Source organism: Ornithorhynchus anatinus, chromosome 3 (assembly GCF_004115215.2).
Source record: "Ornithorhynchus anatinus isolate Pmale09 chromosome 3, mOrnAna1.pri.v4, whole genome shotgun sequence".
NCBI lineage: Eukaryota > Metazoa > Chordata > Mammalia > Monotremata > Ornithorhynchidae > Ornithorhynchus > Ornithorhynchus anatinus.
The window spans coordinates 2,133,188-2,202,689 of NC_041730.1; the positions used below are offsets into that span (position 1 = coordinate 2,133,188).

At 51.8% G+C, this 69,502-nt stretch overlaps 4 protein-coding genes across 4 annotated transcripts; 2 read left to right on the forward strand and 2 right to left on the reverse strand.

The window, feature by feature from the left end:
• The first annotated feature begins 5,193 nt into the window (after positions 1-5,193).
• Positions 5,194-30,612, forward strand: CTSD (cathepsin D). The gene is made up of 9 exons (XM_029060754.2): positions 5,194-5,350; positions 13,239-13,380; positions 14,946-15,069; positions 18,296-18,414; positions 25,972-26,171; positions 27,275-27,397; positions 28,307-28,451; positions 28,696-28,794; positions 29,460-30,612. Exons 1-9 carry the CDS (start codon positions 5,280-5,282, stop codon positions 29,619-29,621), a joined length of 1,185 nt encoding a protein of 394 aa, XP_028916587.1. The 5' UTR covers positions 5,194-5,279; the 3' UTR covers positions 29,622-30,612.
• Positions 30,613-38,919: 8,307 nt separating this feature from the next.
• IFITM10 (interferon induced transmembrane protein 10) lies at positions 38,920-54,789 on the forward strand. Its single transcript, XM_029061126.1, has 3 exons — positions 38,920-39,099; positions 40,349-40,798; positions 54,520-54,789. Exons 1-3 carry the CDS (start codon positions 39,073-39,075, stop codon positions 54,667-54,669), a joined length of 627 nt encoding a protein of 208 aa, XP_028916959.1. The 5' UTR covers positions 38,920-39,072; the 3' UTR covers positions 54,670-54,789.
• Positions 54,790-62,951: 8,162 nt separating this feature from the next.
• Positions 62,952-63,722, reverse strand: LOC114810053 (keratin-associated protein 5-10-like). The gene is made up of 2 exons (XM_029059459.1): positions 63,314-63,722; positions 62,952-63,268 (listed from the first exon to the last, which is right to left on the reverse strand). Exons 1-2 carry the CDS (start codon positions 63,720-63,722, stop codon positions 62,952-62,954), a joined length of 726 nt encoding a protein of 241 aa, XP_028915292.1.
• A 4,431-nt stretch (positions 63,723-68,153) lies between these two features.
• On the reverse strand, positions 68,154-68,828 carry LOC114810054 (keratin-associated protein 5-10-like). The gene has a single exon (XM_029059461.1). The coding sequence runs from the start codon at positions 68,826-68,828 to the stop codon at positions 68,154-68,156; it is 675 nt and encodes a 224-aa protein (XP_028915294.1).
• Between the last annotated feature and the right edge of the window lie 674 nt (positions 68,829-69,502).

Genomic DNA, 69,502 nt, shown 5'->3' on the forward strand with positions numbered 1-69,502 from the left:
CTGTGCCTCAGTTCTCTCATCTGTAAAATGGGGATTAACTGTGAGCCCCACGTGGGACAATCTGATGACCCTGTATCTACCCCAGCGCTTAGAACAGTGGTCGGCACATAGTAAGCGCTTAACAAATACCAACATTATTATTAACAAAATAAATAGGGTAATGAAAATATATACAATTGAGCGAACGAACACAGTGCTGAGGGGAGGGGAAGGGAGAGGGGGAGGAGCAGAGGGAAAGGGGGGGAAAAGAGGGCTTAGCTGAGGGGAGGTGAAGTATTTGTTAAACGATCACTATGTACCAGGCCCTGTACTAAGCGCTAGGGTAGATACAAGCATATCAGGTTGGATACAATCCCTGTCCCACCTAGGGCTCACAGTCTTAATCCTCATTTTACAGATAAGGCAAATCAGACAAAGAGAAGTGAAGTGACTTGCCCAAGGTCACCCAGCAGACAAGTGAGAGAGCCGGGATTAGAAGCCAGGTCCTTCTGACTGCCAGGCCTGTGCTCTAGCCACTGGGGGTTTGTGGCACCTCCTGTGTTTGTGTCTCCATATGTGGGTTCTTGTCTCTGTGTTTGTGTCTGCCTTTTTTATTTTTTAAATAGTATTTGTTAAGCACTTATTATGTGCCAGGTATTGAACTAAGCGCTGGAGTAGATACAAGTTAATCGGCTTGGATGCAGTCCTTGTCCCACGTGGGGCCCACAGTCTTAAACCCCATTTTTCAGATGAGGAAACTGAAGTACAGAGAAGTGCAGGGACTTGCTCAAGGTCACAGAGCAGACAAGAGGTCGTGGGTTCTAATCCCGGCTCCGCCACTTGTCAGCTGTGTGACTTTGGGCAAGTCACTTCACTCCCGGCTCTGCCACTTGTCAGCTGTGTGACTGTGGGCAAGTCACTTAACTTCTCTGTGCCGCAGTGACCTCATCTGTAAAATGGGGATTAAGACTGTGAGCCTCACGTGGGACAACCTGATGACCCTGTATCTACCCCAGCGCTTAGAACAGTGCTCTGCACATAGTAAGCACTTAACAAATACTAACATTATTTTTTTCTGGGCCTCAGTCACAATCTGTAAAATGGGGATTAAGTCTGTGAGTCCCACTTGGGACAACCTGATTATCTTGTATCTACCCCATTGCTTAGGGCAGTGTTTGGCACATAGCAAGCGCTTAACAAATACCATTATTATTATAATTATTACTATTATTACCAGAGCAGGGATCAGAACCCAGGCCTTTTAGCTCCCGGATCTGTGCTGTTTCCACTAGACTATGCTGCCTGTGTGTTGGTAGAGAAGCAGCATGGCTCAGTGGAAAGAGCCCGGGCTTGGGAGACCTCTGACTCTGCCACTTGTCAACTGAGTGACCGTTGGCAAGTCACTTCACTTCTCTGGGCCTCAGTTCCCTCATCTGCAAAATGGGGATTAAGACTGTGAGCCTCATTTGGGACAATCTGATTACTCTGTATCTACCCCAGGGCTTAGAACAGTGCTGCTGCACATAGTAAGCGCTTAACAAATACCAACATTATTATTATTTCTGAGTTTGTGTTTCTGACTGCGTGTTTGTGCCTCTGTGGCTTTCGGTCCCTGCCTCTTTGTTTGTCTCTCTGTGCTTGTGTTTCTGTCTGTGGGTTTGTGTCTCTGTGTATTTGTAGCTCTGTGGATTTGTGTTGCTCCCTACTTTCAAAACCTTATTAAAATCCCATCTCCTCCAAGAGGTCTTCCCTGACTGCACCCTCCTTTCCTCTTCTCCCACTCCCTTCTGCATCGCCCTGACTCGCTCCCTTTCTTCATTCCCCCTCCCAGCCCTACACCATTTATGTCCATATCTGTCATTTATTTCTGTCTATTCATGTCTGTCTGCCCCTCTAGACTGTAAACTCCTTGCGGACAGGGAACGGTGTCTACTAACTCTGTTATATTGTTCTCTCCCAAGTGCTTAGTACAGTGTTCTGCACACAGTAAGTGCTCAATAAATACAACTAAGAGATTAATTTTTCTCTGTGGGTTTTTGTTTTTGCCTATGGGTTTGTATCCCTCTCTGTGTGCTTGTGTCTGACTGTGTGCTTGTGTCTATGTGGGTTCGTGACCTTATCTGTGTTTTTGTGTCTCTTTGAGTTTGTGTCTCTGTCCACATGTTTATCTCTGAGGGTTTTAGTCTCTGCCGATGGGTTTGTGTCCCTCTCTGTATGCTTTGGTCTGTCTGAGAGTTTGTGTCTCTGTGGGCTTGTGACCCTCTCTGTGTGTTTGTGTCTTGGTGTGTTTGTGTCTCTATGGGGTTTTGTTTCTGCCTATGGGTTTGTGTCCATCTCTGTGTGCTTGTGTCCGGGTGTTTGCATCTCTGTGGGTTTGTGACCCTGTCTGTGTTTCTGCCATGCATTTGTGTCTCTATGGGGTTTTGTCTCTGCCTATGGGTCTATGTCCCTCTGTGTGTGTTTGTGTCTTCCTGGGTGTTTGTATCCCTGTGGATTTGTGACCCTGTCTGTTTTGTCTCTGAGGGTTTTAGTCTCTGTCTATGGGTTTGTGTCCCTTTCCGTGTGCTGTGTCTGCCTGCGGGTTTGTGTCTGTGTGCTTATGACCCTATCTGTGTGTTTGTGTCTCTCAGGGTTTGTGTCTCTGAATATGGGTTTGTGACCCTCTTTGTGTGTTTGTGTTTTTGTGTTTGTTTCTCTATGGGTTTTTGTCTCTGCCTATGGGTCTGTGTCCCTCTTTGTGTGCTTATGTCTGTGTTTGTGTTTCTGTGGGTTTGTGACCTTATTTTTGTGTCTCTGTGGGCTTGTGTCTCTGCCCATGCATTTGTATCTCTACGGGTTTGTGTTCTTCAGTGTGCTTGTGTCTCTGTGGATTTGTGACCTATTGTGTTTGCCTCTCAGCCCATGTGTTTGTGTCTCTGAGGGTTTTAGTCTCTGCCCATGGGATTGTGTCCTCTCAGTGTGCTTTGTCTATGGGTGTTTGTGTCTCTGTGGGCTTGTGACACTGTTATGTTTGTCTCTCTGCCCGTGTGTTTGTCTCTGAGGGATTTAGTCTCTGCCTATGGGTTTGCGTCCCTCTGTGTGTGCTTGTGTGTTTGTGTCTCTGTAGGTTTGTGACCTGGCTGTTTTGGTATCTCTGTGGGCCTGTGTCTCTGCCCATGCATTTGTGTCTCTGTGGGTTTGTGTCTCTGCCTATGGGTTTGTGTTCCTCTCTGTGTGGTTGTATCTGCTTGTGGGTTTGTGTCTCTGCCTATGGGTTTGTGTTCCTCTTTGTGTGGTTGTGTCTGCCCGTGTGTTTGTGTCTCTGTGGGTTTTAATCTCTGCCTATGGGTTTGTGTCTCTCGGTGTGTGGTCGTGTGACCGTGTGGGCCTCAGGGTTTGTGTCCCTGAGGCCTTATGTCTCCACTTGTGTGTTTGTGTTTCTGAGGGTTTTATTATTAATAATAATAATAATACTAATGTTGGTATTTGTTAAGTGCTTACTATGTGTAGAGCACTGTTCTAAGCGCTGGGGTAGATACAGGGTAATCAGGTTGTCCCACGTGAGGCTCACGGTTAATCCCCATTTGACAGATAAGGTAACTGAGGCCCAGAGAAGTGAAGTGACTTGCCCACAGTCACACAGCTGACAAGGGGCAGAGCAGGGATTCAAACCCATGACCTCTGACTCCCAAGCCCGGGCTCTTTCCTCTGAGCCACGCTGTGTCTCTGTGGACCTGTGTCTCTGCCCGTGCATTTGTGTCTCTGTGCCTTTAAATAAATAAATAAATGTTGGTATTTGTTAAGCGCTTACTATGTGCAGAGCACTGTTCTAAGCGCTGGGGTAGACACAGGGGAATCAGGTTGCCCCATGTGGGGCTCACAGTCTTCATCACCATTTTACAGATGAGGGAACTGAGGCCCAGAGAAGTTAAGTGACTTGCCCACAGTCACCCAGCTGACAAGTGGCAGAGCAGGGATTCGAACTCATGACCTCTGACTCCAAAGCCCGTGCTCTTTCCACTGAGCCACGCTGGCTTTGTGTCTCTGCCTTTGGGTTTGTGTTCCTCTTTGTGTGGTTGTGTCTGCCCGTGTGTTTGTGTGTCTGGGGGTTTTAGTCTCTGCCTATGGGTTTGCGTCCCTGTGTGCTTGTGTGTTTGTGTCTCTGTAGGTTTGCGACCTGGCTGTTTTTGTGTCTCTGCCTATGGGTTTGTGTTCCTCTCTGTGTGGTTGTGCCTGCCTGTGGCTTTGTGTCTCTGCCTAAGCAGCGTGGCTCAGTGGAAAGAGCACGGGCTTTGGCGTCAGAGGTCATGGGTTCGAATCCCTGCTCCACCACTTGTCAGCCGTGTGACTGTGGGCAGGTCACTTCACTTCTCTGGGCCTCAGTGACCTCATCTGGAAAATGGGGATGAAGACTGTGAGCCCCACGTGGGACAACCCAATTCCCCTGTGCCTACCCCAGCACTTAGAACAGTGCTCTGCACATAGTAAGCGCTTAACAAATACCAACATTATTATTATGGGTTTGTGTTCCTCCTTGTGTGGTGGTGCCTGCCCGTGTGTTTGTGTCTCTGTGGGTTTTAGTCTCTGCCTATGGGTTTGCGTCCCTGTGGGCTTGTGTCTCTGTAGGTTGGCGACCTGGCTGTTTCTCAGTTACCTCATCTGTAAAATGGGGATGAAGACTGTGAGCCCCACGTGGGACAACCCGATTCCCCTGTGTCTACCCCAGCGCTTAGAACGGTGCTCTGCACATAGTAAGCGCTTAACAAATACCAACATTATTATTATTATTTTGTGTCTCTGCCTATGGGTTTGTGTTCCTCTCTGTGCGGTTGTGTCTTCCTGTGTGTTTGTGTCTCTGTGGGCTTTAGTCTCCGCCTATGGGTTTGTGTCTCTGTGTGTGGTCGTGTAGGCCTCAGGGTTTGTGTCTCCGCCCGGTGTGTTTGTGTCGGTGCGGCTTTGTGCGTTCGCTGGGCGGGGTCACGCGGGCCGGCCTCCCGCCGTCACGTGGCCCGGGGAGGGGGGAGGGGGAGGAGTGACCTGACCGCCCAGTCACGCGGCCCCCTCCGCATTACGTCACCCCCGAGGGGCGGGCCCGGCTCCCTCCACGCCCAGTCACGTGGCTCCCCCCGGCCGTCCTCCGCGAGGGGGGCGGGGCCCGGCTCCCGCGATCACGTGGGGCGCCAGCTGGCACCGCCCCGTCACGTGGTCCCTCCTGCTACGTCATCCCCGAGGGGAGGGGGGGAGAAAAGGAGCAGCCGCGGCAGAGCAGCAGCGAGCGGTGCCCGCAGCTGCATCGCACCTTGCTCCTCCTCGCCGCCACCATGCAGCCCTCCCGCAGCCTCCTGCTCCTCGCCTGCCTCCTGGCCGCCGCAGCCGCCTCCGCCGTCGTCAGGTGAGCCGGGCCGTGCGTGTATTTGCCTGTCCGCAGGGGTGCATGTGTGTGCGTGCCAGCTTGCAGGGGTGCATGTATGTGCCTGCCTGCAGGTGTGCCTGCCTTCATCCAGTCCTATCGATTGAGCGCTCACTGTGTGCTGTGCGCTGAACGCTGGGGAGAGGACAATGCAACAATAAACAGTGCCATGCCCTGCCCCACAAGGAGCTCCCAGGCTAGAGGGGGAGATAGACATTAATAGAGAGAAATACAGGACAGGGATATAAGTGGTGGGGAGCTGGGATGGGGGGGAGAAGGGCAAAGGGAGCGAGTCAGGGCGACACAGAAGGGAGTGGGAGATGAGGAAAGGGGGGCGTAATCTGGGAAGGCCTCTTGGAGGAGATGGGCCTTCAGGAAGGCTTTGAAGGAGGGGGAGAGCGTGCAGGTGTCCATGTCAGATCGGCCTATTTATACCTGGTTGCGAGGCCCCCGTCCACCCATCGCATTTATTGCATGCTCCTAATCCTGACTGTGGTATTCGTTAAACGCTTACTATGTGCCAAGCCCTGAGCTAAGAGCTGGGGGAGTGACAAGGTAATCAGCGACCCCGCCCCCCCCTCCATGGGGCTCCCAGTCAGAGGGAGAACAGGTCTTGAACCCCCATTTGAAAAGTGAGGGGGCTGAAGCACAATGAAGTGACTTGCCCAAGGTCACAGGGCTGAGAAGTGGCGGAGTGGGGATTAGAACCCAGAACCTTCTGACTCCCAGGCCCGGGCTGTAGCCAGCAAGTCCCCGCTGCTGTGCTTACTGTGTGCAGAGCACTGTTCCAAGCGCTTGGGAGGGGACAATGCGGAAGGTGTGGTGGACATGTCTGCCCGCAAGGAGTTTAAGGACTGGAGTCCAATCAGGGGTATTTATTGAGCGCTTGCTGCGTGCAGAGCACTGTACTAAGCACCAGAGAGAGGACTTTATAACAATAGGATAGATTCTGCCCACCAGGAGCTTCCAGTTTAGGGGGGGAGACAGGCATTAATAGAAATAAATGACAGGGCCATGAGTGGTGTGGGGCTGTGGGAGGGAGGGAATAAAGGGGCTAAATCCGATGGGAAGTAGGAGAAATTACCTATTAATCGATAAGAGCAAAGAAGAGCTGAGTCAGGGAAGGCCTGGTGGAGGAGATGAGCTGCAGCTGCAATGAATCGCTGATGAAGCACTTGCTGGTGAGCAGAGCACTGTACTGAGCATTTGGGAGAGTCCAGTATTCCTTCAATCGTATTTATTGAGCGCTTACCGTATGCAGAGCACCGTACTGAGCACTTGGAATGGACAATTCGGCAACAGAGCCAATCCCTGCCCAACAAAGTGTTCACAGTCTAAAAGGGGGAGACAGACGGCAGTATAGCAGTTGGTAGACACATTCCCAGTCCACAAGGAGCTTTGGGGAGATAGACATTAATAGAAAGAAATAAATGACAGGGACGTAAGTGGGGTTGGGGGAGAGGGAAATAAAAGGGGGCAAATCCGATTGGAAGTAGGAAAAATGACCTGTTTATCCATAAGAGGAAAGAAGAGCTGAGTCAGGGAAGGCCTCGTGGAGGAGATGAGCCGCAGTTGCAATGAATCTTATTGATGGAGCACTTACTGTGAGCAGAGCACTGTACTGAGTGTTGGGGAGAGTCCAATATAGTTGGTAGACACATTCTTGGGCCACAATGAGCTTCCAGTCCAGTATGTCCCAGTGGGCACCTCCCCCAGTCCCCATGCCCAGGGTGGTGGTTGGGCTGGGTGGGTGGGGGTCTGAGGACCCCCTTCAATCCGTCCGGCCTTGAGAAGGGGGACCAGGCCGGGCAGGGGTCAGCAAGGCTGCAGCAGAGCCGGGGGTGTCCACAGTGCCGCCCCCTCCCTACCAGACCCCCTACCAGAGCTGCTTCATTCATTCATGCAATCCTATTTTTTAAGTACTCACTGTGTGCAAAGCACTGTACTAAGTGTTTGGAAAAGTACAATACAGCAATAGAGACAATCCTTGCCCACAATGAGCTCACAGTCTAAGGGGGCGGTGGGAGGCAGATGTCAATACAAATAGACATTAATAAATGAAATTACAGATATATACATAAGTACTGGGGGTGGGGAGATGGGGGGAAGAGCAAAAGGAGCAAGATGGGGTGACAGAGAAGGGAGTGGGAGATGAGGAAAAGGGGGGCTTAGTCTGGGAAGGCCTCTTGGAGGAGATGGGCTTTCATTAAGGCTTGTGGGGGTCGGGGGGCTCCGACATCAGAAGCAGAATCTCCAGGTTGGGAGGGAGGAGGGGCGTTATCCTGCTTTTGGGGTTACTCTCCCCAGGGGAGCAGCCCAGCCTAGGGCTAGACCCCTGACCTGGGAGCCAGAGGACCTGGGTTCTCATCCCGGCTCCACCACCTTTCTGCTGGGTGACCTTGGGTAAGTCACTTCACCTCCCTGGGCCTCAGTAGAATCTGTAAAATGGGGATTAAGCCAGGGAGCCCCATGTGGAACAGGGACCGTGTCCAACCCTGACTACCTGGTAGCTACCAGTGCTTAGAACAGCGCCTGGCACAGAATAAGTGCTTAATAAATGGCTGGTTCTAATTCTCGCTCTGCCTCGTGTTTGCTGTGTGACCTTGGGCTAGTCACTTCACTTCTCTGGGCCACGGTTACCTCATCTGTAAAATGGGGATTGAGATTGTGAGATTGAGGGACTGTGTCCAACCTGATTTGCTTGTATTCCCCCCAGTACAGTGCCTGGCACACAGTAAGAGCTCCACAAATACCAAAATTATTAAGCCCCATAAAACAAGCAAACTTCATTTTTCTGGGCCTCAGTTCCCTCATCTGTAAAATGGAGATTAAGACTGTGAGCTCCAAGTGGGATAGAGAGTATGTCCAACCCGATTAGCTTGTATCTACCCCAGGGCTTAGTCGATTCCCTTGGCACAGGGCTAAGTGCTTGACAAATACCATAAAAAAAAAATCAGCTCCAATATAATCTACAAGATAATCAGACCCCCCCCCCCCCCCCCAGGCTCCCAGGCTGGGAGGGCTGGATCCCACGCCCCCTCCATTTCACAAAGGAGGCTCAGAGAGGGTGGCTGACTCATCCAAGGCCACACAGTAGGCAGCGGGCAGAGTGGGGAGTCAGGAAGCATGTGTGCGTGTGTCTGGCTTTCCCCGACCTTGATTGTTCTTCTTTAGGCAGTGGGGCGGTGCCCAGGCCTGGTGGCTGCAAGGCCGGGCCAGGCAGAGCCGGTGCCACCCTTGCCCCCGCAGCAGAGCTACCCGGGCAGGTGACGGGCGGGGGAGCCAGGAGTCTGACCCTAAAAAGCCCCTGACCCCTCGCCCACGTCCTGCTTCTGTCCTGGAACGCCCTCCCTCCTCAAATCCCACAGACCACCCCTCTCCCCTTATTGAAGGCCCATCTCCTCCCAGAGGCCTTCCCTGACTGCGCCCTCCTTTGCTCTTCTCCCACTCCCTTCTGTGTCTCCCTTTATTCATCCCTGCCCCCCAGCACCACGGAATTATGACCATATCTATAATTCTATTAATGTCTGTTACCCCCTCTGGCCTGTAAGATCTTTGTGGGCAGGGGATGTGTTGTGTATTGTTGTGTTGTCGTCTTCCAAGTGCTCAGTACAGTGCTCGGCACACTGTAAGCTCAATAAATACTTCGACTGAATGAATGAAAAGGCTTGCAGCTTCTGGCCCCACAGATGGTGAAGTTGGGGTACGGCCAGCTCACCCATATCCCTGGGGGTACCTTCTTCCCCTCCCCAGCCTGGGAGGGGGAGATTACCCCTGGTCCCATTGTTGAAGGGAGAAGGGGAGGGAGGAAAAGAGATGTGATGAGCTCTGGGTACTGCTCCCTGCCCCTAGAGTCATTCAGTCGTATTTATTGAGCACTTACCATGGGTAGAGCACTGTACTACTCTTGGAAAAGTACAATAGAACAATAATAATAATATTAAACGCTTACCATGTGCCAAGCACTGTCCTAACCTCTGGGATAGATACAAGGTCATCAGGTTGTCCCACGTGGGGCTCACAGACTTAATCCCCATTTTACAGATGAGGTAACTGAGTCACAGAGAAGTGGAGTGACTTGCCCAAAGTCACCCACCAGACAAGGGGCAGAGTTGGGATTCGAACCCACAACCTCTGACTCCCAAGCCTGGGCTCTTTCAACTAAGCCAACACTGATTCTCTAAGCAGACACCTTCCCTGCCCACAAGGAGTTTACAGTCTAGAGCGGGAGATGGACATTAATATGAATAAATCACAGATAGGGGAGCTGCTGGGGACTATTGTTTTATTATTGCTGTTGTTACTGTGCTTCTTAAGTGTATACTATGTTTCAAGCACTGTTCTAAGCGCGGAGATAGAAACGAATTAATCAGGTTCATTGGTTCAGTTGTATTTTATTGAATACATTAATCTGGCTGGTTACAGCCCCTGTCCCACTTGAGGCTCACAGTCTAGGTATTCTTACTTAATCAAGCGCTTAGTACAGTGCTCTGAACACAGTAAGCGATTGATTGAGTATTCTTGTCCTTGTTGTTTTTGAGGGTGGAGGAGAGGGGCTATCAGTAGTATTTACTGAACTCTTAATGTATGCAGAACAATCAGTCAATGAATGGTATTTAAAACCTTTTTTATGGTATTTAAGCGCTTACCATGTGTCAGGCACTGTACACAAGTGCTGGGATGGGGCAGGGGCTCCATCCAACCTGATTAGCTTGTATCTGCCCCAGCACTTAGAAGAGTGTTTGACACATAGTAAGCGCTTAACAAATGCCATAATTATTATTATTATTATTATTATAAGTAAATCAGCTTGGGCACAGTCCCTTCTCCCACATGGGGCTTACAGTCTACATCCCCATTTACCAGATGAGGGAAATGAGGCCCAGAGAAGTGAAGTGACTTGTCCAAGCTCACACAGCAAAGTGGTGAGGTGGGATTAGAATCCATGACCTTCTGACTCCCGATGGAGCACACTGTACTAAGCATTGGGAGAGATCGTTACAAAAAAGTCGGTAGACATGTTCCCTGCCCACACATGGGCACTGGGGGGCCAGAAATGCCTCCTTCCCCCCCATCCCAGGAGCCCCGGGACCCCAGAGGTGGGTCCCCAGATCTTCCCAGACTAAGCCCCCCTTTTCCTCAGCTCCCTCTCGCCCCCATCGCCCCGACTCGCTCCCTCTGCCCTACCCCCTTTCCTCACCCCACGGCACCTGTGTGTATATATGTACATATATTCTATTTATTTATACTAATGCCTGTTTACTTGTTTTAGAAAAGCAGTGTAGTATAGTGGAAAGAGCATGGGCTTGGAAGTTAGAGGTCGTGGGTTCTTATCCCGGCTCCGCTACTGATCAGTAGTATTTATTGAGCGCTTACTATGTGCAGAGCACTGTACTAAGCGCTTGGAATGTACAAATTGGGCTGATCAGATGTGTGACTTTGGGCAAGTCACTTGACTTATCTCCCCCATTAGACTGTAAGCCCGTCAATGGGCAGGGATTGCCTCTATCTGTTGCCGAATGGTACATTCCAAGTGCTTAGTACAATGCTCTGCACATAGTAAGTGCTCAGTAAATACTATTGAATGAATGACTTCTCTGTGCCTCTGTGACCACATCTGTAAAATGGGGATTAAGACTGTGAGCCCCATGTGGGACAACCTGATTACCTTGTATCTTCCCCAGCGCTTAGAATGGTGCTTGGAACATAGTAAGCACTTAAATGCCATTTATTATTATTATTGTGTTGTTGTCTGCCTCCCCACTTCTAGACTGTGAGCCTGTTGTGGGCGGGGATTGTATAGAAGCAGCGTGGCTTAGTGGAAGGAGCCCGCTGGACTTGAGTCCAAGGTCATGGGTTTTAACCCCAACTCCTCCCCTTGTCTGTTGAGTGACCTTGGGCAAGCCACTTTACTTCTCTGTGCCTCAGTTCCCCCATCTGTAAAATGGGGATAAAGACTGTGAGCCCCACGTGGGACAACCTGCTTACCTTGTGTCTACCCCAGGGTTTAGAACAGTACCTGGCACACAGTAAAGGCTTAACAAATACCATCATTATCATTATTATTGTCTCTCTGTTGCTGTATTGTACTTTCCAAGCAGTCAGTCCAGTGCTCTGCACATAGTAAGCACTCAGTAAATATAATCAAATGAATGAGTGAATGAAATGTAGCAAGGAAAGATAACCCTCCCTTCCCTCTCCCACTAAGCAGACTTATCTGCCCTTGCCGGCCCCCCACTCCTCCCCAGGAGGCTTATCTTCTGCCCCAAGCAGTGATAAGGTTTGGAAAAAAAAAGAAAAAGAAATGAGCTTGAGGGAGGGGGATGGGCCCAAGTCTTTTGGAGTCCTGGGGTTTAATAATAATAATAATAATGGTATTTCATTCGTTTCATTCATTAAATAGTATTTATTGAGCGCTTACTGTGTGCAGAGAGAGCACTGTACTAAGCGTTTGGAAAGTACAATTCGGCAACAGATAGAGACCATCCCTGCCCAACAACGGGCTCACAGTCTAGAAGGGAGAATTTGGTAGATATTTAAGCACTGACTATGTGCCAGGCATTGTACTAAGCACTGGGGTGGATACCAGCAAATCGGGTTGGACACAGTCCCTGTCCCACGTGGGGCTCACAGTCTTCAGCCCCATTTTACAGATAAGGCAAAAGAGGCCCAAGAGAAGCGAAGTGACTTGTCCGAGGTCACACAGTGGACAAATGGCAGAGTTTAGAGGCCACTGTTTGATACAGTGCTCTTAAAAAAAATAAATAAATAAAGCATTTACTGTGTGCTGGGCACTGTACTAATTGCTGGAGTAGATACAGGCTAGTCAGGTTGGACACAGTTCATAACCTACATGGGACTTACAGTCTTAAGCAGCGTGGCTCAGTGGAAAGAGCACGGGCTTTGGAGTCAGAGGTCATGGGTTCGAATCTCGGCTCGGCCACTTGTCAGCTGTGTGACTTTGGGCAAGTCACTTAACTTCTCGGTGCCTCAGTTACCTCATCTGTAAAATGGGGATTAAGACTGTGAGCCCCACGTGGGACAACCTGATTCCCCTGTGTCTATCCCAGCGCTTAGAACAGTGCTCTGCACATAGTAAGCGCTTAACAAATACCAACATTATTATTAAGCCCCATTTTATAGATGAGGTAACAGAATCCCGGAAGAGGGAAGTGACTTTTCCAAGGTCACACAGTGGACAAGTGGTGGGATGAAAACCTAGGTCCTTCTGACTCCCAGGCCTGTGTTCTAATCACTACGACATGCTGCTTCTCACTAAGCACTCAGTCCAGTATTACTGGGGAAGCAGCATGGCTCAGTGGACAGAGCCCGGGCTTGGGAGTCAGAGGTCATGGGTTCGAGTCCAGGCTCTGCCACTTGTCAGCTGTGTGACTGTGGGCAAGTCACTTCACTTCTCTGGGCCCCAGTTACCTCATTTGTAAAATGGGGATTAACTGTGAGCCTCACGTGGGACGACCTGATGACCCTGTATCTCCCCCAGCGCTTAGAACAGTGCTCTGCACATAGTAAGCATAGTAAGTGCTTAACAAATACTAACATTATTATTATTATTATTATTGATTGATTATTTGGGTCCCTGGGGCTGTCCTCTAGACTGTAAGCTTGTTGTGGGCAGGGAATGTGTCTTTCATATTGTTCTATTATACTTTCCCAAGCGCTCTGCACTCAGAAATGCTTAGTAAGTGTTTAGTACAGAGTGCTCTGCACACAGTCAGTGCTCAACAAATACATTTGAATGACTGTTGTTCTAAGGATCTGTTGGGTGATGTTGGGGGCAAAAGGGGGTTCTTGGGGGGCTGGGGGTGCAGCTGTCCACCCTAACTGGTTACTCCTTCCTGTCTCGGTCCAGGATCCCCCTGCAGAAGTTCCGCTCGATCCGTCGGACCCTCACGGAGGCCTCGGGGACCCCCGAGGACCTGTTGGCCCGGGGCCCCGCCCCCAAATACACGCTGGGCGGCCCCACCCCCGAGATCCTCAACAACTACCTGGACGTGAGTCCGACCGAGGGGACCCCGGTCCAAACCCTAGGGGGATGTGGGGATGGCTGAAGATGTCCGGCGCCGGGGAGAGGGGTCTCCGGGATCCATGTGTGTGACGCTGTCACCAAATGGGGGGTGGGTGAGACGCAGGGGCGGGGTCCTGGTGGTCGAGGCCGGGTCTGTGGAGTCGGGGGGGAGTTGGTGGTAGCCCCCTCTTACTCCCCCAAGCCCGTTCCGAAGGCGGGTGGGTGAGTGGGTCTGCCCTGCTGTTGGGACGCCCGGGCCGGGCAGCTGTCGGTTGCTCAGGGATATGTAGTGAGCGCTTACCGTGGTGCGGAACAGCAGGCGGCCGGGGGAGGGGGGCCTCCGCAGGCCGGTCCCGTAGATGGGGGAGGGGACGGGCCGCAGAGGGTGACCTGGCTGGCTCCGGTCCACCCGGCGGTGGCGGGCGCTTCGAGGGGAGGAGCCTGGGGCTTGTGGCTCCCGGCCTGGACCACTGCGGGGCCTGTGGCTTGGGGGCATGTGACCGGGGTGGGCGCAGGGCCGGCCCCCCACCCCCACCCCGCTCCCCACCTCCGCACTGTTCCTTCCGTCCTGGAGGAATCCAGCCCCGTCATGCTCTCGTGCTCCGGGAGCACTGCCAAACTCGAGACAGCCTGGCGGGGGCAGGGCAGTGACCCGGCTGGCTGGCGGTCAAGGCCCGAGGGGCGTCCTGCCCAGCCACCCCCTCCCCCTGGAGTGACTTAGTTTTGGGGAGAAAGCAAGGGATGGGCAAGGCTCAGTACTAGGGCGGGACTTTGCCGGGGGGTCACAGGCAGCACGGCGCACTGGATAGAGCCCGGGCTTGGGAGTCAGAAAGTCATGGATTCTAATCCCGGCTCCACCACATCTCAGCTTTGTGACCTTGGACAAGTCACTTCACTTCTGTATGCCTCAGTTTCTTCATCTGTAAAATGGGGATTGAGACTGGGATCCCCACGTGGGACAACCTGATTACCTTGCATCTGCCCAGAGCTTAGAACAGTGCTTGGCACATAGTAAACGCTTAACAAATACCATTATTATTATTATTATCATTATTATTATTCTCTGGGCCTTAGTACCCTCATTTGTAAAATGGGGGTTAAGACTGTGAGCCCCACACGGGACAGGCACTGTGTCCAACCTAATTTGCTCGTATCCACCCTAGCGCAAGAAGCAGCGTGGTTCAGTGGAAAGAGCCTGGGTTTGGGAGTCAGAGGTGGTGGGTTCTAATCCTGGCTCCGCCCCTTGTCTGCTGTGTGACCTTGGGCAAGTCACTTAACTTCTCTGTGCCTCAGTTACCTCATCTGTGAAAATGGGGATTAAAAAATCAGAGCCTCACATGGGACGATCTGATGACCCTGTATCTCCCCCAGCACTGAGAACGGTGCTCTGCACGTAGTAAGTGCTTAACAAATACCATAATTATTATTACAGTGCCTGGCATATAGAAAGCGCTTAAATACCGGAATTATGAATTGTTGTTATGACTGCCTCCCTCTCCTACTGTCCAGTGGTCTGACCATCTCCTCCTCCTCTCCCCTCCCCAACTCCAGGCTCAGTACTATGGGGCCATCGGAATCGGGACCCCCCCCCAGACTTTCACCGTGGTCTTCGACACCGGCTCTTCCAACCTGTGGGTGCCCTCCATCCACTGCAGCTTCCTGGACTTCGCGTGCTGTGAGTGTCCATCCGTCAGTCCGGCCGAGCTCTCGGCCACCCCCGTCCCCCTCCTGGAGTCTGACCTCGGGTGGACCCGCCTGGCTGGACCCCCTGCCTCTCCCCCCTGCCCGGGGAGGGTCCCTGGGAGATCGAGGTGCCCCAGCTCAGGGTGGTGGCCACAGGGTGCTGGACACGATGACCTCTTGGGAGCATTCCAAATCGGTCCTGGGCTTCCTGGACCCTGAGTTTCAGGAAACTCCTCCCCGTCCCCAGGAATCTCTCATTTCGCTTTCCCTTTTCACGGGACGGGGGGAGCAGACCGGCCACCCATCCTCGGTCTGTTCTCCCCTGCAACAGGCAGTGGTATTTATTGAGTGCTTACTCTGTGCAGAGCACTGTACTAAGCGCTTGGGAGAGGACGATAGAGCAGAGTTCATATACCCACTCCCTGCCCACAACGAGCTTAGAGTGTAGAGGGGGAGACAGCATTTAAAATAAATTAGAGCTGTCAATCAGTGGTATTTGCTGAGTGCTTTCTGGGAGCAGAGCACTGTCCTAAGCGCTTGGGAGAGTACCATATAACTGAGTTGGTAGAAACACTCCCTGCCCACAGCATCCTTATAGTTTAGACGACGGAGACAGATTAAAATAAATAACAGATATCAATCAGTGATATTTATTGAGTGCTTTCTATGTTCAGAGCACTGAACTAAGCAGTTGAGAGAGTGCAATAGAACAGGTAGACACTCCCTACCCACAACAGGCTTGAGAAGCAGCATTCGTTCAGTCGTATTTATTGAGCACTGACTGTGCGGAGCACTGTACTAAGTGCTTGGAAAATACAGTTCAGCAACAAGTAGAGTCAGTCCCTGCTCACAACGGGCTCACAGTCTGGAATAGGGGAGACAGGTATCAAAACGATAGAATAGGGGCCCACCTGTCTGCTGTGTGACCTTGGGCAAGTCACTTCACTTCTGTGCCTCAGTTCCCTCATCTGTAAGATTGAGAGGGTGAGCCCCGCGTGGGACAGGGAGACCAGAATAGGAGTTAACACGCCTCAGTTCTATCCCTGGCTCTGCCCCTGGCCACCAGTGAAGCAGCGGGGCGTAGTGGGAGGAACATAGGCTTAGGAGTCATAAGGTCATGGGTTCTAATCTCAGATCTGCCACTTACCTGCTCTGTGACCTTGGGCAAGTCACTTCACTGGGCCTCAGTTTCCTCATCTATAAAATAGAGATTGAGACTGTGAGCCCCATGTGGGACAGGGACTGTGTCCAACCCGATTTGCTTGGATCTACCCCACCGCTTAATATAGGGCCTGGGACATAGTAAATGCTTAACAAATACCATTATTATTATTATTATTCTCTGTGCCTCAGTTCCCTCATCTTGTAAAATGGGGATTGAGACTTGAGCCCCAACATGGGACAGGAACTTTGCTTGTATCTATGCTACCGCTTAGTTCAATGCCTGGCACATAGTAAGTGCTTAACAAATACCATGACAATATATATATTATAGTGGAATATAAATAATAATAATTATTAAGCTTACATTCTATCTTATTACTACAATTTTTCTTGTCTCCCTGTTCTACGTGAGGATCGCCCCCCTTTGCCCTCCATCGTGGTCTGGCTGTCGTTGCTGAGCTCCTCCCATTGAATGTCCCAGCTGGAGTGAGCTGGGCCCATAATCCAGGGGTCGATGGTTCTAATTCTGGCTTAGCCACGTGTCTGCTGTGTGATCTTGGATAAGTCACCTTACTGCTTATTCAATTGTATTTGAGTGCTTACTGTTTGCGAAGCACTGTATTAAGCGCTTGGTAAAGTATAGTATAACAATCAATGGACACATTCCCTGCCCACAATAAGCTCACAGTCTAGAGGGGAAGATGGACATTAATATAAGTAAATTACAGATATTCATTCAATAGAATTTCATTCAGTAGTATTTATTGAGCACTTACTATGTGCAGAGCACTGTACTAAGCGCTTGGAATGTACAAATCGGTAACAGAGACAGTCCCTGCCCTTCGGGCTTACAGTCTCATCGTGTTTATATATATATATATATAGATATGCTGTGAGGACGAATGAAGGAGCAAGTCAGAGCAGCAGGGAGTGGGAGAAGAAGAGAGGAGGGTGCAGTCAGGAAAGGCTTCTTGGAGGAGAATGGGCCTTCAGTAAGGCTTTGAAGTGGGGGAGAGCAATTATCTGTCTTGATAGGAGATAAGCAGTGCAGCCTAATGGAAAGAGCTCGGGGCTGGGAGGCAGAGGACCTGCCTTCTAATCCTGGCTCTGCCACTTGTCTGCTGTGTGGCCTTGGCCAAGTCACCTCACTTCTTAGAGAGGCAGCTCGGCCCAGCAGAAAGAGCCCTGGGCCTGGGAGTCAGATGACCTGCCTTCTAATTCCTGCTTCGCCCCTTGTCTGCTGTGACCTTGGGCAAGTCACCTCACTTCTATTAGAGAAACCTGCCAGCCTAGTGGAAAGAGCCTGGGGCCACTTCTCTTGGGGAAACAGCCCGGCCTAGCAGAAAGAGCCGGCGGCTGGGAGTCGGAGGACCTGGGTTCTAGTCCTGGCTCCGCCACTTGTCTGATGGGTGACCTTCAGCAAGTCACCTCGCTTCTCTGTGCCTCAGTTACCTCATCTGTAAACTGGGGATTAAGACTGTGAGCCCCACGCCAGACAGGGACCGTGTCCAGATTGACAACCGTGTCACTTCACTTCTTCGTGCCTCAATTCCCCTGTCGACAGAGTGGAGATTCAATACCTCTTCTCCCCTACTTAGAATCTGAGCCCCATGTGGGTCCTGATTACCCCAGCGCTTAGTACAGTGCTCGGCACATAGTGTGTGCTTAATAGGTACCACAGTTATTAGTATCTACCCCAGCGCTTAATACGGCGCCTTAACACTTAACAAATACCATTTAAAATAATCCTTGGCTAATTGCTTTACTTTAGTTGTACTTATCCAACGTTCACCTGCGCTGAAATTTTGTAAAACTGCTTTTCCGCTAGTGTCTAAGCTCGTTATGGGCGGGGAAACGTGTCCCCTGGTTCTGTTGCATCCTACTCTCCCAAACGTTTAGTACAGTACTCTGCACGTAGTAAGCACTCAGTAGATACTATTGAGTGCTAGACTAGTCCGGGCGTCAGTAGGAGGGCTCCCCGGAGGAGGAGCGGCCGGGGTGGAGGTGGTCGTGAGCGTCGGCGGGGGGCTGTATGAAGGTCTCGGCTCCCCCAGGGATCCATCACAAGTACAACTCCAAGGAGTCCAGCTCATACGTGAAGAACGGGACCGAGTTCGCCATCACCTACGGCAGCGGGAGCCTCTCCGGGTACCTGAGCCAGGACACCGTGTCGGTCAGTCGACCCTGCGGCCGGGGGTGGGCCGGGGGGAGGTGGCCTTCTCGCCCCCGCCGGGCTGGGGGTGGGCCGGGGGGAAGGAGTACTTACACCCCGCTAGGGCTGGGTGGGCCGGGAAAAGGTGGTCCCCTCACCCCTATTCATTCAGTCGGATTTATTGAGCGCTTACCGTGTGCAGAACACTGGACTAAGTACTTGGAAAGTACAATTTGGCAACAGAGAGACAATCCCTACACAGCGACGGGCTCACAGTCTAGAGGCGGGGAGGCAGGCGACAAAACAAGTAGACGGGCATCGATGGCATCGATATAAATAAATATAATTATAGATAGATACGCTTCATTAAGAAAATAAATAGAATAATCAATATGTACATAGATATACAAGTGCTGTGGGGCAGGGAGGGAGTCGGGACGATGGGGAGGAGGTGATGGGATTGGGCCGGGGAAAGGGGGTCCCTGCATTCCCCCCCCCCCCCCCCCCCGGACCTGGGGGTGGGCTGGGTGAAGGTGGTCCCCGTGACCGGAACGGGCTGTCCTCCCCAGTGTCGAGCCCAGTCTGCAGGGTCGAGAATCCGGTCGTGATTTCCTGCCAGCCCACCCCCCTGACGACTGATCCCTTCCGGGAGCACCAAAATCCTGGAATGGGAGCTGCCCTCGTCTGGGCAAGGGACTCAGAGTCCAGCCTTTTTTTTTTTTTAAAAAAAAAAAATATGGTATTTCAGTCGTATTTATTGAACTCTTACTGTGCAGAGCACTGTACTAGGCTCTTGGAATGGACAATTCGGCAACAAAGACAATCCCTGCCCAACAGTGGACTCACAGTATCTGTTAAGCACTTACTGTATGCCAGGTAGTGTATTTAATACTGGGGTAGATACAGGCTTATCAGGTTGGATGCAGGCCTTGGCCCACGTGGGGCTCGCAGTCTTAATCCCCATTTTACAAATGAGGGAACTGAGGCCCAGAACAAGTGAAGTGACTTCCCCAAGGTCACCTTACAGACAAGTGGCAGAGCTGGGATTAGACTTTCTGACTCCCAGGCCTGGGTTTTATGGCTCTGTCCACTTGGCCAAAGGATAATAATAATTACGGTGTTTATTAAGCACTTACTTTGTGCCAGGCACTGTACTGAGCGCTGGGGTAGATACAGTCAAATCGGGCTGGACACAATCCCTGTCCCACGTGGGGCTCACAGTCTTAGTCCCCATTTTACAGATGAGGGAACTGAGGTCCTGAGCGATAATAACGATGGTATTTGTTAAGCGCTTACTACGTGTTAAGCACTGTTCTAAGCTCTGGGGTAGATACGAGGTCATCAGGTTGTCCCACGTGGGGCTCCCAGTCTTTAATCCCCATTTTACAGATGAGGTCACTGAGGCACAGAGAAGTGAAATACCTTGCCAAGGTCGCATGGCAGACAAGTGGCAGAGCCGGGATTAGAACCCATGTCCTCTGACTCCCAAGCCTGGGCTCTTGCCGCTAAGCCATGCTGCTTCTCTGCGATACATTCTCTAATAATAATGTTGGTATTTGTTAAGCGCTTACTATGTGCAGAGCACTGTTCTAAGCGCTGGGGTAGATACAGGGTCATCGGGTTGTCCCAATCTTCATCCCCATTTTACAGATGGGGTAACTGAGGCACAGAGAAGTGAAGTGACTTGCCCACAGTCACACAGCTGACAAGTGGCAGAGCTGGGATTCGAACTCATGAGCCCTGACTCCAAAGCCCGTGCTCTTTCCACTGCGCCACGCTGCTTCTCTACAGCGAATTTACAGTCTAGAAGGTGCCACATAGTAAGTGCTTAACAAATACCACAATTAGGCCACCCTGCTTCTCCTGTCCCAGGGAGAGCCAGTGCGTCAGAGAGGTCATCGTCTCTGAACTGGTTGTTTCCTACCCCGCTGGGGCCTCTCCCTCCCAGAGGCGCCGTTACCCAGATAATTCCGGGGGGCTCCGAGGAAGCCAGCCTGGCTGGGGTATGATAATGGGGAGGGGGGAAGCTCTGCCCGTGCCCACCCGGCCCCACCCCCATCAGCCTCCGGCTTTTATTGGGTCTTTAATCAGCCCGGTGCATCTGTTGCTTTTTAATTAGGTCCCTGTTCCCAGCCGGCCGGGCGTCGGGGGGAGCCGGGCTCGGCTACCCCTCCCGTCCGGACGGCGCTTCCCCGGGGTGGCCGGGAACCGGGCCGACCGGCTCCTGGGTCCGCTGGGCCTCGCCCAGACGGGAAGGGCCGGTTAGCAGGCGGGGTGGGAGGGGGCATGGACTCTCCCCTCCCCGAGCCACACCCTGGCACACCCAGTTCTCCCACGGGCCTGCTCTCCAGCCCCATCCCTAGTACGGCAGTTCCTGCTATTTAACGAGCTCCCACGGCTAGCGTAGCACTGTATTGAGTGCTTGGGTGAGGGTGATGATTCTTGTGCTATTAAATGCTTGCGATGGGCCGGGCGCTGTAACGAACTCTGGGGTAGATACAAGCAAATCGGGTGGAACGCAGTCCCTGTCCCACGTGGGGCTCACAGTCTTAATCCCCTTTTTACAGATGAGGGAACTGAGGCTCAGAGAAGTCAAGTGACTTGTCCAAGGTCACCCAGCAGACAAGTGGTGGAGCCGGGGTTAGAACCCAGGTCCTTCTGTCTTGCTGGCATTCAGCAGGTAGCCCGTGGTGCCTGGGGTTCGGCTGGATGGCTCAGGCGGTCGTATTTATTGAGTGCTTACCGTGTGCAGAACACTGTACTAAGCGCTTGGGAGAGGTCAATAGAACAGTAAACAGATGCGTTCCCTGCCCACAACGAGCCTACAGACTAGAGGGGGAGACGGACATGAATAGAAATAAATGAATTAGCAAAATGGACATATATGTGGGGCTGAGGGAGGGGTGGATGAAGGGAGCAAGTCAGGGTGATGCAGGAGGGAGAAGAGGCAAGGAGGGCTTAATCAGGGAAGGCCTCTTGGAGGAGGTGGGTCTTCAATAAGGCTTTGAATTAAGGGGGAGAGTAATTATCGGATTTGAGGCGGGAGGGCATTCCAAGCCAGAGGCAGGGCTTGGGTGAGAAGACGGCGGCGAGATAGACTGTAAGCTTATTGTAGGTAGGGGATGTATCTATTGTTTTGCTCTTCCAAGCTCTTGGTACAGTGCTCTGCACACAGTAAGCGCTCAGTAAATATGCTTGAATGAAAGAACAAGTGAATAGATGAGACCAGGGCTCTTGGGCCCCGTCCAGCTTTCTATCCCCTGAGAGAGGGCAAACTTGAAAGGGGTGGGGGGCAGGGTTAGTGTGTAGGACTCCCCAGCCCGACCCCCAGATGTCTCAGTCCTCGCTTGGCGCCATGCCTCCACCGTCGTTCCCGCCACATCCTGCCCGTGACCTTTAGCGCGGCTGTAGAGGGAGGGGTCGGGTGGGGACACAACGGAGGAGGCGGGTCAATCGATTAATCGAACTCGTCGAGCGTTTTTTTTTTAAAAAAAAAATTGTGGTATTTGTTAAGCGCTTACTATGTGCAAAGCACTGTTCTAACGCCGGAGGATACAAGGTGATCAGGTTGTCCCATGTGGGACTCAGTTTTTTAATCCCCATTTGACAGATGAGGTAACTGAGGCTCAGAGAAGTTAAGTGACTTGCCCAAGGTCACACAGCTGACCTGCGGCAGAGCTGGGATTAGAACCCGTGACCTCTGACTCCCAAGCCCACTCTCTTTCCACTGAGCCACGCTGCTTACCGCATGCAGAGCACTGTACTAAGCGCTTGAGGAAGGACAATACAATAAAACAGATGCATTCCCTGCCCACAACGAGCTTACTGTCTAGAGGGGGAGACCAACATGAATAGAAGTAAATGTAATAATAATATTGGTATTTAAGTGCTTACTATGTGCCGAGCAGTGTTCTAAGCGCTGGGGTAGATACAGGGTAATCAGGCTGTCCCACGTGAGGGTCACAGTTAATCCCCATTTTACAGATGAGGTAACAGGCAAGTGAAGTGACTTGCCTAAAGTCACACAGCTGACAGGTGGCGGAGCCGGGATTAGAACCCACGACCTCCGACTCCTAAGCCCGGGCTCTTTCCATTGAGTCATGCTGCTTCCCAAATAAATGATATATACACAGAAGTGTTGTGGGACCAGGAGGGGGGATGAATAAAAAGGGCAAGTCAGGGAGATGTAGAAGGGAGCGGGAGGAGAGGAGGGCTCAGTCAGGGAAGGCTTCTTGGAGGAGATGGGCCTTCAAGGAGGCTTTGAAGGAGGGGAGAGTCGTCTTGTCACAGATGAAGAGGGAGGGCGTTCCAGGCCAGAGGCAGGAGGTGGGCGAGAGGTCGGCGGCAAGATAGACAAGGTCGAGTACAGTGAGAGGGTCTTGTTAGAGGAACAGAGTGAGGTAAGGTAGGAGTGGGAGAAAGGGGATTGAGGGCTTTAAAAGCCGACGGCGACGAGCTTCTGTTTGAGGCAGAGCTGGGTGGGCAACCACCGGAGGGTCTTGAAGGGGGTAAACATGGACTGAATGATCTTGAGCAAAAGTCATTATTCATTCATTCATTCATTCAATAGTATTTATTGAGCACTTACTATGTGCAGAACACTGGACTAAGCGCTTGGAATGGACAAATCGGTAACAGATACAGTCCCCGCCCTTTGACGGGCTTACGGTCTAATCGGGGGTGACGGGCAGACAAGCACAATGGCAATAAATAGAGTCGAGGGGAAGAACATCTCATTAAAACAATGGCAAATAAGTAGAATCAGGGTGATGTACATCCCATTAAACAAAATAAATAGGGTGATGAAGATATATACAGTTGAGTGGACGAGTTCAGTGCCGAGGGGGTGGGATGGGAGAGGGGGAGGAGCAGAGGGAAAGGGGGGAGAAGAGGGCTTAGCTGCGGAGAGGTGAAAGGGGTGGGGGTAGAGGGAGCAGAGGGAAAAGGGGGGAGCTCAATCTGGGAAGGAATTGAACCGTACTGGGTGCAGAGCAGTGTACTGAGCACTTGACACCATCCTCTCCTGGTTCTCGTATCTTCTTTTAATGGTATTTGTTAAGCACTTCCTTTGTGCCAGGTACTTTTCTAAGCGCTGGGGTAGATATAAGGAAATCAGGTTGGACCCAATTCCTGTGCCATCTGGCTCACGGTCTTAATCCCCATTTTTCAGATGAGATAACTGAAGCACAGAGAAGTGAAGCGACTTGCCCCAGGTCACCCAGCAGACGAGTGGTGGAGCTGGGATTAGAATCCAGGTCCTTCTGACTCCCAGGCCCGTGCTTCTTCCGGCCGCTCATTCTCAGACTTTCAGCATGGCCTGGGGGAAAGAGCACAGGCCTGGGAGTCAGAGGTTGTGGGTTCCAATCCCAGCTCTGCCACGAGTCTGCTGTGACCTCGGGCAAGTCACTTAACTTCTCTGTGTCCCAGTTACCTAATCTGTAAAATGGGGATGAAGATTGTGAGCCCCGTGAGAGGCATCGGACTGTGTCCAACCTGATTACCCTGTATCTTCCCCAGCGCGTAGAACAGCGCTTGGCACAGAGTAAGAGCTTAACAAATATCATTATTATTATTATTATTATCATCACTTGTCTGCTGTGTGACCTTGGGCAAGTCACTAAACTTCTCTGTGCCTGTTACCTCATCTGTGAAAATGGGGATTAAAAAAAATGAGAGCCCCACATGGGACAATCTGATGACCCTGTATCTGCCCCAGCGCTTAGAACAGTGCTCTGCACATAGTAAGCGCTTAACAAATACCATGATTATTATTATTATTATTAACTGTGGGAACTTCTCAGGATTCAGTTCTGGGTTCCCTTCTGTTCTCCGTCTACATCCACCCCTTTGGAGAACTAATTCGCTCCCGTGGCTTCAACTGCCATCTCTACATTGATGATTCCAATTCTCCATCTCTGAAGTCTCGTATTTCTTCCTGCCTTCAGGACATCTCTACTCGGCTGTCCCGTCTCCATCTCAAACTTAACGTGCCCAGATCCTGACCCCCTCCCTGACAGCACCACCGCCCTTCCTGTCTTAGAAGCCCATAACCTTGGCGTTATCCTTGATTCATCCTCTCATTCAATCCACAATGTCACTAAATCCTGTCGGTTCAAAACCTTCACACCATGGCTAAACTCTGCCTTTCCCCTCCATCGGGACAAGCTGAGAAGCGGCGTGGCTAAATGGCCCCGGGCTTTGGAGTCAGAGGTCATGGCTTCAAATCCCGGGTCTGCCGCCCGTCAGCTGTGTGACTTGGGGCAAGTCACTTCACTGTGCCTCAGTTACCTCATCTGTAAAATGGGGATGAAAACTGTGAGCCCTGCTTGGGACAACCTGATTACCTTGTATCTACCCCAGCGCTTAGAACAGTGCCTGGCACATAGTAAGCGCTTAACAAATACCAACATTCTTAGCTACCATACTGATCCAAGTGCTTACCCTTTCTCACCGGGATTATTAAATCAGCCTCCTCGCTGACCTCCCTGCCTCCCGCCTCTCCCCAGTCCCCCTCATACTTCACTCTGCTGTGCGGATCATTTTTCCTCAAAATGGTTCAGGTCCATATCTCCCCCCTCCTCAAGAACCTCCAGTGGTTGCCCACCCACCCCCGCATCAGACAGAAACTCCTCACCTTTGACTTTAAAGCCCTCGATCAGCTCGCCCCCTCCTACCTCACCTCGCTGCTTTCCTACCCCAACCCAGCCCGCACACTCGGCTCCCGTAACGGCCCCCTACTCACCGAATCTCACTGCCCCATGCCAGCATCCTCTCTCAGGCCTGGCACTCTCCGGCAGACCGCCATTCTTCCTCTCTTCAAAGCCTTAAAAAGATCCCATCTCCTCCTGGAAGCCTTCCCCGACTCACCTCCCATCTCCCGTCCTATTCTCCGTCCCTTCTGCATCACCTGCGAACTTGGGTCTGTCCCCTGAGCTGACCACGGAGACCAGGGGGATGGAGGAACCCACCCTGAGCCAAGCCAAGGGCGAGAGACGCCTCGATGTCGGCAGAAGATGTCTGTTTATTGTTGATTTTTCCTTCCCAAGAGCTCAGTACAGAGCTCTGCATACGGTAGACGCTTAGTAAATACGATTGAATAAATGAATGAAGTTCTGATCGGGGAGATCGAGAGGCAGCATGGCGTCATGGCTAAAACGGGGACGTGGAGCTCATGGATTATAATCCCGGCTCGGCCACTTGTCTGCTGGGTGACCTTGGGCAAGTCACTTCACTTCTAAACCTCATCTGTAAAAGGGGGATAGGGACTGTGTCTAACCCAATTTGCTCATATTCATTCAGTTGTATTTATTGCACACTTACTGTGTGTAGAGCACTGTACTAAGTACTTTTGGCAACAGATAGCCACCCCAGGGGTTAGTACAGTGCCCAGCACACAGTAAGCGTTTAACAAATACCACCATTATTATGAGGTCCATCAGAGAGGCCTCAGATGCTGGAAGTGACAGGAAAGTGGGGGTCAATCAGGGAAGGCTTCCCTGAGGCGGTGAGGGAATGGCCCGTTTGGGGTTGGGAGGGTTGAGAGGGTGATGCAGTGGGGGTTTGCCGGTCCCCTTCCAGGTCGGGGACATAAAACTGGAGCGGCAGGTGTTCGGGGAGGCCATTAAGCAGCCGGGCGCCACTTTCCTCCTGGCCAAGTTCGACGGCATCCTGGGGATGGCCTTCCCCCGCATCAGCGTGGATGGCGTCGTCCCCTTCTTCGACAACCTCATGAACCAGAAGCTGGTGGAGAAGAATGTGTTCTCCTTCTACCTCAACAGGTACCGGAAGCGGCGTGGTCTAGTGGTTAGAGCGTGGGCTGGAATCACAGGCTCATGGGTTCTAATTCTGGCTTCTCCACTTGTCTGCTGTGTGACCCTGGGCAAGTCTCATGGCTTGAGACTGTGAACCCTATGTGGGACAGAGACTGAGTCCAACCCAAGTATCTTGTATCTACCCCAGTGCTTAGAGCAGTGCCTGGCACGTAGTAAACGCTTACCAAATACCACAGTTATTATTATTACTTCTCTGGGCCTCAGTTCCCTCGTCTGTATAATGGAGATTCAAACTGTAAGCCCCATGTGGGACAGGAACTGTGTCCAACCCATTTTCTTTGTATAATAATAGTTCTGGTGTTTGATAAGTGTTTTATTGTGTGCCAGGCACTGTACTAATTGCTGGGATGCATCGGACAAATTGGGTTGGATACAGTCCCTGCCCCAGATGGGGCTCTCAGTCCCAATCCCATTTTACAGATGAGGTAGCTGAGGCCCAGAGAAGTTAAGTGACTTGCCCAAGCTCACACAGCAGACAGGTGGTGGAGCCGGGATTAGAACCCATGACCTTTTGACTCCCAGCCCTTTGCTCTATCCACTATGCCATCTTGTATCTACCCCATTCATTCATTTAGTTGTATTTATTGAGTGCTTAATCTGTGTAGAGCGCTGTACTAAGCGATCGGAAAGTATAATTCAGTGCTTAGAACAGTGCCTGGCACATAGCATGGTGTAGTGGATAGAGCACGGGCCTGGAAATTTGAAGGTTGTGGGTTCTAATACCAGCGCTCCCCTTGTCTGCTGTGTGACCTTGGGCAAGTCACTTCATTTCTCTTTGCCTCTCTTCCCTCACCTGTAAAATGGGGATTGAGACCATGAGCCGGATTGAGACCATGAGCCCCACCTTGGACAGGAACTGTCGAATCTGATTTGCTCCTATCTACCACAGTGCTTAGTACAGTGCCTGGCACGTAGTAAGTGCTTAACAAATACCACAATTATCATTATTATAGTAAGCCCTAACACATTATTATTATTATGACTAGGTATGGGTGGGGGGTGACGTAAGGTGAGGGGGACCCTGAGGCTGACCCGCTGGTCTCCCCCAGGGACCCAGATGCGCAGCCCGGCGGGGAGCTGATGCTCGGGGGCACTGACCCCAAATACTATACCGGCACCATCAACTACGTCAACGTCACCCGCAAGGCCTACTGGCAGGTCCACATGGATGGGTGAGTCGCCTTTTGCCCACTTCTGTTTCCTCCCCACCCCCCCAACCCCAGGCCAGGGGAAGGAGCCACAGATATTGCCTGGAAGAGAATCCCGGGGGCTTCTCTTCCATCCCCGGGGCTTCTCTTCCCTCTCCACTTCCCCTCTGCAGCCGAGAGCCCGGGTAAACCCAAGGTACCATCAGCCTCCCCCTGCTCTTTTTGGGAATGAAATGGGGAGGGAGAAGGAGGAGGAGGGAGAGAGAAAGAGAAGGGGTGGGGGAAAGGGAGAGAGAGAAGGAAGGGATGGGGGGAGGGAGAGGAGGAGATGCCGGGGAATGGGGGGGAAGGGGAGACAGATGGAGAAAGATTCAGAGAGAGAAAGAGATAGTGATGGGGGAGAGAGATACAGTGATGGACAGAGGGAGAAAGAGAGAGATAGAGACACTGACTGAGAGAAGAAAGATGATGACAGAGGAGAAAGAGAGGCCAAGAAATAGACACTGAGAGAGAGAGAAATAGTGACCAAGAGAGGGAGAGAGGCCAAGAAACAATCACCGAGAGACAGTGACTCAGAGGAGCCCAAGAAACAGACCCTGAGAGACAGAGAGACAGTCACAGAGAGGGAGTGAAACAGAAGAGGAAATAGAGGGAGTGAGAAAGAGGCAGAGAGTGAGAGAGAGGTGCAGCGGGAGAGAATCAGTGATAGAGACACAAACAGGGAGTAAGGAGAGAGACAGTCAGTACACTCCTCCCTCTCCCCCTACCCCTGAGATCACTCTGCAGAGGAGGAATCTGAGGCCCAGAGCAGGTGGGTGGCCGGTTCAAGGTCACCCAGCGTTGCCGGGCACAGCCGGGACTAGACCTCGGGCTTCTAGTCGGGGACCCTCTCCCCGCCCGGCCCCCACCCCTGACCCGGTCCGTGTCCGGCAGGGTGACTGTGGGCAGCCAGCTGTCGCTGTGCAAAGGCGGCTGCGAGGCCATCGTGGACACGGGCACCTCCCTCATCGCCGGCCCGGTCAGCGAGGTCAAGGCCCTGCAAGCGGCCATCGGCGCCGTGCCCCTGTACCAGGGGGAGGTGAGCCCGCCGGGGGTGGGGGGCGGGGAGCGCTGATGTCCCAGAGGCTTCTGGGACTTGGCGCCCAGGACTTGAACGTGCAATCCGGAAGCCATTTCAGGTCGTCATGGGCGGGTTCACGGTTTGGGTTTTTTTTGGAAGTGGCTTCCGGCCGTCCTTGGGTTGGGGTGGGCACGACGCGGAACAGCTGTCCCCCCTCCCCCGTCTCCCCCAAACACGTGTGTGTCCTTCTGTCTTGCCGCAGTACATGATTCCCTGCAACAAAGTCCCCAGCCTGCCCCCCATCAGCTTCAAGCTCGGCTCTCAGACCTACAGCCTGACCGGAGAACAATACGTGCTTAAGGTGAGGGGCCGGGGCCGGCCGGCCGCCCCCGGGGAGGGGGCTCGCCGTCGTCCCACCCTCAGTGCTGACCGCGGGCGGGTGACCCAATCTGGGTGGGAGAGGGAAGCCCCCCGCCTCCCCTGCGGGAGTCACGTGGGAGCCACCATCCTGAGGCCGGGGTCCTGCCCCCTCATCCTGCGGCATTGGCCATATCCCATTATGGCATAGTGAAAAGAGCCCGGGCCTACGAGTCAGGAGGACCTGGGTTCTAATTCCAGCTCCACCACTTGTCTGCTGTGTGGCCTTGGGCAAGTCCCTTCACTTCTCTGTGCCTCAGTTACCTCATCTGGAAAATGGGGATTAAAACTGAGCCCCACGCGGGACAGGGACTGTGTCCAACCTGATTAGCTTGTATCTACCCCAGCGCTTAGAACAGTCCTTGGTACGTAGTAAGCGCTTAACAAATACCATAATTGTTATTATCTCCCTCCCTTCTGAGGCCAGGGTCGTGTCCCCCTCCCTTCTCCGAGGCTGGGTTCGTGTCCCCGAAACTCGGTCAGGGTCGCGTCTCCCCCACCCCCATCCTGAGGCCCGGGTGATTCTCCCCTCCCCCTAATCCTGAGGCTGGTGTCCCCACCCCCCACCCTGAGGCCTGTGTCGTCGTGTCCCGTCCCCCCCGGATTTAGGTGACCCAAGCGGGCCGCACCATGTGCCTGAGCGGCTTCCTGGGCATGGACATCCCCCCGCCGGGCGGCCCTCTCTGGATCCTGGGCGACGTGTTCATCGGACAGTACTACACCGTCTTCGACCGAGACAACAGCCGCGTTGGCTTCGCCAAGGCCCGCTGAACGCCCCCCCCGACCCCTGAGGTCTCCCCCCGTCCCAGGCCGGCCCGCTCCTGCCTCTCTGTTCTCCGTTCCCTTCGCTCGCCTCGGGTCGGGGCAGAGCAGGGGAGGGTATAGTCAGGCAGAGACCCCACCCTCTCGGCCCCCCTCACTGACCCCTCCCAGCCTTTTCCGTTGGCCTGTTGTAATCCTCTGTGGTCACTGCTGTTAGCACAAGGGTTTTGGCTTCTTCGTTCCTTGAATGTCCGGATAACTTTCAATTTTTCCGTTGGCCTGGCGGGGGTGGGGGCTCTGAGTTCCTGCTTCTCTCCCCTCCCTGAATCGGGGTGGGGGGCAGTGGAAGGCCACAGACCCTTCCCCTCTGTCCCCACTCTTGGATATTGACTGCGCCTCTGGTCTGCCCTTGAGTTGGGGAGTGAGACCGGGGCTTGGGTTTACAGTAGCATAGTGAGAGCCCCTCCCCCCGCCCCCCCCAGTCTCTCAGAAGGGCGGGGGGATAGGCCCCGGCTTGCCCCTCTTCCCCACCCCCTCTCCCAATGTGTGGCAGCACCCCCACCTCTACCCAAAGCGAGGGGTTCCAACCCTTTTTTCTTGAGCCCCCTCCCCTAGGCACCACCTTCCCATAAATACGACGTGCTGCAGCCCGGAGCCCAAGAGAGGGTGGGGGGAAGTTCCTTGTGGGGGGACTGGAAGTGAGCAGGAGTGCAGGCAGTGGGAAGGGGGCCCCGGTCCCCCTTTCCTTCCACCCCCTTCCCACCAAAACCCGGCTGAGCCTGCTGGAGGGCAACGGGATCCAGCACCGGGGGAGTTGGGAGATCCTTCCTACCTGCTGCCCGCCCCTGCTCTAGCGGGGGAGGAGGAAGGAGGTGATGAAAGCCAGCTGGACCCTCTCTTGGGGGGGGTTGGGGGGCTCTCCAAGCCTCCCACCCCCACTCCTTCTACCCCCTGCCACCTTAGACAAGTGCAATGAAAATACAGATGGTTTTCGGTCCTATGTCCTGTTGGTGTCCTTGTGTCTGGGCGTGTGTGTAGGGGATTGGGGTGGGGGGTGATTGGGCAGGGGAACACCAGCCCTTTGTGGTGGGGGGAGCAGGGAGGGGCAGAAAACTCCTCACAGCCTGGCACGGGTGGCCCTTCTAAATTTAGAGGCGGGAAGGGGGTGGGACACTGTCATCTTGAGTGTCACGAGGCACCTTGCTGCTAAAGCGCTGTAATTACAGAAACCGGAATCCAGTCACCCCATCCGTGTCCCCATCCCCCCTCCTGTCCATCCGCCCCCAAAATGGTGATTGGCTGGTAACCAGAATCCAGTCACTTCATCCCCATCCCGCTCCTGTCCATCCACCCCCGAAATGGCGATTGGCTGGTCACCGGCCTTCGTCTCTTCCTCCTCCACCCCAGGCTGCCATGGGGGACTTGGGGAAGGGCCGGGGTTGAGCCTTCTACCCACTAATCGATCGAGCGATCACTAGTATTTATTGAATGCTTACCGTGGTGCAGACCACTGTACTAAGCACTTGGGAGAGGACAGTACAGAGTTGATAGGTACATTCCCTGCCCACGACGAGTTCACAGTCTAGAGGGAAAGGCAGACAGTAATATAAATAAAATATGGGTATGTAGTTAAGTGCTGTGGGGCTGAGAGAACGGTGCTTGGCACATCAATTGAATTTACCGAACACTTGCTATGTGCAGGATGCTGTACTGAGTGCTTGGGAGAGCATGATGCAACAGAGTTGGCAGACACGTTCCCTGCCCGCTGCAAAGCATTCATTCATTCATTCAATAGTATTTATTGAGCGCTTACTATGTGCAGAGCACTGTACTAAGCGCTTGGGATGAACAAGTCGGCAACAGATAGAGACGGTCCCTGCCGTTTGACGGGCTTACAGTCTAATCGGGGGAGACGGACAGACAAGAACAATGGCACTAAACAGCGTCAAGGGGAAGAACATCTCGTAAAAACAATGGCAACTAAATAGAATCGAGGCGATGTACAATTCATTAACAAAATAAATAGGGTAACGAAAATATATACAGTTGAGCGGACAAGTACAGTGCTGTGGGGATGGGAAGGGAGAGGTGGAGGAGCAGAGGGAAAAGGGGAAAATGAGGCTTTAGCTGCGGAGAGGTAAAGGGGGGATGGCATGACTTAGTGGGTAGAGCACAGGCCTGAGAGAGGGACCTGGTTTCTAGGTCCGGCTCTGCCACTTGTCAGCTGCGTGACCTCAGGCAAGTCACTTGGTTTCTATGTGTCTCGGTTTCCTCATCTGTAAAATGAGGATTAAGACTGCGAGCCCCACGTGCGACGGGGACTGTGTCCAACCCGATTAGCTTGTATCTACCCCAGCGCTTAGTACAGGCCCTGGCCTGTACTAAGCACTTAATTACCATTAAAACAAAAAACAAAGCTGATGAATAGGCACCTATCCACTTCTTAAGAGCCTCAGGAAGGAGTCCAAGGAGCGGAAAGTTTCTCCGTGCCCGGTTCAACTGGGAGAAGGAATTGATGTGCGTTGAGATATTCCAGGAGTAGGGAGAGAGAAGGCCAAGGGATCTACACCCTGGACAATCAGCCCTCGAGCCAGGGAGAATTGCTGGAAAAAAGCAGATATTTCTTGCAGCTCCCTAGTAACTTAATAAGAGAGTCCAGTAGAGTTGGCAGACACACTCCCTGCTTTCAAGGAGCACCCAGTCTACTGTGGGCAGAGCACTGTATTGAGCACTCGGGAGAGGACAATAGAGTTAGGAGACAATCCCTATTCTCCGGGAGCTTCCAGGCTACCATGTGTAGAGAACTAAAGGTCTGAGTGTTGGGGAGAATCCAATAAAGTTACTAAACATAATTCCTGCCCTCAAGAAACTTACAGTCTGCTGTGTGTAATTTTCTTTGTATTGATGTCTGTCTCTCCCACTCTAGACTGTAAACGCGTCGTGGGCAGGGAATGTCACTGTTTATTGTTGTATTGTACTCTCCAAAGTGCTTAGTACAGTGCTCTGCATACGGTAAGCACTCAATAAATGATTGAATGAATGAATGAAGTGTAAAAATAATAATTGTGGTATTTGTTGGGTACTTACTAGAATAATAATTGTAATGATGATGATGGAGTTTGTTGAGTGCTTACTATGTGCCAAGCACTGTTCTAAGCACTGGGGTAGATACAAGATAATCAGGTTGGACCCAGCCCCTGTCTCATATGGGGCTCACAGTCTCAATCCTCATTTTACAGATGAGGTAACTGAGGCTCAGTGAAGTGAAATGACCTGCCCAAGATCACACAGCAGACAAGTGGTAGAGTGGGGATTAGAACCCGGGTTCTCTGACTCCCAGGCACATACTCTGGGGAAGCAGCGTGGCTCAGTATAAAGAGCCTGGGCTTCAAAGTCAGAGGTCATGGGTTCGACTCCCGGCTCTGCCACTTGTCAGCTGTATGACTGTGGGCAAGTCACTTCTCTGGGCCTCAGTTACCTCATCTGTAAAATGGGGATTAACTTTGAGCCTCACGTGGGACAACCTGATGACCCTGTATCTCCCCCAGCGCTTAGAACAGTGCTCTGTACAAAGTAAGTGCTTAAATACCAACATCATTATTATTATTATACTCTATGCCACGATGCTTGTGGGCAGGGAATGTGACTGTTTATTGTTGTGTTGTACTCTCCCAAGTGCTTAATACATTCCGCTGCACAAAGTAAGTACTCAGTAAATGCGATTGAATGAATGAAGTGTGCAGTGGAAAGAGCCCGGGACTGGAAGTCAGAGGACCCGGATTCAAATCCCAGCTCCGCCACCTGCCTGTTGTGTGACTTTGGATAGATGGCTTAACCTCTCCAGCCTCATGGGTAAAATTGGGCTTCTAATAGTCCCTGCCTTGCCCCATTTCATGAACATGGCAAAAATTACATCGCTGCCCCTCGATCTCGCCTATCTCGCCACTGACCCCTCGCCCACGCCCTCCCTCTGGCCTCTCACTCCTTTCACGTCCTACAGACCACCGCTCTCTCCATCTTCAAAGCTCTTGGAAAATGGCATCTCCTCCAGGAATCCTTTTCTAACTAACCCCTCATTTCCCCACCCTCATCTCCCTCACTCCTGCTTTGTCTGTGTCCTTGGGTCTGTACCCCCTAAGCACTGAGACTCACCCCAACTTCAGTCCCACAGCCCTTAATAACTATGGTACTGGTTAAGAGCTTACTTAACAAGCACTGTTCTAAACAATGGGGGAGAAACAAGCTAATCAGGTTGGACACTGTCCCAGATGGGGCTTAGACTCTTAATCCCCATTTTACAGATGAGGTAACTGGGGCCCAGAGAAGAGAAGTGACTCGACCAAGTTCACACAGCAGGAAGTGGTAGAGCCGACTCCCAGACCCGGGCTTCTTCCGCTAGTCCGTTGCTTCTGTTTCTTCTCTTAAATGATTTCCCAACAGCAGGAACTTTCATTCATTCAATAGTATTTATTGAGCGCTTACTATGTGCAGAGCATTGTACTAAGCGCTTGGAATGGACAAATCGGTAAGAGTAAGAGACAGTCCCTGCCCTTTGACGGGATTACAGTCTAATCGGGGGAGACGGACAGACATGAACGATAGCAATGAATAGAGTCGAGGGGATAAACATCTCATTAAAACAATAGTAAATAAATAGAATCAAGGCAATGCACATCTCATTAACAAAATAAATAGGATAATGAAAATATATACAGTTGAGGGGACGATTACAGTGCTGAGGGGATGGGAAGGGAGAGGTGGAGGAGCAGAGGGAAATGGGGGGAAAAGAGGGTTTAGCTGGGTTAGAGGGAGTAGAGGGAAAAGGGAAGCTCAGTGTGGGAAGGCCTCTTGGGGGAGGTGAGCTCTCAGTAGGGTTTTGAAGAGGGGAAGAGAATGAGTTTGGTGGAGGTGAGGAGGGAGGGCGTTCCAAGACCGCGGGAGGACGTGGCCCGCGGGTTGACGGCGGGATAGGTGAGAACGGGGGACGGTGAGGAGGTGGGCAGGAACGGAACGGGACAAAGGAGGATTCGAGAGCTCCGTGTGGGAAGGCCTCTTGGAGGAGGTGAGCTTTAAGTAAGGATTTGAAGAGGGGAAGAGAGTTTGGCGGAGGTGAGGAGGGAGGGCGTTCCGGGACCGCGGGAGGACGTGGCCCAGGGGTCGACGGCGGGACAGGCGAGATCGAGGGACGGCGAGGAGGTGGGCGGTGGAGGAGCGTAGCGTGCGGGGTGGGCAGGAGAAAGAGAGAAGGGAGGAGAGGTATGGAGGGGCAAGGTGATGGACAGCCACTATTGAATGAATGACTACAGGAGGTAGAGTCAAGCAGAGGACTACCTATTCCATTCCTAGCTCAGGCAGTGACTAGCGAGTGGCAGGCCATCGGCTACAAGTCAAAACTCACCTGTGCTGGGCGGCGGTGGCACGGGAGAGAGTCAAGGGCAGAGACTTGCTTATGGCGTGGAAGGAGGCGATGTTAAACTTCTGCTTTATTTTTAACCAAAAAACCTCTATGGATCGACTATCAGAACGATTGCAGATGGAAGTGGGGCTTCCCGGGAGAGCTGTGTCTATGGCGTCGCTATGGATCGGACACGACTCAACGGCATAAGACAACAACATATGCCAGACACTGTACTAAGCACTGGGATAGATACAAGCTAATCAGGTTGGACACAGTCCCTGTCCCACATGGGGCTCACAGTCTCTATCCCCATTTTACAGATGAGGTCACTGAGGGCCCGAGAAGTCAAATGATTTGCCCAAGTTCACCCAGCAGACAAGTGGCAGAGGCAGGATCAGAACCCATGACCTTCTGACTCCCAGGCCCCAGGCTCTATCCCTTACGCCATGATGCTTCTCGTTACGTCATGTTTCTGGAGAGGGGAGAGTCACGGGAGCTGGAGGCTCCATGCTGGGTCACTGGGGGAGAGTCATGGATGGAGAAGGGAGAGTCAGGGTAGAATTCATTCATTCAACCGTATTTATTGAGCACTCATTGTGTGCAGAGCACCATACTAAGCACTTGGAAAGTACAATTCAGCAATAGAGACAATAATAATAATAATAATGTTGGTATTTGTTAAGCGCTTACTATGTGCAGAGCACTGTTCTAAGCGCTGGGGGAGATACAGGGTCATCAGGTTGTCCCACGTGAGGCTCACAGTTAATCCCCATTTTCCAGATGAGGTAACTGAGGCCCAGAGAAGTGAAGTGACTTGCCCACAGTCACACAGCTGACAAGTGGCAGAGCCGGGAGTCGAGCCCATGACCTCTGACTGCGAAGCCCAGGCTCTTTCCACTGAGCCATGCTGCTTCCCAATGTTGGTGTTTGTTAAGTGCTTACTACGTGCCAAGCACTGTTCTACACAGTGAGGTAGATACAGGGTAATCAGTTTGTCCCATGTGAGGCTCACAGTTAATCCCCACTTTACAGATGAGGGAACTGAGGCACAGAGAAGTGAGGTGACTTGCCCACAGTCACACAGCTGACAAGTGGCAGAGGCAGGATTCGAACCTGTGACCTCCGACTCCCAAGCCCGGGCTCTTTCCACTGAGCCATGCCGCTTCTCCGACAATCCCTGCCCCCAATGGGTTTACAGTCTAGAAGGCGGGAGACAGACATCAAAACAAGTAAACAGGTATGAGAAGCAGCATGGCTCAGTGGAAAAAGTACAAGTTTGAGAGTCAGAGGTAGTGGGTTCTAATCCTAGCTCCACCACTTGTCGGTTGTGTCATTTTGGGCAAGTCACTTAACTTCTTTGTGCCTCAGTTACCTCATCTGTAAAATGGGGCTGAAGACTGTGAGCCCCAAGTGGAGCAACCTGATTACCTTGTATCTTCCCCAGTGCTTAGAACAGTGCTTGGCACATAGTAAACACTTAAGAAATATCATCATCATCAATATAACTAAATACAATTTTAGACAATTTTAGAGAAGCAGCGTGGCTTAGTGGAAAGAGCATGGGCTTGGGAGTCAGAGGTCGTGGGTTCTAATCCCTGCTCCTCCACTTGTCTGCTGTGTGACCTTGGGCAAGTCACTTAATTTCTCTGGTCCTCAGTAACCTCATCTGTGAAAATGGGAATTAAAAAATGTGAGCCCCACGTGGGACAATCTGATTACCCTATATCTACCCCAGCGCTTAGAACAGTGCTCAGCACATAGTAAGCACTTAACAAATACCATACTTATTATATATACGTGTATACATGTGTGGGGGATATGGGATGTGTGGGATGGGATGTGGGATGTGCTGGGTCACTGGGTCACTTGGGAAGAGTCAGGGATGGAGAGGAAAGGGTCAGGGGTGTGGGATGGTTTCTGCTGGGTCACCGGGGAGAGTCAGAATTGAAGAGGGAAGAGTCAGAGGTATTGGATGGTCCATACTGGGTCACTGGGGTGTTGAATATTCCATCAGAAGCCGTGTGTCCAGTCAGTCAATCGTACTTATTGAGCACTTACTGTGTGCAGAGCACTGTACTAAGCACTTGGGAAAGTATCCTATAACAATATAAGAGACACATTCCTTGCCCACAAGGAGCTACGGTCCCCATGCCCTTGCAGGGGACAGAGGCGAGGGTGAGGGCAGGTGCAGGTCCCTTCACTGGTGGGCCTGGGCTGCCCCGGGCTGGAGGGCCCTTCCGGGCCTGGTGATTTCACCTGCCTCTTCTGTGCTGCACCTCCACCCTGGCACCTGCTGCCCGCTCACCTTGACCTGCTCTCCCCTCCTCCTCTTCCCTCCTCTGCCCTGCCTGCACTGGGCCTTTTCCTCCTCTTCCTCCTCCTCCTCCCTCTCCTGCACTGTCCACTGGACCTCCTCTTCCTCTTCCCTCCTCTGCCCTGCCTGCACTGGGCCTTTTCCTCCTCTTCCTCCTCCTCCTCCCTCTCCTGCACTGTCCACTGGACCTCCTCTTCCTCTTCCCTCCGCTGCACTGCCTGCACTGGGCCTCTTCCTCCTCCTCCTCCTCCTCCTCTCTCCTTCCCTGCACTGCCCGCACTGGACCTCCTCCTCTTCCTCCTCCTCCTCCCTCCTCTGCACTGCTTAATAATGTTGGTATTTGTTAAGCGCTTACTATGTGCACAGCACTGTTCTAAGCACTGGGGTAGATACAGGGTCATCAGGTTGTCCCACGTGAGGCTCACAGTCTTCATCCCCATTTTACAGATGAGGTAACTGAGACCCAGAGAAGTGAAGTGACTTGCCCACAGTCACACAGCTGACAAGTGGCAGAGTCGGGATTCGAACCCATGACCTCGGACTCCCAAGCCCGGGCTCTTTCCACTGAGCCACGCTGCTTGTATTGGGTCTTTTCCTCCTCCCCCTCCTCCTCCCCACATCTCCCCACCCTGGGACTACCTGTGCCTACTTGCCAAGAGACAATGACCACCAGGTCTGGAGGAGTGGACAAAGACCTTGAATCCCTAGGTCATGGGTTCTAATCCCTCCTCCACCACTTGTCTGCTGGGTGACAAGTCACTTCACTGCTGGGTGACAAGTCACTTCACTTTTCTGGGCCTCAGTTCCCTTATCTGGAAAATGGGGATGAAGACTGTGAGCCCCATGAGGGACAGGGACTGTTTCCAACTGGATTTGCTTGTATCCACTTCATCGGTCAGTACAGATCCCGCCACATAGTAAGCGCTTAACAAATACCATCATTATTTTGATGATTTCCCTGCCAGCCCAGTGAGGGGGTCCCCCCGGAGGGGTTGAGTGGGGATCGGCGGGATTCATCTGCGTGTTGCTTAACTGTGACATGTGGGGCAACCTGATTACCCTGTATCTACCCCAGTGCTTAGAACAGTGCTCTGCACATAGTAAGCGCCTAACAAATACCAACATTATTATTATTATCGGCTGAATTGGAGGAGCAGAGAGCCAGGCTGGGTGTTCAGCTCAGAGGTCAGCCCCGGCCTGCTAGACCCAGCTCCGATGGACACTGCAGCATTTTTGGGGGGCGTGGGGTGTCTCTCCAGCCACCGTGGAAGGTGGGGGTCAGTCTCCCCAAGCCCATTGTCTCTCTTCATTGCTGAATTGTACTTTCCAAGCGCTTAGTAAGTGCTCAATAAATATGACCGAATGAATGAAGGAATGATGATGATGATTATGGGTACCTTTCTCACCCTGCGTTATGCTGTCAGCATCCCCACCCCCAGGGCGAGGAGCAGGGAGGGGGGATTCCCTCTCTCCTTCTGCGCGCTCTCTCTCCATCCTCTTATCCCTCCCCTCTCCTTTCTCCCTTTGTCTCTGCCTGTCTCTGTTTCTCTCTTTCCCTCTCCCCCACCTCCTCTTCTGTCTCGGTCTCTCCCCACTTTCTGTGTCTCTCCCCCCTCCCTCTCTGTCCTCTGTCTCTCCATCTCCCTGTGTCCGTCTCGGATTCGTGTGAGCATGTGCATCCGGCGCTGACCATAAGGAAGGGGTACGAGCTGACCGGCGGCTGGACGGGATCCCGGACTGAGGTCTGGATGCGGCATCGCCCCTGGACCCTCTCCGTAAGTAAGCCCCGGAGCTGGGGGGCGGCGAGACAGTTGTCCATCCCAGCTGCGGGGAGAAGGGGAGGGGAGGGATCCCCCCCGTGCCTTTCTTCCTCCTCCTCCTCCCTCCATCCTTGCCTCGTTGTCCCCACCTCCCACCCCTGTGGGCCACCCAACGGCCACCGACCCGCTCCGGCCCAGTGGACAGGTGAGAGGGGGCAGGGTTTTTTTTCTGAGGGGGCCCGGAGTCAGCAGAAAAGCCGCCAGGGACAGAAGGAGGACCGGGGGGATGGGAAGAGGGGGATAAGGAGAGGGGGCATCTGGCTTTGCGGCCTATTGGCTCCAGATTTCCGGCCGGGCCCAGAGTAGAGGGTCTCTGGATGGGTGGTTGCAGGGGGGATGGAGGGATGCAGTTCTGTGGCCGTGTGCGCTTACAGGTTTGTGTGTGTCGGTGTGTGGATGTCTGCGGGTGTACGTGTGTGTTTCTGGGACTGTAGTCGCATGTGGGGGTCGGCGTGGGTCTGGGAGTTTGGCACCTCCGTGGGTGTGCGTATGTTTGCATGGGGGCGTTTCGTGTGTGTGTTGGTGTCTGCCCACGTGAGAGTGTGTGTTTGTGTATGTCTGTGTGATAGAGAGACAGAGAGAAGGAAAGTGATGAAATGCTTTAGCCAAAGCTACTGCAAAGGCGGTGGAGGAGGCAGTGCAGGATGGAGGGGAGGAGAGGGTTGGAGAGGAAAGGAGAAGAGGGATAGAGGGGAGAGGAGGGGAGGGAGGGGGGAGAGATGGAGGGAAAAGGAGAGAAGAGGAGAGGGGAGAGGAGGGGAAGGATGGAGGGGAGGGATGGAGATGAGAAGAGGGAAGGGGTGGAGGAGAGAGGAGAGGGTGGTGGAGAGAAAAGGAGAGGATGGGAGAGGAGGAAGACTGGAGCGTGTCCAGGTGTTCGGGGCCCGGGTGACGTGGGAGTCCGGCAGGGCGAGGCCGAGGGCCGGCGGGTTGCGGGACGTTGGGTTGAGGACGGGGGGGAGCCCCCACCCCACCCCGCTAAACACTTAATACAGTGCTCTGCATGCAGTAAGAGCTCGAGACATACCACTGATGGATAAAGCGCAGGCACCAAGGGGGAGAGGGCCTGCCCTGGGTCCTGGCTGCTAATTCTGCTCTCTTTTGCCTCCCTTTACTCTCCCCCCCCCGCCCCCCCCCAACTCTCCTTCCCCTCGGCCTCTCCCCATCCCACCCTCGGTTCCTCCCCGGGACTCCCGCCCCCCAGTCCCCAGACCTGTCTCCACCGGCGTCCGCCTCTGTGACCTTGGGGGCCGCCACCACGGAGCCCTCCAAGGAAGGCCGCGGCCCCGGCCCGGGCCCCTGCCCCCTGGACGGGGCCTTCTGGATCGCTCGTCCCCCGGGCGCCCCTCAACCCGGCTGCTTCACCTGCGTGTCCAAGCCCCCGGCCCCGACCCCGGCCCCGGCCCCGACCCCCGCCCAGGCCCCGGCCCTGTGCCCCATGGAGGCCAAGGGGTGCAAGGGCGACCCCCCGTTGCGCCCCCCGGTCGGGCAGCCCCCCTGCAAGCACCCACCCGGGGAGGGCAAGGCGGCCGCCGTGGTCGAGATTTATCCGGACTCCACGGCCGTCAACGACTACTACCTGTGGTCCATCTTCAACTTCGTCTACCTCAACTTCTGCTGCCTTGGGTTCATCGCTCTGGCCTACTCCCTTAAAGTGAGTGCCGGGGCCGGGGAGAAGGTCTTTGACGGCGGGGTGGGGTGGGAGAGTTGAGGGATCTGAGGGGGATGAGGTCAGGGTGGGCGATGTAATCATAATAACCATGAGGGAATTGGTTAAGTGCTTACTCTGTGCCAGGCACTGTACTGAGCGCTGGGGCTGATACCAACAAATCGAGCTGGATACGGTCTCCGGCCCATGTGGGGTTCACAGCCTCGATCGATTGCCACTCTCCAGATGAGGGAACTGAGGCCAAGAGAAGTGAAGTGACTTCCTTAAGGTCACACAGCAGGCAAGTGGTGGAGCCAGACTTAGAACCTATTACCTTCTGATTCCCAGGCCCGGGCTTTAGCCACTAGGCCGTGCTGCTGGACATGGGGAGGTTGGGGGGCCAGTCGGGGGAGCAAAGGGGGGATGGGGATGAAGTCTGGAAAGCAGAGGGTCCTGGGGGAGGGAGAAGGGAGCAGGTGGCCTGAGAGAGAAAGAGACTTAATTGGAGCTTGGGAAAGAACAAAGGTTGATTTGCAAAATCATTGCATGCCAGGGAAGGCTCTCCTTTGGCCCCTCCTCCTCTGCTACCAGTTTTCTGAGAACCCCCACCCTAATCTTCCTGATCCAATTCTGACCCTTGGACCTTGCCCTCTCCCCTTCTCTTTTCCCATTCATTCAATCGGATTTTTTGAGCGCTTATTGGGTTTAGAGCACTGTACTAAATGCTAGGAGCCTCCCTGCTCCTAGCCCTGCTGGGAATGGGAAGGGTTAGTCTGGTCCCCCGATCTCTCCCTCTCCATCCCCCCAACACACACACACTCACAGGGGCTTCTGAAGAGGAGCCATCATTCCCTTTCCTGGAGGGGGAAACTGAGGCCAGCATCTGGGGACCCCCTTCCCACTGTCAAGATCACGCAGACAGAGAAGCTGGCTGAAGTTCAGCTCTTCCAATTTACAGATCCAGCCTCCGCCAGTTAGTCAGCCCTGCTCCTGGGATTTATTCATTTATTTATTTTGAGATACTTGTTAAGTGCTTTCTATGTAGTAGGCACTGTACCAAGCGCTGGGGTAGATATAAGCTAATCGGGTTGGACACGGTCCCTGTCCCACATGGGGCTCACAGTCTTCGTCCCCATTTTACAGATGAGGGACCTGAGGCCCAGAGAAGTGAAGTGACTTTTCTCATTCATTCAATCATATTTATTGAGCACTTACTGTGTGCAAAGCACTGTACTAAGCCCATGGGAGAGTACAATATGACAACAGATAGATTTCTGCCCACAAAGAGCTCACAGTCTAGAGGGGGAGGCAGACATTAATAAAAATAAATAAATAATTGAATTACAGTTTTATATAGATATTCATTCAATCGTATTTCATTCAGTCGTATTTATTGAGCGCTTACTGTCTGCAGAGCACTGTACTAAGCTACATATGTGCTGTGGGGATGGGTGGGAGGATGAGTGAAGGAGCAAGTAAGAGCGGCATAGAAGGGAGTGGGAGAGGAAGGCTTAGTCGGGGAAGGCTTCTTGGAGGAGATGTGCTGCCAAGATGTGACTTGCTCAAGGTCACACAGCTGATAAGTGGTGGAACAGGGATTAGAACCCAGATCCCGCTGACCACCAGGCCCGGGCTCTTTTCCACCAGGCCATGTTGCTTCTCCAATTTTAAGGCTCCCCTCCTCCAGGAGGCCTTCCCAGACTAAGCCCCTCTTTTCCTCAACTCCCCCTACCCCATCTTCACCCTGACTCACTCCCTTTGCTCTACCCCTCCTCCCCACCCCACAGCCCTTGTTTATATATGTATATATCTATAATTCTATTTATTTACATTACTGCCTATTTTACTTGTTCTGATGTGTATCTAGATCTCTAATTCTATTTATTTCTATTGATGCTATTGATGCCTGTTTACTTGTTTTGATGTCTGTCTTCCCCCCTTCTACACTGTAAGCCCACCGTGGGCAGGGATTGTCTCTTTTTGGTACTGAATTGTACTTTCATTCATTCATTCATTCAATAGTATTTATTGAGCGCTTACTATGTGCAGAGCACTGGGCTAAACGCTTGGAATGGACAAATCGATAACAGATAGAGACAGTTCCTGCCCTTTGACGGGCTTACGGTCTAATCGGGGGAGACGGACAGACTAGAACAATGGCAATAAATAGAATCAAGGGGAAGAACATCTCATTAAAACAGTAGCAAATAAATAGAATCAGGGCGATGTACATCTCATTAACAAAATAAATAGGGTGATGAAGATATATACAGTCGAGCGGATGAGTACAGTGCTGAGGGGAGGGGACGGGAGAGGCGGAGGAGCAGAGGGAAACGGGGGAGAAGAGGGTTTAGCTGTGAAGAGGTGAAGGGGGGGTAGAGGGAGCAGAGGGAAAAGGGGAGCTCAGTGTGGGAAGGCCTCTCGGAGGAGGTGAGCTTTAAGTAGGGTTTTGAAGAGGGGGAGAGAATGAGTTTGGCGGAGGTGAGGAGGGAGGGCGTTCTGGGACTGCGGGAGGACGTGGCCCAGGGGACGACGGCGGGATAGGCGAGAACTTTCCAAGAGTTTAGTACAGTGGCCTGCACACAGTAAATGCTCAATAAATACTATTGAATGAATGAATGAACAAAAGCAGTGTTCTAAGCACTGTTCTAAGCGCCGGAGTAGATTCAAGTCAGTGAGGTTGAACACAGCCCCTGTCCCACATGGGGCTTAAGCTCTTAATTCCCATTTTACAGATGAAGGAACTGAGGCCCAGAGAAGTAAAGTGACTTGCCCAAGGTCACACAGCAGACATGTGGCGGAGCTGGGATTAGTCCCACCCCACTCCAAATCTCCGGCTCTGGGTTCCATCCTCCTCACTGACCGATCGGGACTTCCCTGGCAGTCAGAGGGTCATAATCATCATCATAATCAATCAGAGAAGCAGCGTGGCTCAGTGGAAAGAGCCCGGGCTTGGGAGTCAGAGGTCATGGGTTCGAATCCCAGCCTCGCCGCTTGCCAGCTGTGTGACTTTGGGCAAGTCACTGCACTTCTCAGTGCCTCAGTTACCTCATCTGTCAAATGGGGATTCAAAACTGTGAGCCCCACGTGGGACAACCTGATCACCGTATATCCCCCGAGCGCTTAGAAAAGTGCTTTGCACATAGAAAGTGCTTAACAAATACCACCATTATCATTATTATCAGTCAATCAATCAATAATGTTTCCTGAATGCTTACTGGGTTCAGAGCACTGTACTGAGAGCTGGGGAGAGTCCAATAGAGTTAGGAGACACAGTCCCTGCCCTCGAGTAGCTGACAGTCTACTCTGTGCAAAACACTGTACTGGGTGCTTGCAAGCAGACAGAGTTAGTAATAATAATGGCATTTGTTAAGCACTTACTATGTGCCAAGCACTGTTGTAAGCAGTGGGGTAGAATCAAGGTAATCAGGTTGTCCCACGTGGGGCTCACAGACTTAATCCCCATTTTACAAATGAGGGAACTGAGGCCCAGAGAAGTTAACTGACTTGTCCAAGGTCACACAGCTGATCATTGGCGGAGCCGGGATTAGAACCCATGACCCTCTGACTCCCAAGCCCGGGCTCTTTCCACTAGGTCACGCCGCTTCTCTACTAAGCCACGAGTCCCTGCCCTTTTAAGGAGCTTACAGTCTAGTGTGTGCAGAACACTATGCTGAACACTTGGGAGAGTGTAATAGAGTTAGTAGACACGACCCTGGCCCTGAAGGAGCTTCCAGTCTACTGTGTGCAGAGCACTGTGCTGAGCGCTGGGAGGAGTACAATAAAAAGGCGGGAGGCTCTCTAGACTGTGAGTTCTAGGCCGTGTATCATCCTTTTCTAAGCATTTAGCGTAGTGCTCTGCACACAGCAAGACCTCAGTGAACCCCCTTGACGATGAAGAGATCGTCGATGAAGAGATAGCAAGCAGCAGCATGGCTCAGTGGAAAGAGCCCAGGCTTGGGAGTCAGAGGTCATGGGTTCTAATCCTGACTCCGCCACTTGTCAGCTGGGTGACTTGGGGCAAGTCACTTAGCTTCTCTGTGCCTCAGTTCCCTCATCTGTAAAATGGGGATGAAGACTGTGAGCCTCACGAGGGACAACCTGATCACCCCGTATCTGCCCCAGCGCTTAGAACAGTGCTCGGCACATAGTAACCGCTTAATAAATACTGACATGAAGAGATGATCCCGCCCCACAAGTTAAGTGAAAGCTCATTATGGGCAGGGAGCATTTCAGCTAATTCTGTTGTATTGTTCTCTCCCAGGGGCTTAGTACAGTGCTCTGCACATAATAAGCGCTCAGTAAATACCACTGATGATTGATTGATTGATCTAGTGGAGGGAGACACAGACGCTACAAGAATTGTCAAGAGGAAGACAGAACTTGGTTTTCTAGCGGAGTAATGTTTAAATAATTTGATGAAGCAGCGTGGCTTAGTGGAAAGAGTCTGGGCCTGGGACTCTGGGTTTTAATCTCGTCTCTGCCACTGATCAGCTGTGTGACCTAGGGCAAGTCACTTCACTTCTCTGGGCCTCACTTCCCTCATCTGCAAAATGGGGATTCAAAACCTATTCTCCCTCTGTCTGTGAGCCCCATGTGGGACCCGTTGATCTTCTATAATAACGATAGTATTTGTTAAGAGCTTACTATGTGCCGAGCACTGTTCTAAGCGCTGGGGTAGATACAAGGTCATCAGGTTGCTCCACGAGGGGCTCACAGTCTTCATCCCCATTTTCCAGATGAGGTAAGTGAGGCCAGAGAAATTAAGTGTCTTGCCCAAGGCCACACGACAGAGAAGTGTTGGCGGCAGGATTAGAACCCATGACCTCTGACTCCCAAGCCTGTGCTGTTGCCCCTAAGCCAGCGTTGGCTATGTGCCGGGCGCTCTACTGAGCGTTGAGGTAGATACAAGTTAATCAGGTTGGAAGCAATCCATGTCTCTCATGGGGCTCCAAGTCTTAATTCCCATTTTACAGATGAGGTAATTGAGGCCCAGAGAAGTGAAGTGACTTGTCCAAGGTCACACAGCAGACAACTGATGCAGCTGGGATTAGAACCCACCCTCTGACTTCTAGGCCTGGCCTCTTTCCATTAGGCCGTGCTGCATCTCTATGCGACTGATTCCCAAATCTACCTCTCTCCTTCTCTGTGATCTTGCATTTCCTTATTCTTTTAAAAATGGTATTTGTTAAGTGCTTCCTATGTGCCAGGCACTGTACTAAGCGCCAAGGTAGATACAAACTAATCAGATTGTACACAGTCCATGTCCCACACGGGGCTCACGGTCTTACAGATAAGGTAACTGAGGCACAGAGAAGTGAGGTGACTTGCCCAAAGTCACACAGCAAACAAAGTGGTAGAGCCGGGATTAGAACCCAGGTCTTCTGACACCCAGGCCCCGGCTCTATCCACGTGGCCACTCTGCTTCCCTCCGGCCTCCTGGCGATCTCAGCGTGGCTCAGTGGAAAGAGCCCGGGCTTGGGAGTCAGAGATCATGGGTTCAAATCCCGGATCCACCACTTGTGTCAGCTGTGTGACTTTGGGCAAGTCACTTCACTTCTCTGGGCCTCAGTTACCCCATCTGTAAAATGGGGATGAAGACTGTGAGCCCCAAGTGAGACAACCTGATTACCTTGTATCTTGAACAGTGCTCGGCACATAGTAAGCGCTTAACAAATGCCATAATTATTATTGCCATCCACACCCCCATCCTCTCCATCTCTGGTATGGCAGTCTTGAAATTATTACCCTTGCTCTAGCCTCTTTCCCTCTCCCCATTGTTTAAATTATGTATTTTAAAATATTTATTTAGATTTATGTCTGTCTCCCCTTCGAGCGTGTAAACTTATTGTGGGCAGGGAATGTGTTTACCACCTTGGTTGTAGTGGACTCTCCCAGGAGCTTAGTACAGTTCTCTGCACACTGTAAGCGCTCAGTCAATACCGCCCTTTCCTCTCCACCCAAACGGCTACCTTACTATTACGGGCTCTCGTTATATCCCGGCTAGACTACCGTGTCGGCCTTCTCTCTGACCTCCCTTCCTCCTCTCTCGCCCCGCTCCGGTCTATTCTTCACTCCGCCGCCCGGCTCATCTTCCCGCAGAGATGATCTGGGCCTGTCACTCCCCTTCTTAAACAACTCCAGTGGTTGCCTATCGACCTCCGCTCCAAACAAAAACTCCTCACTCTAGGCTTCGAGGCTCTCCATCACCTCGCCCCTTCCTACCTCTCCTCCCTTCTCTCTTTCCACCGCCCACCCCGCACGCTCCGCTCCTCTGCAACCCACCTCCTCACCGTCCCTCGGTCTCGCCCATCCCGCCGTCGACCCCCGGGTCACGTCCTCCCGCGGTCCCGGAACGCCCTCCCTCCTCACCTCCGCCAAACTGATTCTCTTTCCCTCTTCAAAACCCTACTTAAAAATCACCTCCTCCGAGAGGCGTTCCCAGACTGAGCTCCTCTTCCCCCTCTACTCCCTCTGCCATCCCCCCTTTACCTCTCCGCAGCTAAAGCCTCATTTTCCCCTTTTCCCTCTGCTCCTCCACCTCTCCCTTCCCATCTCCACGGCACTGTACTCGTCCGCTCAACTGTATATATTTTTGTTACCCTATTTATTTTGTTAATGAATTGTACATCGCCTCGATTCTATTTAGTTGCCATCGGTTTTTACGAGATGTTCTTCCCCTTGACGCTGTTTATTGCCATTGTTCTCGTCTGTCCGTCTCCCCCGATTAGACTGTAAGCCCGTCAAACGGCAGGGACCGTCTCTATCTGTTGCCGACTTGTTCATCCCAAGCGCTTAGTACAGTGCTCTGCACATAGTAAGCGCTCAATAAATACTATTGAATGAATGAACCATTGATTAGGGAAGCAGCGTGGCTCAGTGGAAAGAGCCCGGGCTTGGGAGTCAGAGGTCATGGGTTCGAAGTCCAGCTCTGCTACTTGTCAGCTGTGTGACTGTGGATGAGTCACTTCTCTGTGCCTCAGTGACCTCATCTGTAAAATGGGGATGAAGACTGCGAGCCTCACGTGGGACAGCCTGATGACCCTGCATCTACCCCAGCGCTTAGTGCTCTGCACATAGTAAACGCTTAACAAATACCAACATTATTATTATTACGTTATTACTATTGATGATGACGCTGTCTTTTGCCAAACCCTGTCGGTTTTTCCTGGATATCTGCAGAATCCACTCCTTTCCATCCTAAAACGGCAACTGTGCTGATCCAAGCACTTCTCCTTTTCCTGCCTTGATTACTGTATCAGCCTCCTCGCTGAGCTCCCTGCCTCCTGCCTCTCCCCGTGCCTTCATTCTGCCGCCCGGATCATTTTTCTACAGAAACGTTCAGTCCATCTTTCCCCGCTCCTCAAGAACCTCCAGTGGTTGCCCCTCCGCCTCCACATCCAACAGAAATGCCTCACCACCGGCTTTAAGTCCCTCAATCTCAGTCATTCAATAGTATTTATAGAGGATTTATTTTTCATGACATTTATTAAGTGATTAGATAAAAGCTAATCAGGTTCATTCATTCAATCACATTTATTGAGCGCTTACTGTGTGCAGAGCACTGTACTAAGCACTTGGAATGTACAATTCGGCAACAGATAGAGACAATCCCTGCCCAATGACGGGCTCGCAGTCTTAATCCTCATTTTGCAGGCGAGGTCACTGAGGCCCAGAGAAGAGTAGTGACTTGCTCAAGGTCACACAGCAGACAAGTGGTGGAGCCGGGAATAGAACCCAGGTCCTCCTGACTTCCAGATCTGTGTTTTATCCACTAGGCCATGCTGCTTCTAATCCCAGCTCCACCACTTGTCTGCTGTGTGACCTTGGGCAAGTCTCTTCACTTGTCTGGGCCTCATTCATTCATTCAATAGTGTTTATTGAGCGCTTACTATGTGCAGAGCACTGTACTAAGCGCTTGGACTGTATAATTCGGCAGCAGATAGAGACAATCCCTGCCCAATAACAGGCTCACAGTCTAATCAGAGGCAGGTCTGGGTAGGAGCAGGGGCGGGTGAAGGGATGGCGATAAAGACTGGTCCTCAAGATGATTCTCCTGGCGGAGGTTGTTGCGGGGAGGTGGGGGACGGGTAGTGCCCTCCTCCAGGCGGGCTGGCACGGGCCCGGGCCATCTGGAGGGGCCGGACTCGGGTGGCCGGCAGCCGGGGGCTCTAGGTAGGTCACAGGTGCCGGTTGGAATAGGGTTTGGGCAGCAGCGGGGGCAGGGACAGTGTGGGGAGGGGGCTGCTATGTGCCAATTAAACTGTACTGCCCATCTATCTCCCCTCCTGCCCCCCACCTCCAGCTGCCGATGGGGGAGAACAGGCACTATGGGGGTGGGGAACTGCCGGTCAATCAATCAGTCAATCACTGGTATGTATTAAGCACTTCCTGTGTGCTCTATCCTAAGCGCTTGGGAGAGGACGATAGAATGATAGAACAGACACATTCCCTGCCCACAGCGAGCTGACAGTCTAGAGGGGGAGACAGATATGAATAGAAATAAAAAAATGACAGAGATGGACATAAATGGTGTGGGACGGGGAGGGGGGATGAATAAAGGGAGCAGGCCGGGATGACGCAGAAGGGAGTGGGAGAAGAGGAAAGGAGGGCTCAATCAGGGAAGGCCTCTTGGAGGAGGTGGGCCTTTAATAAGGCTTTGAAGGGGTGGAGAGTGAAGGTTTGTTGGATATAAGGAGGGAGGGCGTTCCAGGCCAGAGTCACAACTCTAGTGCCAAGTACCTGGTAGAGAAGCAGCATGGCACAATGGTTAGAGCATGGTGCCTGGGAGTCAGCAGGTCATGGGTTCTAATCCCGGCTCCACCACTCATCTGCTGTGTGACCTTGAACAAACCATTTAACTTCTCTGGGCGTCAGTGACCTCATCTGTAAAATGGGGATGAAGACTGTGAGCCCCATGGGGGACAAGGGACTGATTTGCTTGTATCCACCCTAGTGCATAGTACAGCGCCTGGCACATAGTAAGTGCTTAATAATACACCGTTATTATTATTACAGTGCCAAACAGTACAGTGCTCAAGTGCTTAGTACAGTGCTTTGCACACAGTAAGCTCTCAATAAAGAGAAGCAGCACGGCATAGCGGATAGAGCCCGGGCCTGGGAGTCAGAAAGTCATAGGTTCTAATCCCAGCTCTGCTACGTCTCTGCTGTGTGACCTTGGGCAAGTCACTTCACTTCTCTGAACCTCAGTTACCTCATCTGGAAAATGGGGATTAAATCTGTAAAATCTGTAAAACGGGGGACAGGGACGGTGACCATTCCGATTTGCTTGTATGCACCCCAGTGCTTAGTACAGTGCCTGGAACATAGTAAGCACTTAATACCATTATTATTCTTCTAGACTGTGAACCTGTTGTTGGATAGGGATTGTCTCTGTTGCTGAATTGTACTTTCCAAGCGCTTAGTACAGTGCTCTGCACGCAGTAAGCGTTCAATAAATATGAATGAATAACTGAATGAAATCGTGAACCCCATGTGGGACTGGGACTGTGTCCATTCTGATTGCCTTGAATCTTCCCCAGTGCTTAGAATAGTGCTTGACACATAGTAAGCCCTTAATACCATAATGATTCATTATTCTTATTAATAAATATGATTGAATTGAATGAAGGTATTTGTTATGTGCAGAGCACTGTTCTAAGTGCTGGGGTAGATACAGGATAATCGGGTAGTCCCAAGTGAGGCTCACAGTCTTAATCCCCATTTTCTAGGTGAGGGAACTGAGGCACCGAGAAGTGAAGTGACTTGCCCAAAGACACACAGCTGACAGGTGGCGGAGCCAGGATTCGAACCCATGACCTCTGACTCCCAAGCCCGGGCTCTTTCCACTGAGCCATGCTGCTTCTCTAAGGGAATGGTAGCAAGGAGCAGACCCACCTCATCTATGCCTCAGTTTCCCCCCAAAATGGGAAAGGGGAGAGGATGGAATAGGGGAACTAAGAGAAGGATCACCAGGGTCTTTCTGGCCCAAGTAAAGATGGGGGGTGCCTGGGATACTAAGGAGCCCCTCTCCCTTTTCCATGATTCCACATCTCCTCTCCCCGCTCCCCCCGCCCATCACCCCATGGCTGAGGCCAGCTCCAGTCATTCATTCATTCATTCATTCATTCATGCAATTGTATTTATTGAGTACTTAGTGTGTGCAGAGCACTGTACTAAATGCTTGGGAGGGTACATTACAACGATAAACAGACACATTCCCTGCCCACAATGAGCTTACAGTCTGGAGGTGGGAAGACATGAATAGAAATAAATAAATGACAGATATGGACAAAGTGGTGTGGGGCTGGGAAGGTGGATGAAGATGATGACGATAAAGTTTGTTAAGCGCTTACTATGTGCCAAGCACTGTTCTAAGCGCTGGAGTAGATACAAGGTCATCAGGTTGTCCCATGTGGGGCTGACAGTTTTAATCTCCATTTTTCAGATGAGGGAACTGAGGCACAGAGAAGTGAAATTCATTCAACAACATTTATTAATAATAATAATAATGTTGGTATTTGTTAAGCGCGTACTATGTGCAGAGCACTGTTCTAAGCGCTGGGGTAAACACAGGGGAATCAGGTTGTCCCACGTGGGGCTCACAGTCTTAATCCCCATTTTACAGATGAGGGAACTGAGGCACAGAGAAGTTAAGTGACTTGCCCACAGTCACACAGCTGACAAGTGGCAGAGCTGGGATTCGAACTCATGAGCCCTGACTCCAAAGCCCGTGCTCTTTCCACTGCGCCATGCTGCTTCTCCTCAATTTATTCTCAATTTATTGAGCGATTACTATGTGCAGAGCACCGTACTAAGCACTTGGAATGTACAAATCGGCAACAGATAGAGACAGTCCCTGCCCATTGACGGGCTTACAGTCTAATCGGAAATGACTTGCCCGAAGTCACACAACTGATCCGTGGCAGAGCCGGGATTCGCACCCATGACCTCTGACTCCCAAGCCCAGGAGCTTTCCACCAAGTCACTGTTTGGACTTATGAAGAAAGGGGGCGAGTCAGAGTGACGCAGGAGGGAGTGGGAGAAGAGGAAAGGAGGGCGCAGTCAGGGAAGGCCTCTGGGAGGAGATGGGCCTTCAGGAAGGCTTTGAAGGGAGTGAGAGAAATTGTCAGATTTGAGGAGGGAGGGGGCTCCAGGGCAGGGGCAGTTCATTCATTAATTTAATAGTATTTATTGAGCGCTTACTATGTGCAGAGCACTGGACTTAAGCGCTTGGAATGGACAAATCGGTAACAGATAGAGACAGTTCCTGCCCTTTGACGGGCTTACGGTCTAATCGGGGGGGGGGGGGACAGACAAGAACAGTGGCAATAAATAGAATCAGAGGGAAGAACATCTCATAAAAACAATGGCAAATAAATAGAATCAGGGCGATGTACATCTCATTAAACAAAATAGATAGGGTGATGAAGATATATACGGTCGAGCGGATGAGTACAGTGCCGAGGGGAGGGGACGGGAGAGGGGGAGAAGCAGAGGGAAAGGGGGGAGAAGAGGGTTTAGCTGCGGAGAGGTGAAGGGTGGGTAGAGGGAGCAGAGGGAAAAGGGGAGCTCAGTCTGGGAAGGCCTCTCGGAGGAGGTGAGGACTAAGTAGGGTTTTGAAGAGGGGAAGGGAATGAGTTTGTCGGAGGTGAGGAGGGAGGGCGTTCCGGGACCGCGGGAGGACGTGGGCCAGGGGTCGACGGCGGGATAGGGGAGACCGAGGGATGGCGAGGAGGTGGGCGGCAGAGGAGCGGAGCGTGCGGGGTGGGCGGTGGAAAGAGAGAAGGGAGGAGAGGTAGGAAGGGGCGAGGTGATGGACAGCCTTGAAGCCTAGAGTGAGAAGTTTAGGGCCTTGCCGCAGGCTCCCGAGGGCTCTGCTGTGCCTGGGGGTCGGGGGGTTCAGGGCAGCACCCCCTCCTCGCCCCCAGCAGGCTGGAGTTTGGGGGTCGGGGACCCCCCAAGCTGGGCTTCTGGGGCTCCTCCTGCCAGCCTGTGGTCCACAGGAGCGCTGCACCCTCTGGCCCCGGCCTACCCAATCCGGATAGTGCTCCAGCCCCTGTGGTTCAGCCCCTGCCTGGACAGTGCTCCAGCCCCTACTCAAATAGTGCTCCAGCCTCCATCCAGACAGTACTCCAGGTCCTGCTTGGACAATACTCCAGCTGCTGCCTGGACAGTGCTCCAGTTCCCTTTAGGAGTGCTCCACTCCCCATTCAGATAGTGCTCCACTCCCCACTCAGACAGTACACCAGTCCCCGCCAAGTAATGCTCCAGCCCCCGCTCAGTGCTCCAGCCCCTGCCTGGCCAGTACACCAGCTCCCATCAGGACAGTGCTCCCCTCCCTGCTCAGACAGTACTCCAGCCCCTTCCCAGACAGTGCTCCAGCTTCCATTCAGGCTGTGCTCCAGCCTCCGTTCAGGCAGTACACCACCCCCCACCCGGACAGTGCTCCAGCCCTATCCCAGAGTCACTGGAGAAGCAGCGTGGCTCAGTGGAAAGAGCCTGAGCTTGGGAGTCAGAGGTTGTGGGTTCTAATCAGCATCCCCCACTTGTCAGCTGTGTGACTTTGGGCAAGTCATTTCACTTCTCTGTGCCTCAGTTGTCTCATCCGTAAAATGGGAATTGACTGTGAGCCCCACATGGGACAACCTTTTATCTCCTCCAGTGTTTGGCCCATAGTAAGCATTTAACAGATACCATCATCATCATTATTATTATTCCTCCTATGGTGGGTCAGGAGCCCGGGCTTGGGAGTCAGAGGTCGTGGGTTCTAATCCCAGCTCCACCACATCTGCTGTGTGACCTTGGGCAAGTCACTTCACTTCTCTGTTCCTCAGTGACCTAATCTGTAAAATGGGGTTTAAATCTGTGAGCCCCATTTCATTCATTCAGTAGTATTTATTGAACACTTACTATGTGCAGAGCATTGTACTAAGCGCTTGGAATGTACAATACAGCAACAGATAGAGATAATCCCTTCCCAGTGACGGGCTCACAGTCTAATCGGGTAAACCGTTTGGGAAACCTGATTACCTTGTGTCTACCCCAGTGCCTAGAACATAACTTGGCACATAGTAAACGCTTAACAAATACCATCATTATTATTATTATTATTAATCCTCCACCCCACTCCTCCACCAGCCCCCCTCCCTGCAGGCTCTTCCTCTTCCCCCTTCCCACAACTATGGCACAGTGGCTAGAGCACAGGCCTGGGAGTCAGAAGGTCATGGGTTCTAAGTCCAACTCCACCACTTCTCTGCTGTGTGACCTTGGGCAAGTCACTTCACATCTCTGAGCCTCAGTTACCTCATCTGTAAAGTAAGAATTAAGACTGTGAAGCACCAGCGGGACAGGGACTGTGTCCAACCCCATTTCCTTGTCTCCACCCCAGCGCTTAGTGCCTGGCACATAGTAAGCGCTTGACAAATACCACGGTTAATATTATTATTATTCATTCATTCATTCATTCATTCAATCAATTGTATTTCTTTACTGTGTGCAGAGCACTGGACTGAGAGCTTGGGAAAGAACAATACAATAAACCGTGCCAATCCTACCCATGACAGCTCACAGTCTGTTACTATTATTATTACTGTAACCAGCAGGGACCCCAGCCCTACAGCTTTCTCCCTAAGGGAGGGGGCACGTTGGTTCAGCTTTCCTCCTCCCCAGCTCTTCTGACCCCTTCCTCTCTTGCCCCCCTCCCCTTCCCCCTCTCCCCTCCTCAGGTCCGTGACAAGAAGCTCCTCAATGATTTGAACGGAGCCGTGGAAGACGCCAAGACGGCCCGGCTCTTCAACATCACCAGCTCGGCCCTGGCCACCTTCTGCATCATCCTCATCTTCATCTTCCTCCGGTATCCGCTCACCGACTACTGAGACACCTCCCCACCTCCCAACCTCCACCCCATCGGTTTCCCCCTGCTGGACGCACGACACTCCCCCTCCGCCCCCGCAGGAGGGCAGTTTTCCTTGGACATTTTTACTGGGGGTGAGGGGGTGGGGAGGGGGCTGGGGAGTGGGGGGAGAGATCTTTATTTTCATGATGAAGGGCTTAGGGGAGGGTTGGGTGGGGGATGGGAGAACAGGGCTGGGGGCATTTGTGGGGAGCGGGGAGGGGGGTCTGATTGATTACCTAGCAGGGGTGAAGGTCAGGGGTGGGGGGGGGTCTTATTCTTGAGGGAATCCACCCTCGGGACCCCAGGCGGGTCCTGGCCCAGCCCCCTACCCCTATAAGACTCTGGGCCTACCGTGTCTGGATGGATGGAATTTCTCTTTCTGCTTTCAATTTATTTTCTCTCTCTTTCTCTCTCTCTCTCTTTCATTCATTCATTCAATTACATGATTAAGCACTTACTATGTGCCAAGCACTGTACTAAGCACTTGGGAGAGTATAATACAACAATGAACAGGTACACTCCTCACACACTTTCTCTCTCTCTCTCTCCCTTTCCTCTTTCTCTCTGTTACTATCTCTCTCTGCTCCACACTGTCTCTCTCCTCTCTGTTAGTGTCCCTCATCTCTCGGCCTCTATCTCTCACCTCTCTCTCCACCACCTTCTCACTCCACTCTGTTAGTTTCTTCTCTTGGCCATTGTTTCTCTCCTCTCTCTTAGTGTCTCCTCTCTGTCACTATCTCTTCTCTGTCACTATCTCTCTCTTTCTGTCACCATCTCTCTCCTCTATCTCTGTCAGTGTTTCACCCCCTCTGTGACTGTCTTTATCCCCTCTGTCACCATATCTCTCCTTTCTCTGTCACTGTCTCTTCTCTCTCTGTTTCCCTCATTCTCTCTCTCCCTCTCTTTCTCCCTCATTGTGTCTCTCTGTCCCTATCTCTCAGTTACTCTGCATCTCCCTTCTGTCACCATGTCACCTTATCTCTGTCAGTTTCTCCACTCTCTTCCTCTTTTCCTCCTTATTTTGTCTCTCTAGGTCTCTGTCTCTCAGTTACTCTCCATCTCTCTCCTCTCTCTATCACTAACTCTCTATCTCTGTCTCCTTCCTCTTTCCCTCTTCTTCTGTCTTTATCTTTGTGTCTCCTTCCCTCTCCCTCTTCTCCTCCTTTCTCCCTGTTTATGTCTCTGTCACTGATTCTCTCCTGCTGTGTCTATCTCTCACTCACCGCCTCTCTTTCTCTCTCCCTTTATTTCCTCCTCTCTCTGTCTCACTCCCTCTCCTGGTCACACTTTCTCTGCCTCTCTCTCGGTGTCTGTTTCTTGGCATCTCTTTCCCTATCTCTCTGTCCCTGACTCTACCTCTCTCTTTCTCTCCCCTTCTCCTCTTTCAATCTCTCTCTCTCTCTGTCTCTCTCTCTCCATCTCTCTCTGTGTCTCTCAAGCTTCTTCTTTCCCAGCCTCCAACACCTCCCCCCGGACTCACCCTACAGAGCCTTCCCAGGTCCTCCCACCCCCTCCCTACGGTCCCCCCATCCCTGCCCCAGGCCCCGAGGAATCACCCCCACCTCCCCCACCCCCCAACCTCAGGCTATGGGCCCCGGAGCCCCAGAGGAGGGGAGAAGGGCTGGTAAAAATGGGCAGGGGGCAGGGGGCTTTCTCAAAGCTACTGTGTCTCTGTGAACTTTCAATAAAATACCTCTGCCCAGCTCCGATTCCTACAGGGGCCCCGGAGGGATGTGGGGAGTATTTCCCGACCATCCCACCTCCAGCATTAGCCGGTCAGTCCTGTCTATCCCACCTCCAGCACTGGGTGGTCAGCCTTACCCACCCCATCTCCAGAACTGGTCAACCAATCCTGTCCACCTCACCTCCTGCATCAGGAGGTCAGTCTTGTCCATTAAAGGTCCAGCATTGGATGATGAGCTCTGTCCATCCCACCTTCAGCTTTGGAAAATCAGACCAGTCCATCCCACCTCCAGCATACTGTGGTCAATCCTGCCCATCACACCTCCAGCATCGAGTGGTCAGCCCTGCCCATTTCACCTCCAATATAATGTGGTCAATTCTGCCCATCGCAATTCCAGCATTGGGTGGTCAGCCCTCCCTATCACACCTCCAGCATTAAGTGGTCGGTCCTGTTCACCCCACCTCCAGCATCCGGTGGTTGGTCCTGTCCATCACGCCTCCAGCATCGGGTGGTCAATCCTGTCCATCACACCTCCAGCATGGGGCAGTCAGCCTTATCCACCACACCTCCCGCATTGGATGGTCAGCCTTGTCCATCCCACCTCCAGCAGCAGGCGGTCGGCCCTGTCCGTCCCCCCTGCAGCATCGGGCGGTGTATGTTCAGTGTTGATGTTGATGGGAATCAGACAGCAGGGACTTTCCAGGCTAATGAACGTACAAATAAACAAAACTCCAAACAAAGCAACAAGCCAGAACAAGGGGATAGGAGTCCAAACACATAAACAAGCATAAACAAGGTTCAGGTAAACCTGCCACTTACAAGATTCCCCGCCGGTTAAGTGGCTCCATCGGGAATGTGTCAGGGTCACTTAAGGTTAATTTGGGAAGCCTCTATGGAGGAGGAGTTTTTCCGATAGACACTTGAATAGACATTTCTCTTCCCTGAAAATCCAATCAAATTCCATTTTGCTTCAATCTAAATCGGCAGCGTTCAAGTATTTTCAATAAGGAATCGAATTACCGGAACTCAAAGCGAAGGAAAGAGCCTGGGCCTTGGAGCCAGAGGACCTGGGTTCTAAACAGTGCTCTGCACACAGTAAGAGCTCAGTAAATAATAATGAGGGCAATTAAGCACTTACTATGTGCAAAACACTGTGCTACTCATTCATTCATTCAATAGTATTTATTGAGCACTTACTATGTGCAGAGCACTGTACTAAGCGCTTGGAATGTACAAATCGGTAACAGATAGAGACAGTCCCTGCCCTTTGACGGGCTTACAGTCTAATTGGGGAAGACGACAGACAAGAACCATGGCAATAAATAGAATCAAGGGGAAGAACATCTCATTAGAACAATAGCAAGTAAATAGAATCAAGGTGATGTACATCTCATTAACAAAATACAAAATAAATAAGGTAATGAAGATATATACAGTTGAGCGGATGAGTACAGTGCTGAGGGGAGGGGACGGGAGAGGGGGAGGGGCGGAGGGAAAGCGGGGAGAAGAGGGTTTGGCTGCGGAGAGGTGAAGGGGGGGTAGAGGGAGCAGAGGGAAAGCGCTGGGGAGGATGCAAGGTGATCAGGTTGTCCCACTTGAGGCTCACAGTCGTAATGCCCATTTTCCAGATGAGGTAACCAAGGCACAGAGAAGTTAAGCAACTTGTCCAAAGTCACACAGCTGACAAGCGATGGAGCCGGGATTTGAACCTATGACCTCTGACTCCCCAGCCCATGCTCTTTCCACTGAGCCACAGTGATTGAATGAATAAATAATCCCGCCTCTGGCACGTGTCTGCTGTGTGACCTTGAGAAGCGGCGTGGCTCAAAGGAAAGAGCACGGGCTTGGGAGTCAGAGATCATGAGTTCGAATCCCGGCTCTGCCACTTGTCAGCTGTGTGACTGTGGGCAAGTCACTTCACTTCTCTGGGCCTCAGTTACCTCATCTGTAAAATGGGGATTAACTGTGAGCCTCACGTGGGACAACCTGATTACCCTGTATCTACCCCAGCGCTCAGAACAGTACTCTGCCCATAGTAAGCGCTTAACAAATACCAACATTATTATTATTATTATTATTACCTTGGTTACTAGGAGCAAAAAGTGCATAAGCCAGGGGTCTTGGGTCTGGGAGAAAACTTAGAAAACTGGGTTATCAAGCATCAAAATGGCATCATTCCTGATGTAGATGTAGAAATGCAAGAGATGGAACTAGTAAACCTCAAAAAGGTGGAGACAGGCGGCAATAAGCCCTCGCTAGGATCTAACTGAAGGAAGGAAGTCGGGATGGGAATATGGAGCACAGCAGTAGGGATTTGTCAAATGGAAGCAAAACATGCAGGAATTCTGGGGTCTACACAATTATTTGGGCAAATGTCTCTCCCCCTGCAAACCCAATCTCCTAGAGGTGACAAAGCAATTTTGCCACTGGGGAAGATACAAGGTAATCAGGTTGTCCCACGTGGGCTCACAGTCTTAATCCCCATTTTACAATTGAGGTAACTGAGGCACAGAGAAGTTAAGTGACTTGTCCAAGGTCACACAGCAGACAGATGGCAGACCCTGGATTAGAACCCATGTTCTCTGACCCCCGAAGCCTGTGTTCTTTCCACTAAGCCATGGCATAGGCACAGAAGGGAGAGGGAATGAGGGAAAAGAAGATTTAATCAGGGAAGGCCTCTTGGAGGAGATGTGATTTTATTCATTCATTCAATCGTATTTATTGAGCGCTTACTGTGTGCAGAGCACTGTTCCAAGTGCTTGGGAAGTACAATTCAGCAACAAATGGAGATACTCCCTGCCCACAACGGGCTCACAGTCTAGAAATTTGAATAAGGCTTTGAAGGTAGGGAGAGTGGTGGTCTGTCGGATATGAAAGGCGAGGGTGTTCCAGGTCAGATCAGGCAGGTGAATGTGGGGCCACAGGGTGTAGTATTTTGAAATCCAATCAATCAATCACTCAATCAATAGTATCTGTTAATAATAATAATAATTTTGGTATTTGTTAAGCACTTACTATGTGCCAAGCACTGTGTAGATACAAGGTAACCAGGTTGTCCTATGTGGGGCTCATAGTCTTAATCCCCATTTTCCAGATGAAGTAATTGAGGCACAGAGAAGTTAAGTGGCTTGCCCAAGTCACACAGCTGATAAGTGGCAAAGCCGGGATAAGAACCCACGATCTCTGACTTCCAAGACCCGGCTCTTTCCACTGGGTCACGCTGCTTCCCTGCTGAATGTTTAATGTGTTCCGAGTCCTCTGCTAAGTCCTTGGGACAGTATAATATAACAGAGGTGGTAGACATGTTTCTTGCCCACAGGGAACTTAGACACTACAGGATCCAGGGATAATATATTTATTCATTTATTTCTATTATATCTGCCTCCCCCTCTAGACTGTAAGCTCCTTGTGGGCAGGGAATGGGTCTACTGTTCTACTGTAACTCTCCCAAGTGCTTAGTACAGCACTTAGCACACTGTTGCCGAATTGTACTTTCCAAGCACTTAATACAGTGCTCTGCACATAGTAGCGCTCAATAAATATGATTGAATGAATGAATGAATGAATGAATGAATGAACAGTAAGCACTCAATAAATACAGTAGAATAAATGAATGGATGAATAATTCCAGACCCACCCTAATGTGATACTACTACTACTATTTCTATTTATAGAAATATTATAAATTTATAGAAATTTATAAGTATTCTATTTATTGCCATTGTTCATGTCTGTCCGTCTCCCCCGATTAGACTGTAAGCCCGTCAAAGGGCAGGGACTGTCTCTATCTGTTAATAATAATAATAATGTTGGTATTTGTTGAGCGCTTACTATGTGCAGAGCACCATTCTAAGCGCTGGGGTAGACACAGGGGAACCAGGTCGTCCCACGTGGGGCTCACAGTCTTCATCCCCATTTTCCAGATGAGGGAACTGAGGCCCAGAGAAGTGAAGTGACTCGCCCACAGTCACACAGCTGACAAGTGGCCGAGCCGGGATTCGAACCCATGACCTCTGACTCCAAAGCCCGTGATCTTTCCACTGAGCCACGTTACCAATTTGTACATTCCAAGCTCTTAGTACAGTGCTCTGCACATAGTAAGCGCTCAGTAAATACTATTGAATGAATGAACTACTACTACTACTACTACTAATAATTATGGTATTTGTTAAGCACTTACTATGTGCAAGGAACTATACTAAGTGCTGGGGCGGATACAAGCAAATTGGGTCGGACATAGTCCCTGTCACATGTAGGGCTCACAGTCATTCATTCATTCATCCATTCATCAATTCAGTGGTATTTATTGAACACTTACTGTGTGCAGAGCACTGTACTAAGCATTTGGAAAGTACATTTCAGCAATAAAGAGAGACGATCCCTGCCCACTCTGGGCTTAGAGTCTAGAAGGGTGGAGAAAGACAACAAAACAAGTAAACAGGCATCAATATAAATAAATAGAATAAATACTAATAAATAAAATGTATTAATGAAATAATACATAAAATAAAAATGAAATACTGTGTCCAACCTGATTTTCTTGTATCCACCCCAGTGCTTAGTACAGCACCTGGCACTTAGTAATCGCTCAACAAATACCACAGTCATATTATTATTAAGATATTATTAAGATTATTGAGAAGCAGCATGGCTTAGTGGAAAGAGCCCGGGCTTGGGAGTCAGAGGTCATGGGTTCTCATCCCGACTTCGCCACTTATCAGCTGTGTGACTTTGGGCGAGTCATTTAACTTCTCTGTGCCTTAGTGTCCTCAGCTGTAAAATGGGGATTAAGACTGGGGACAACCCAATTTCCTTGTATCTACCCCAGCACTTAGAACAGTGCTTGGCTCATAGTAAGCGCTTAACAAATACCATCATTATTATTATAATCCAGTTGGACACCATCCCTGTCCCACATGGGGCTCTAAGTCTCCATCCCCATGTGGGACAGGGGAAGCAGCGTGGCTCAGTGGAAAGAGCCTGGGCTTCGGAGTCAGAGGTCATGGATTCGACTCCCGGCTCCGCCACTCGTCAGCTGTGTGACTGTGGGCAAGTCACTTCACTTCTCTGTGCCTCAGTTGCCTCATCTGTAAAATGGGGATTAACTGTGAGCCTCACGTGGGACAACCTGATGACCCTTTATCTATCCCAGCGCTTAGAACAGTGCTCTGCACCTAGTAAGCGCTTAACAAATACCAACATTATTATCCCCATTTTACAGATGAGGGAACTGAGGCCCAGAGAAGCAAAGTAACTTGCCCAAGGTCCCATAACAGACAAGCGGTGAAGCCGGGATTAGAACCCATGACCTTCTGACTCCCGGGCCTGTGCTCTAGCCACTACACCAGGCCTGAAGGTAACCGGGATTACCTCAAAGTGAGAGACAATCACCCATCCTTTTCTCCAGTGGAATCTTCCCGCTCCTGACACGGGTCCAACTGGCAGTTTCAGCAGAGGCCTGCCAAGAGGGAAATGGGCCAGGTTTGGGCTCCGGGAAACCCTTCCTCCCTGCTAGGCATCCATACACTCCTCTGCAGAAATCAGAATCCCGCTGCTACCAACATTAATGGCTCAGGTAAGGAGACACTTCACAGAATGACTGCCCCTTTAGAGGATGTCAGTCAACCAGTCAGTCATATTTATTGAGCACTTACTGTGTGCAAAGCACTAGAGCCCGGGCCTGGGAGTCAGTAGGTCATGGGTTCTAATCCCGGCTCCACCTCTTGTCTGCTGTGTGATCTTGGGCAAGTCACTTTACTTCTCTGGGCCTCAGTTCCCTAATCTGTAAAATGGTGATTAAGACCGTGAGCCCCATGTGGGACAGGGACTGTGTCCAACTGGATTATCTTAATAATAATATAATTGTGTTATTTGTTGAGCACTTACTATGTGCCCGGTGCTGTACTAAGCACTGGGGTGGATACTAGAAAATCAGGTTGGACAAAGTATCTTGTACCTCCCCCACTGCTTAGAGCAGTGACCGGCACTACATCTATCATTATTATTATTATTATTTTTACATTCCCTGCCCACAACGAGTTCACAGTGTCAGTCTAGGGGAGGAGTTCCAAGACCTCCCCCGACCCCCCGAAATGCTTGGATGTGGGCATTATTTGGGGGCAGAAGTCAGGTGACACATAGAAAATAGAAAGAATAACCAAGGAAATGCGGGTTTGGGGAAAGGAGAGATCTTTATTTGAAAAATTCAGAGGGAGACCTGTGGAGCTCAATACCCACCCAATGATCCTCAATCCAAAGGTTCCCCAGGGGCGGGAATTGGGGGGCTCCAGGGAGTAGGGAGAAGAAGTCCCCGGTGAGGGAAGGATCCCAGGGCCAGGAATCCCAGAGCTCAGCGTTTACACTGAGGAGTGGCCAGAGAGAGAGAGACAGAACGGGCCATGTCCATCCATCCGTCCGTCCACTGGGGTCTGTCCACTCGGGGCCAGATCACGCCATCTTCACCCAAGGCAGGAATGGTGTGGCGGGGAGGGGGCTCACTTTGGGGATTTGGGGAGGGATGGGGGAACTCCGTGACTGGGAATTGGGAAACATCCTGAAAGAGGCCCTGGTGAATGGTGTTAGATTTTACACTGGCAGCAAAGGGGGTGACAACAGCTGGTCTGGGCACAGCAGGAAGGTTTACAGCAGCTGGATTGGCAGCAGGGGGGCACACAGCAACTGGATTGGCAGCAGGCAGGCTTACAGCAGGGCACGCAGCAGCCGGTCTGGCAGCAGGAGGGCTTACAGCAGCTGGACTGGCAGCAGCAGGGCACGCAGCAGCCGGTCTGGCAGCAGGAGGGCGCACAGCAGGGCACACAGCAGCTGGTCTGGGAGCAGCAGGGCACGCAGCAGCTGGTCTGGCAGCAGGAACCACAGCCTCCGCATGAGCCACAGCCTCCTTTACCGCCTCCACAAGATCCACAGCCTCCGCATGAGCCACAGCCTCCTTTGCCGCCTCCGCAAGAGCCACAGCCTCCACAGGAGCCACAGCCTCCTTTGCTGCCTCCACAGGATCCACAGCCTCCTTTGCTGCCTCCACAAGATCCACAGCCTCCTTTAGTGCCTCCACAGGCGCCACAGCCCCCACAGGATCCACAGCCTCCTTTGCTGCCTCCACATGAGCCACAGCCTCCTTTAGTGCCTCCGCATGAGCCACAGCCTCCACAGGATCCACAGCCTCCTTTGCCACAACCGGAGCTGCAGCACATTGGGACACAGCAGGTCGTGCAGCACACTGGCACGCAGCCCCCAGATCCACAGCCTCCACCGCAGCCTCCACTGCAGCCTCCACAGCCGCCGCAGCCTCCACAGCTGGACGCACAGCCCCCGGAACCTCCAGAGCAGCCCATGGTTGGCGTAGGTCGACTTTCAGGTGGTCCAAGAGTGTCCGGTTTGGAGTGGAAGAGTGTAGGTTGTCTGGTGTCCTTCTCCCTGTGGGCTTATATAGTCCTGGCTGGGTCTGCCTTCACCGCTCACACACCCCCCGCCACTTCCTTGTTGTTGTTTATTCCCTCCTCCCCAAGTCATCTTCTACCTCTTGTGACTTCCTCCTCAATTGGAGCTCATTATCCTCATCCAAATGGTGCTTTCTCCGTGGCCACAGCGGGCCTCGTCCATGTGCCTGCTGACCACGGTGGTCAGCCTCGGAGCGTAGTGTGGCCGTAATAACAAGGCCAGTGGTGTCCGTTAAGGGGTTGTTATGTGTCAAGCACTGTTAGAAGCCCCGTGGGGGGGGGGCCACTGGATAATCAATTTTCCTACAATTGCTGACCCACGTCGACCTCACTTTACAGAGGAGAAAACAGAGACAGAGTCAAGTTCTCAGTCATGCCCTAAATGACTCAAGATGCAGGTGGCAGAGCGGGGATTCGAACCCAGGCCCTCTGACCGTCAGATCCGCGCTCTTTCCACTTAGGCTGTGCTTCCAAACAGCTGTGTGCAGCAGGCAGGACAGCTGGAAGAGACTGAACCCCACTCCCAACCACTGAGAAGTGTCATCACCTCCCAGGTTCCCCAAAACTGACTGCATTGGAACTCCCGGGAAGGATTATAACTACCTGCAGTCTTCTCAGACCATTTTCTGGAGGGAGGCCAGTCAGTCATCATTCATTCGATCACATTGACTGAGTGCTTATAATAATAATGACGTATTTGTTAAGCGCTTACAGTGTGCAAAGCACTGTTCTAAGAGCTAGATAATTTTGGTATTTGTTAAGCTCTTACTATATGCCAAGTACTCTTCTATGCGCTGTGGTAGATACAAGGTAAGCAGCTTGTCCCACGTGGGGCTCACAGTTTTAATCCCCATTTTACAGATAAGGTAACTGAAGCCCAGAGAAGTTAAGTGACTTGCCCAAGGTCACACAGCTGACGTGGCAGAGTCGGAATTAGAACCCACGACCTCTGCCTCCCAAACCAGTGCTCTTGCCACTAAGCACTGTACTAAGTGCTCGGGAGAGACAATATAATAATAATTATTATGTTGCTTGTTAAGCACTTACGAAGTGCCAAGCAGGGTACTAAGCATTAAGGTTGATACAAGTTAATCAGGGGCTCACATTCTTAATCCCCATTTCACAGATGAGGGAACTGAGGCACCTAGAAGTTAGGTGACTTGCCCAAGGTCATAGAGCAGACATGTGGCAGTGTCGGGATTAGGACCCAGGTCCTTCTGTCTCCCTGGCCCATGTTCTATCTACTAAGCCACACTGCTTCACAATAAAAAGACACGTTCCCTGTTCACAACAAGCTAAAGACCCTGTAGAAAGGAGTTATTTATCCCTGAGGCCTTCATTCTCACTGCTTCATGCCGTCAGTGAGGGGTCGAGAAATTTTAGAACTTCCACTCGAGAACCCCAATTCATTCACCCCTCTGAGGTGCTATTATTACCACTAAGCTCTAGGATCCGCATCCCAGACAGCTGCAGAACGATTGGCGTCATTCATTCAATGAATGACTATTTTGTTTTGTTGTCTGTCTCCCACATTTAGATTTTGACCTCTTTGTCTCTATCTGTTGCCGAATTGTACATTCCAAGCGCTTAGTCCAGTGTACTGCACACAGTAAGTGCTCAATAAATATGATTGAATGAATGAATGAATTCAATCGGATTTATTGAGGGCTTACTGTGTGCAGAGCACTGTACTAAACATTGGGAGAGTTCACTATAATATTAAACACAGTCCCTACCCACAGCAAGCTTCCAGTCTAGAGGAGGAGACCGACATTAATATAAATGAATAAATGACAGATAGAACGTAAATAGTGTGGGGCTGGGAGAGGGGATGAATAACGGTAACAGGTCAAGGTGACAGAGAAGGGAGGGGGAGAAGAGGAAAGGAGGGCTTAGTCAGGGAAGGTCTCTTGGAGGAGATGGGCCTTCAATAAGGTTTGAAGTAGGGGGAGAGTAATCGTCTGACAGATTTGAGGAGGGTGGGAGTTCCAGGCCAGTCAGGAGGAGGGTGAGAGGTCAGTGGCAAGATAGGTGAGAATGAGGCACAGGGAGAAGGTTGGCATTAGAGAAGCCAAGTGTGCAGGCTGGGTTGGAGTAGAAGAGTAACCAAGTGAGGTAGGAGGGGGCAAGGGGATTGAGCGCTTTAAAGTCAGTGGTGAGGAGTTTGTGCTTGATAAGGAGGTGGATGGGCAACCACTGGAGTTTCTTGAGGAATGGGGAAAAATGTCCTGAACATTTTTGTAGAAAAATGATCTGGGCTGCAGAGTGGAGTATGGACTGGCACGGGGAGAGACAGGAAGCTGGGAGGTCAGCAAGGAGGCCGGTACAGTAATAGAAGTGTGTCCAGCCAACCTACCCCATTCCCTTCCCTGAGGTTCTGTGATGATGCACTCCTTCAGCTCTGAGACTCCCTTCCTCCACTTCAGACACCTCTTTCCAAATGCAGACGTAGAGCACTGTAACAGAGTAATTGAAAGGGATTTGAATGAGTGAATGAATGAATGAATGAACAAATGCTTGAATAATTAACCAGTATAATAATAATGTTGGTATTTGTTAAGCGCTTACTATGTGCAGAGCACACTTCTAAGTGCTGGGGTAGATACAGGGTAATCAGGTTGTCCCACGTGAGGTTCACAGTTAATCCCCATTTTACACATGAAGGAACTGAGGCACAGAGAAGTGAAGTGACTTGCCCACAGTCACACAGCTGACAAGTGGCAGAGACAGAATTCGAACCCATGACCTCTGACTCCCAAGCCCGGGTTCTTTCCACTTCCTTTTCTAATGTCTTCTCTTTCCTGGCACATTTGGAGGGGCTGGAGCAACTTGATCCATTCCCTTCAGTGTTTCCCAGGAAGCCCAGGTTTCTGGTTTGGCCCCTCCAGAATCTTCCACCGGGGTTTTTGTAGGCTGAGGTGAGACAGCCCCCAATTCCCCCTTCTGTGTCCCCCCGTCAGGGTCAGGAGCCTTGCTCCTCAGGGACCTCAACCTCTGTCCCTGACCTGGAGACCCTTTCTCCTTCATCTTCTCCCAGAACCCCTCAGCCCCAGTGCTTACTCAAGATGGCTGAGGGGCTTCTCTTTCCTCAATAAGGAGACTCCTTCTCTTGCCCCATGGCAGTGTGGCCCAGTGGAAAGATCACGGGTTTAGGAGTCAAAGGTCTTGGGTTCTATTCCCGGCTCTGCGACCTGTCAGCTGTGTGACTTTGGGCAAGTCACTTAACTTCTCGGTGCCTCAGTTACCTCATCTGTAAAATGGGGATTAAGACTTTTAGCCTCACGTGGGACAACCCGATCACCTTATATCTATCCCAGCGCTTAGAACAGTGCTCAGCACATAGTAAACTCTTAACAAATATCAACATTATCATTATTATTAACTCGATGGCAATAACACTCAGTCAATCGTATTTATTTAGTGCTTACTGTGTTTAGAGCACTCTACTAAGCACTTGGGAGAGTACAGTCTAACAATAAACAGACACATTCCCTGCCCACAGTGAGCTTATACTTTAGAGGGGGAGATAGATGTTAATAGAAAGAGATATTAACTCTCTTATGTGGGGCTGAGAGGGAGGATGAATGAAGGGAGCAGGTCAAGACGATGCAGAAGGGAGTGGGAAAGAAAGGAGGGAAAGGGGAAAAAGAAAGAAGGGCTTAGTCAGGGAAGGCCTCTTGGAGGAGATGGGCCTTCAATAAGGCTTTGAAAGTGGGGAGGATAATTGTCTGTCAGTTATGAGTGCTTGGCACATAGTAAGTACTTAACAAATACCATCATTATTATTATTATTATTATTCTATGAAGAGGGAGGATGTTTCAGGCCAGAGGAAGGATGTGTGCAAGAGATAGGTGGTGAGAGACATGAGATCGAGGTACAGTGAGAAGGTTGACATTAGAGGAGCAAAGTGTGTGCACTGGGTTGTAGGAGGGGAGCAGCGAGGTGAGGTAGGAAGGGGCAAGAGAATTGAGGGCCTTAAAGTCCTTTGGATGCTCAAGATCCCCAGATTCGCTCCCAGGTCTGTGTGGATGTGGGCGTTATTTGAGGAGGCAGAGGAGGCGAGACACATGGGAAACACAATGAAGAGACAAGGAAATGCACATTTGTGGGGCAGGGGGGAGTCTTTATTTAGGGGTTTCAGAGGGAGAGTCAATCGGCTGAGGTTTGTCTGTCTCGGGAGGAGTCCTGCTTTCTTCGGCCAAGTGGGGAACGACGTGGGGGAAGGGGCTCACTTGGAGAACTTTGCAGAGGATTGATCGATTGAGGGGTGATCTCTGCCAAATTGGAATTGGATCACACCCTGGAAAAGGCCCTGGTGAGTGGCATTAGATCTTACACTGGCAGCAGAGGGGGTGAGCGCAGCTGGCCTGGGCACAGCAGGGGGGCTTACAGCAGGGCACACAGCAGCCGGACTGGCAGCAGGCGGGCTTACAGCAGCTGGTCTGGGCACAGCAGGGCATGCAGCAGCTGGTCTGGCAGCAGGAGGGCGCACAGCAGGGCACACAGCAGCTGGTCTGGGAACAGCAGGGCACGCAGCAGCTGGTTTGGCAGCAGGTGGGCTTACAGCAGGGCACACAGCAGCAGGTCTGGGAACAGCAGGGCACACAGCAGCTGGACTGGCAGCAGGAACCACAGCCTCCACATGAGCCACAGCCTCCTTTGCCACCTCCGCATGAACCACAGCCTCCACAGGATCCACAGCCTCCTTTGCCACCTCCACAAGATCCACAGCCTCCTTTGGAGCCTCCACAGGATCCACAGCCTCCTTTGCTGCCTCCACAAGATCCACAGCCTCCTTTAGTACCTCCGCATGAACCACAGCCTCCACAGGATCCGCAGCCTCCTTTGCCGCAACCGGAGCTGCAACACGCTGGCACACAGCAGGTCGTGCAGCACACGGGCACGCAGCCCCCAGATCCACAGCCTCCACCGCAGCCTCCGCAGCCGCCGCAGCCTCCACAGCTGGACGCACAGCCCCCGGAACCTCCAGAGCAGCCCATGGTTAGCATTGATCGAGTTTCAGGTGGTCCCAAAATGTCCGGTTTGGAGTGGAAGAGTGTAGGTTGTCTGGTGTCCTTCTCCCTGTGGGCTTATATAGTCCTGCCTGGGTCTGCCTTCGCCGCTCACACCCCCCCCCCGCCACTTCCTTGTTGTTGTTTATTCCCTCCTCCCCAAGTCATCTTCTACCTCTTGTGACTTCCTCCTCAATTGGAGCTCATTATCCTCATCCAAATGGTGCTTTCTCCGTGGCCACAGCGGCCTCGTCCATGTGCCTGCTGACCATGGTGGTCAGCCTCGGGGCGTAGTGTGGCCATAATAACAATACCAGTGGTATCCGTTAAGGGGTTGTTATGTGTCAAGCACTGTTAGAAGTCCCGAGGGGAACATTGGATAATCAAGTTTCCTACAATTGCTGACACACGTCGACCTCATTTTACGGATGAGGAAACGGAGACACAGGCAAGTTCTCAGTCGTGCCCTAAATCACTTCAGATGCAGGTAGCAGAGCGGAGATTTGAATCCAGGCCCTCTGACCATCAGATCTGCGTTCTTTCCACTTAGGCTGTGCTTCCAAACAGCAGTGTGCAGCGGGAAGAACATCTGGAAGAGACTAAACCCCTCTCCCAACCACTGAGAAGTGTCATCTCCTCCCAGGTTCCCCCAAACTGACTGC

What these genes read in the sequence shown, in the direction of transcription:
- LOC114810053 (XM_029059459.1), bottom strand. Translation starts at nt 63,722, where the DNA reads ATGGGCTGCTCTGGAGGTTCCGGGGGCTGTGCGTCCAGCTGTGGAGGC. An exon ending in CGGAGGCGGCAAAGGAGGCT is followed by an intron (nt 63,269 to 63,313) that starts GTGGCTCATGCG and finishes GCGGTAAAGGAG; the next exon opens with GCTGTGGCTCATGCGGAGGC.
- IFITM10 (XM_029061126.1), top strand. Translation starts at nt 39,073, where the DNA reads ATGCGGCATCGCCCCTGGACCCTCTCC. An exon ending in ATCGCCCCTGGACCCTCTCC is followed by an intron (nt 39,100 to 40,348) that starts GTAAGTAAGCCC and finishes CCCGCCCCCCAG; the next exon opens with TCCCCAGACCTGTCTCCACC. An exon ending in CTCTGGCCTACTCCCTTAAA is followed by an intron (nt 40,799 to 54,519) that starts GTGAGTGCCGGG and finishes TCCCCTCCTCAG; the next exon opens with GTCCGTGACAAGAAGCTCCT.
- CTSD (XM_029060754.2), top strand. Translation starts at nt 5,280, where the DNA reads ATGCAGCCCTCCCGCAGCCTCCTGCTCCTCGCCTGCCTCCTGGCCGCC. An exon ending in GCCGCCTCCGCCGTCGTCAG is followed by an intron (nt 5,351 to 13,238) that starts GTGAGCCGGGCC and finishes GTCTCGGTCCAG; the next exon opens with GATCCCCCTGCAGAAGTTCC. An exon ending in TCCTCAACAACTACCTGGAC is followed by an intron (nt 13,381 to 14,945) that starts GTGAGTCCGACC and finishes CCCCAACTCCAG; the next exon opens with GCTCAGTACTATGGGGCCAT.
- LOC114810054 (XM_029059461.1), bottom strand. Translation starts at nt 68,828, where the DNA reads ATGGGCTGCTCTGGAGGTTCCGGGGGCTGTGCGTCCAGCTGTGGAGGC.